Source organism: Gymnogyps californianus, chromosome 2 (genome assembly GCF_018139145.2).
Source record: "Gymnogyps californianus isolate 813 chromosome 2, ASM1813914v2, whole genome shotgun sequence".
Lineage (NCBI taxonomy): Eukaryota > Metazoa > Chordata > Aves > Accipitriformes > Cathartidae > Gymnogyps > Gymnogyps californianus.
The window spans coordinates 95255615-95327703 of NC_059472.1; the positions used below are offsets into that span (position 1 = coordinate 95255615).

At 38.9% G+C, this 72089-nt stretch overlaps 1 protein-coding gene across 3 annotated transcripts; it reads right to left on the reverse strand.

Moving 5' to 3' along the window:
- Positions 1-26950: 26950 nt before the first annotated feature.
- SLC35B3 (solute carrier family 35 member B3) lies at positions 26951-53743 on the reverse strand. 3 transcript variants are annotated; one of them, XM_050892698.1, is made up of 10 exons: positions 53708-53743; positions 47806-48084; positions 46329-46450; positions 44221-44375; positions 41969-42076; positions 37146-37243; positions 33721-33813; positions 33194-33305; positions 28765-28834; positions 26951-27660 (listed from the first exon to the last, which is right to left on the reverse strand). In XM_050892698.1, the coding sequence occupies exons 2-10, from the start codon at positions 48004-48006 to the stop codon at positions 27510-27512; spliced, it is 1110 nt and encodes a 369-aa protein (XP_050748655.1). In that variant the 5' UTR covers positions 48007-48084; positions 53708-53743; the 3' UTR covers positions 26951-27509. The 3 variants fall into 3 exon arrangements, with proteins under 3 accessions (XP_050748655.1, XP_050748653.1, XP_050748654.1); XM_050892696.1 differs by lacking the exon at positions 53708-53743 and adding an exon at positions 53025-53081; XM_050892697.1 differs by lacking the exons at positions 33721-33813; positions 53708-53743 and adding an exon at positions 53025-53081.
- Between the last annotated feature and the right edge of the window lie 18346 nt (positions 53744-72089).

Consider the following 72089-nt stretch of genomic DNA (forward strand, 5'->3'; position numbering starts at 1 on the left):
AGCAGTGTTATCATCAGAGGCAATGTTTGCCAGAATGGCTGTGTGATGGAACTTGAAATGCAGTGAGGGCATTTGCTCACTTCTCATCAGAGGAAGGAGGCCAGCTCATATCAGGAATCAAAGCAGTATAATAGAAGAAACTCAGTTGAGTCGGTAGCAAGGCAGTGAAGTATGGGTTTGAAATTGCTTAACATCCTGATGAACTGGAGCAGGATTTACACATAAATGGTGTCATACAAGCATATTCTCCATAGTGCTTTGCCAGTAACCACCTCAGCATTATTCCTTTTGATATCATCCCACGCTGTGAAAACATGCATGAACCAAAAGAGTTTTACTGTGTTCCACAGGGTAGAAAAAATAATTAGAAACAAAACCAAAAAGCAAATACTCATTATTATATATTGGCAATTTACTTGATAATGGCCCACATAGTTACAACCAACATCCCTCATGTTAGAATTTCATGCTACAAGTGCCTTCACAGTTTAAAATGAAACTGCTGTGGTATACTGTGTTGAATTACCAAATATCTGAATAATAATAATTGAAAAGGAATTTGAAAAAGCTAAGCTTCAATTTACAATGATTTTCAATTTAACACAGAAATTTTTAAATCTCTCTCACTCTGTAATCCGCATTTTCAGAAGGTTCCTGATTTTTTCTCTCCTTACCAGCAGACAAATATTTTTGCATCATTATCAGTAACAGCACCAGTGATTCATATTTACTTTACACTCTCAGAAGACCTCACATGCTCTGCAGATTGTAGAGTATGAAATCCTGATCCTGCAAATAACAATAGGCAGTGGAAACACCATCCCTAAAGATCAGGAAGAGGGACACATGTTTAATCCCTTGATTTTCTACTATGAGAAAGGTCATAGCAAAACCTCACATAACTTGAGACAACAAAAATGCAAGGGAAGCTGGAATTCATGGGAAGTGGTAGTGTGCTCTCAGAGAAGGGATTTTTTCCCCATGGTATCTTTATAAGTAAACAGCAGAATTGCTTTACCAGCTACTTCATCTCTCTCTATATATATTCAACAATTTAAAATCATCATCCTTTGTTTTTCATATGACAGCAATAGAAATGGTGAAACCTCTGGTGGATTTCATTAAGTCTTTGGCAAGTCTTCTCTTTTTGGGATTAAATCTCTTCTTTGGTTCTTTTTGGGAAGTGGATGGACGTTTAAGGTTCAGAGTGGGGAGACAGTTAAGGTTCAGGGGCTTAAACTACATGTACGACTCAAAGTGGAGTTTCTCAGAAGGCTTGACTGTTTTCCCTGGAGACTTAACATCTGTTTGATCTCTACTGGAAGACTGGCCACTGTGAGATCCCCTTAACTGAAAATGTCCCCAGCATTTATATGCTACTTCTGGGACTTTGTGAACTGCCTTGTCTCCAGGGAGCACTGCTATCATGGCAGTGCATAAATCAGAACTGGAACTTTGATGTAAATGGGGCTGAATCCATTAATTGCTTTAAAAGTCTTTGTGATTTGCATTGTCCCAGAGGATATGCAGTTATAGTAGTTCAAAGATCATACCACGCTTTGATGTTGCCAGGGCTGGATTCATTATTGCTTGAAGTTGTAAGAACAAAGCTTTACATGGACACTGGAAATTAGCTGGCAGCCAGCACAGGGATGTGATCCATGGTATTTCCTTCTTCAAGCTTAATGAGCTGTAGAAGACCCCAGCACTTCCTTGGTATACAGGAGTTTGTTTTTGGCAGGTGGGGACACAACGTTTTGGCCAGTTCTTTGAGCGTTGCCTGAGCTCAGCTACAGCCAGCTGCTTCATCCTGGAGCTAGCTCCTTGGAGATGTTCGGACATTTTATAAGAAGTGCTGGGCTTGGGTATTGCTAGCAGTTTGTCTGTGGAAAAATGGCACGTGGCCCATTTACCAGAGCGTGTGGCTGCTGTTGTGGTCAAATGGGCTCCCAAACTTAACAGGCACTGCTAGACATCCCAAATTATAGAGATTAATATTATACTGTGAAGCTCGGTGTCCCACAGGAAAACTGTATGGGACATAGGTCTTGCACTGTTTTGGTTATGATTACCTGTTGCTTTTCTGGATTGTTGTCAGCCTGGTTTGCAAAGTATCAGGATAACAGCCTGTGCATGAGTCTGACTTACTGCACCCATGAGGTAGCCTCTCTGCACATCCATCAGTTGTCTATCTGGAACTGTCAAAGTCTCCATTCAGCTCTGTGCTTAAGATCTCCAAAATCTTTTAAGACGTCTTTGGTCATGGACAGGGCCTTGCAACTTCAGAGCTCAAGCCCCCTTGTTCAGAAATTGTACTCAGAGTTCAGAGCCCAAAGCTGTAGTGTATATGCAAATTCTAGTCTAGCTCTGTGGACCAGGAAAACAAGTCTATTACCTTTCTAGGATGAAGTCCATTCATTATACTGCATACAGAGCTCACATATATGTAAGGAAGAAATCAGATTCATTTTGTAGCCCGCACAGAAATAATTTTAAAATACACACATAGGATGGAAAAATCAGCAACATAATAACAGTAATGAAATCAATAATAATATTAGTAATTAACAATTCCTTTCCATTTTCCAGACCAGACAAGGAAGAGTTAAAACAGTTTGTACCAATTATTGACTACAAGATCTGCAAATGATTGCATAAAATTTCCAAAATATGCCTGCAAGCTTCTATTATTGATGTTGTGCCCCGGGACATGCACATATGGATTTAATTGTCTAAAGTGTTTTATTAATTAAATTGCTATGATTTACCTCTCCCATGTTAGCATTTACAGTTTATGAAACAGCTCGTAATTAGGAAATGACTATACTGATGTTGCTTGTTTACTTTGCAAGCAATACATAATAGTGCCACATTCCTCTTTTAAACCCACTCTCCCAGGCTACCTTTTTTCTAGCCCGATTAATAGGCAACTGCTGCTGGTGCGTTAAATTGCTTTTTGGATATGTGTAGGGGGGAAGATAACTGCTAGGGTTACTGCTGCTGTTGAAGTGCGCGGCAGCATCCTTCTTCCTAGACTGGAAGCTTCATCCAGAGCTCACTGAAGTGAATGGACATCTGACTCAAGTTGGTGTGTTTTGGATCTGGCCCAACAAGCAAAAATGAGGATTTTTTTCCCTACATACAGTATCATGTTGATTGTGGAACCCCCAAAATACTCTCGCCAGGCAAATATGACTTTATTCTCATAGACGTGGTTTTGAGTTTTCTTTACTGACTCTCAGAAAGATTTTGTAGAATACTTATGAATAAATGCCCTGAAGTTGTGCACAATTGAATTTATTGAAATGAAAGAAAGTGTGTAAGTTTTATGCAGAAGAATATTCACCAATGAGTAGATAGGTATTACTGCATCAAAAGGTTACTTAGCCGATCTCCATCCATCTCTGCCTGTTAGTTAGTATTAAATCTATAATTAAATTCTATAGTTTCAAATTTTGTACATTTTTTTGCTTATTTGGAGAATGTAGACACCATATAAGTGACCCATTTGCATACGTGGAGGAAGAGAGAGAAGAAAGGAGTGTTACTATAGCAGGCAGTTGGACTAGATGATTGGCGTAGGTCCCTTCCAAATGAAATTTCTATGCTATGCTATGCTATGCTATGCTATGCTATGCTATGTTATATTTTAAGACCAGAACGGAAGAGAATGATCTCTTGACTAAAATATGCCACAAAATATCACTCGGTAATTCCTATAAATATTCTTACCTTGCTTCCATTCTGTTGCTTTTCACACTGGGGTAAGATCTTACATAGGCACGGCCTCTTGCACTCCATAAATTCCAAAGAGCTTTACAGTCTTTGCTGATGCCCATCAACTCAGTACGCTGCTCTCCCCAGCTTCTTACTGAGTTCAGTGACAGTAGGGATGGGCACAATGCAATTGATGGCATTGACTCAACTACCATATGTGCTGGCTTGTTTGTGATGCAAGCTAAAACCTACCTGTGTCTTTGGTTGAAAGCTGCATTTTAAAAAACCCAAGTCACCAGAATTTTGCAAAGGAAAGAAGATGATATGTGGGATGAGAATCAGGACTTAAACTGTTCACATGGTAACCGTCATTTTCTTCTGGAAGACTGAATTTACTCCTTCCTATGAAACAAAAATCTTGCCCTGCTTAAGACTTCGTTTTGCTAGTCTAGCAATGTAGGATATGTCTGGATAGTGCCACATCTTGGCTTCCCCTGCCAATGGAATGCTTAATAGAGACCTTTCGCTAGACAACAGAAGATAAAACAATCTTTGGGCTAGCTACTATAATTGGTCTTAGCAGCCCTGGACTGTTTTAGTGGTTTTGGTAAAACATAAAGTTGTCTTACAGATGATTCCTGCCCCTGCGGCTTATTGAGCATTTGGTGTGTAGTGAGTTATATTTCAAAGAGGTAAATTAATAATGGATCTCTCTACATGTAAAAGTTCTTTGGGGAGAGATTATTAAATGGGATTTACTGACACTGGTGTATTGACTTTGATTCTATTTGATGAATGAGTGAGGTCATGTCCATCTTCAGTCCGGTTGATAAGTTGGTTTCTTCCTCCTTCTTTACTCTCTGTGTAATAGGAATAGAAAATTGCTGCGATGAAGCAGTGCACTATAAAATAGCTAAAATCAGATAAAACGGAGCTTTCAGGTGGAGCCTTATTTAATGCTTTTGAACAGGTCTCTAGTTTTCCAAAATGTTCATCAAAGCAGTTCTGCTCAGTTCCTATGAAACCTGCTAGGCAGGCAGCACCTTTGAAAACCAGATCCGTTCTGTGGGTGCAAAAAACCTGAGAATACTGACCAAAATACCACTGTTGCCTCAGAGGCAGACTCTCATGTGACACAAATATTCCTTAAGCCAGGCCAAGCTTTTTAAACATTAATATCTTAGGCTGATGTTGTTTTACTATTGTAAGTACGCTAGTACTCTTACTAGTACATTCACAGTTATGGAAATAGAGTAATTTCATAGCAGTCAGGATAGTTCCTCCTGCATAAAACCAGTGCAGGTGAGAAAAAAACAAGCCTATCCTTTTTCTGCCATTTCCAAAGTTGCAGTGGACTAAGAATATGGACATACCCTAGACTTGTCTGTCCTTAGGAAATGTAACATGGTGACTACTGTCCTTCTAATACACTTTCAGGAGTACCCAAGCCACACATTAACTTGTTATCTGTTGAGACCCTTCTTCCTCTTTGATTGATGGAGAGTGACAGGAAGGTGATTTGGAGGAGAAGCCTGATCTGGGTCTAGGTCTTTGCTGTGGAGCCCAGGAAAGCTCCCCTGCATCCTGAGCTGGGTACAGGCCATGCTCTGTACCAGCTCTTAACTTCATTCTGGGTGAAAATCAGCTGCGCACCTCTACTTGGTGCTCTGGTTTTCCTAAGGGGGAAACACATGAATGAAGGCCAAAGAGTCCTGTCACATCTCTCAGAGGTCCTTACACATAGCCACCGCTGCCCCTTGGAGGAATCCTTCTCTCCCCATCGACTGCAGTGGGAGCCTGGAAAGATATATTGGAAAGCTCGGCTTCCCACTCTTGGAGTGGCAAAATTTGCTTTGCCCGCAGCTGGGAAGCTTTGAGTGAACGTTGCCTAAACCATGCCACAGGCTGTACTCTTTCTGAATGCGAATGCACAAAGTCACCTTCTTTGCCATCATGTGCATGCTTCAGGCATCCCACACCTTCACAAGGTGATTTCATTAGGATTCCAATTAAAAGCCTTTGAAGAAATATCTCTGTTGCTCTTTTCCTTGTAAATATTTTCACTTTGGTTTGCTACTGGAATTTTGAATTGGTATCTGTGCCATTAAAGTACCAATTATACTGCTTTTCAGTTTCATTTTGTCATTCACTCCTCTATAAACTCCCTCACTATACCTAATAAAAAAAAGAACTAATCAGAAAAAAAAGAACTAATCAGAAAAAAAAAAAAAGAAATGCATGAAATCCTCAAAGATACAATCTAACATTTATAGGACTCAGAAAACCACTTAGTACCAGCACTTGGTATAATGTTTAGCTCCATGAGGGCAACAGCAGTATATCTACTATAGTAATGTTTTTGCCTCTTCATAATATTAATTGATTGAATTTAAAATGGCAACATCAGTGTCAGCATGCCATCTTCAAATCCCTGCCACGATTTTCAGTGCGTGTACAGAGCATTTCTAGCTGGAGCAGCAGGTGGACAGCCTCTGGCTGGTGCAGAGCTCTGCTTGATGGCTGCGCTTGGCTGCTGTAAGCCCTAAAGTGTTTTCCCCTTATGGAACAACTCACCTTTGCTATCATGGACAATGCAACAAGCAGCCAGCACTGAATACGGGTAATGCCGCTGTGCACTCCTGTGCCCTGTTGCAGCTGTTGGCTTCTAAACTAAAAATGACAGAGGAAAATTAATGAAGTATGTGTAAAAAGAAGACTGTTTTCAAAGGCATGCATACAAATCTTGCCACCAAACAACGTTCTTCAAGAATAAAATGTCATTTCCTAACTTAGGGCTTGGTCCAAGGCCCAAGAGAATCAAGGAGAATGGTTTCTGCTGACTTCTTCAGGCTACGGATAAAGTCCTTCAAGCAAAATTTTCTTCTCTCATCCATAACTCATGCAAGTGGCCTGTAGAATCCCTGATTAAAATATATTCCTTAAACTGTGCTTTGTGAAAAATAAGGAGCATGAGTTTTTCCTATGCCTTTTCACATCTAAAATATACCTGAAGCTGTGAAGTACTGCTTATTGCTGTGGCCATAAGTGTAAAAAGAGGTCATCTGTTTATATGCAGGGCCAGATTTTCAAAAATGCTCATCTTGCACAGAAGGACCAAACTAAGTAGCCAGAGCCATGAGATGAGTCCTCAGATGACATCAATCGTAGCAGTCCTCTGGTGGCATTACGGTAGGATATGGTGCCTGTGGGTCTGTCCGGAGGCTTCTAGTGGCCATCACCACATTAGTCCATATTGACTTTGGGCTCTTTTCTAAGCCATAGCAAAAGGTGGTCATTTCAGGTGCCCAGAAGCAGAAGCTGAGCCCTTTTTGTGAGCCTTCACTTGAAAATTTGGCCCCATAGATGCCTCTGCCAAGTAGCCGCAAATGAATACTACATTGATAGTGGGATTGTAGTACGTGTGGAAGTCACACTTGGCACCCATGAAAAGATAAATTTAGGTAATTTTCCTCTTCCATTTTATCTCTTGTGACAGTATTAATCGGTCCCAAGTGACATATTTTATGATGGCCTTTTTTTATTAAGCACTAAGCAAAACCTGTATTTCTCCAGAGCACTCAGGGGCCACTAGTGTGAATTTGTCATTAACATGCTAAAGAGTTCTGCTCCAAGAATAGTGTGACCTGTTCGTTTGTATGTTAATAGGGCTCGTGTCTAGAAAGATTGGAAGGCAGTCTTCCACCAGGCACAGGCTACTCCTGAGAACAATGCAAAGGGCTTCTGTGAAATAATAATAATAATAATAATAATAATAATAATAATAATAATAATAATAATATCTTCCCACTTCTATAGTGCCTTTCATTCAAACAACTCCAAGCACCCTGCAAATTAATTAGGCCTCACAGCAATTCTGTGAAGTAGTATCCCCTACTGATCTGTTGTAGGAACTGAGAGGGTGTAGATGGGGAAAGAGTGAGATTTGCCCTAGACTTCATGTGAAGTCAATGGGAGAGCTGTGGATAGAAGCTGGCGTCCCGATTCATACTCCCCTGCAGCCTGACTATAAGACAACATTGCTCTATACAGTGCAAAGAAGCACAGTGGGTTTGGAAGATCAAGAAAGAAATTTCTCAGTAATAAAATATCAGCATCAGTTATTATTTTTCAGTCTGAGTTCCTGAAATCACCTTCTGTATAAACAGAGAAATAGAAGTGCCTCGCTTTTAAGTGACACTGAGCATACACAGCTATATCTCAGCTTAAATCTAGGCATCTCAGTATGAATTTAGATATCTGGCTGAAAGCATCTGGGTTTCAAACTGTTGGCATCACAGCATTGTTGGCATTTAGCATCACAGGTAATGGAAACCGTGTACCTGGCTGTTATCTGGTGTGCAGTTCATCTGTTTGTGAGATGTTTGTGTTATGGTTAAGGTGTAACATACCTATCTTAGAATCATAGAATCATCTCATAGGACCACGTTGCATTGCAAAGATACACTGCTGACAGACAGACAGACTGATGAGAGGAGCTCCTAATCCCATGCAGCTTGAGAGGCATCACCTGAGCGCAGGAGTGACAAAGGTCTGCAGAAGCGCTGGGAGGTTTTCCTCGCACCTACCCAGGAACCCGAATCCTTCTGTAAGCACAGGCTCGTCCCTGTAGTGTGTTGTAGGAACATCTCTCCCATCTAGCTTAGCCACTACAGGACTTAAATGGATATATAAGTGCACTCCTATCAGCTCTATTAAATACCTTTGAAATAAATTCAAAAGGCTCACTGGAGAGAATGGAAAAGGTTGTCTCTGCCTGTTACCCTGATTTCCTTATCATCTAGGTAGAATTAAGAGGACAGATGCAAAAATCAATTGCTTTTTCTCACTAGGTGCAGATTCAAAATACGCCTCCCCAGGAAAGCTGTGGATTGCATATTCCCAGCTCAGTGCTTGTTCTAGGCAGCTTTTTGTATCACACAAACAGTGTTAATGGGCTGAATTACATTTAGTAGGGCAGGGCAGGATAGCAAAGTTCAACTTGTAGTTTTGCTCTGTCCCCAGATTTGTAGGTTTTGCAGATCAAGATATCTTTAATTCCCCTTGTCAGTCACTCATGTGAACTGATAAATAGAGCAAAGTAGGTGCATGTGTATAGTAGAAACAGTTACATTTTAATCAGAGGGGGAGTATGTGGCTCAACTCTCTACCTGTGTTTATTTGTGCATTTGCTGTTGTGCTCACAGTGGATGTAGAGCAGACCATGAAACCAACAGTGTCTTTGCCCTGAAGAGCATTTAATCTGAGGGGCAAGGAGAAACAACAAATCATATATATAATTACTTTGCCATAGGAATAAGACAGTTTCATCTGGCCAATTATAAGGACACATATTTAAAGGAAGAATTTAGGGGAAAAAAGTAATTGCTTTACTGAAATATTGGCAGGTACCTGGGAAGAAATGCATAAAAAGACTAAAAATGATTCATTAGGCAGGAATCAGAAGAGACCTCGAACACACACCAAGGATTTTCTCACTGCATTCAGATGAAGCCAGAAGTTGGCACTATATAGTTACAAGGTGGGTTTTTTTTAAAAATCAGATGGAAAGAAAGTAAGTGTCTAAAACTGCTGCATACTCCGGACTTCTGGCTGTCATCCAAGCCACAGTTTAGCCATGCTGTGTAGAAATTCTTCCTGATTTTCTTCAAGGATTTCCTATTTTATGCTAAGGATTAATGTTGTCTGCCACTCAATAATATATCGAATGACATAATTTATCCAGCAAGGTAAATGTCAGACAATGCCCAGAAATGTTGCTTGATAAATTATCAGTGAGTCTAGTAACAGGGGGGTTTATGCTAAAAAAAAAAAAAAAGGAGAATAGAAGGAACAGTGGGCAATTTCCACTTGGTTCCCTTTATGGTTCAAGGAATGGGTTGGAGTTTACTTGAATTCGAGGAGGTAAAATTAACCAAATCATACTCTGTCTGTGTGGACTGGAAACCATGATGTCTAGCAATACAAGGAAAGTGTTGAAAACCCAAGAGATGTTAAAAGAGAAAAGAGGCATAAAAGTTAAAAAAAACCCCCAAAACGGTAGAATGGAGGAGACCCAAAAAAGGAAAACAGGGAGAGAACACAACATTTTGGAGAGGGCTTTGTATAAATGAATGGTTTTTTGGGCATCTTTACTTCCATACATGTTCATGTGATACACAGTTCATCCAGGCTAAGGACCACAGCTAATTCACTCACTGTTGCACCCCAGCTGTAGACAATTGCAACCCAGAATATTTTTAAAGGTCATTTTACTAATTACAACAGTCAGTTTCCCATCAGCCATGCAAGGCTATGTCACTTTAGGCCATTTGATGTATCTATCTCAGCCTAGTGGTAAAACTAGAAATAAAATTTACTTAACTGATAGAGTCATATCAAAATCAGCAATACACTGCTAATTTCAATAACCCTATTTAGAAGTGACAGATCAGCTAAGGAAAAGTTAGCATTAGCTCACAAAAGCACTTATGACCTGCTACCAAAGGGCAATGTCAGAGCATTTTAGTAAAAGAATTAATATGAGTTAGATTAGGGTTAAAAGTCGCTCTGGGACTTACCTGTCAGCTAGAAATAAAAGAGCTGATGTCTGTCTTATGTCCAGAGATGTAAATTTTGTTGCAGGTTGTGTGAAACTGTTTCCCTAGATATTTTTTCTTGCTAAAAAACAAATATTTTTCTACATTATTTAAATAGCACATAATTAAGTAGCCAGGTTCTCATCTTGTTTAAAAGGGGGAAAAACCCTCCAAAAACCCCTGCCTGTCATGTGCTCCAGGCTCGGAGGGCGACACAGGAGCACAGTGAGTGGGGAAAAAAAGGGAGAAACAGAGAATGTTTAACATTCAGAATTTGTCCACAGCCGATAATTTATTGGAACTCATCTGTAACAAGGCCTGGCACTGATTTATAAGTTGATTTGAAAAATAAATAAAAGTGATAGAAACCTGCATTCGGTTTTAATGATAGACTGTTGCAGCGTGAAAAGTAAGGATATGAAACATTGCAAGGAAATTAGATATTATGCCCTGAAGACAACTGCAGCTACCAGCCCATTAATTGTTAGATATTTATTATTAAAAATTTCTTTTCATGAGTGACTGCAGAATATTTGCGCTCTTAAAGTTGTTGAGTTCTGACATGAATGAAGCATATGAAGCTCATTTTTTCTTCCCTCTGTGTGTGCGTGTGTATGTGTTTGCGGAGCTGACAAGGTAGCTGACCCAAAAATGTGATGAATCTTTCCTGCACAAACGCAAACACACAAGTGCTGCCTCTGAATTGATACTGAATAGGATAATGAATGCTGGGAAGTTTGTTACTGTTCTGAATTTCAATAGCAAGGGGCTTGATGGTGCTCGGAAACAAGTCTCTCTGGAAGCAGAGAGGGCCCAACTCTGTTTCCAGTGAGATGAACAGCATCTCCAAAGAGCTCTGACAATTTGCATGGATAGCATATCATCTCCTGTGTGCTCCCAGAGCTTAACCGATTATACACCAAGTGCTGCAGAAAGGAGGAGACAGGTAACTAGTAAAAAACAGCAGTGTATATTTGACACACCAAAAAGAGGGCAGGTAAAGTATCATTTTAAAAAGTGCTCTAATGCTCTTGGCAAACTGAGGCATTATATCATGCCTTAAAAATACAGCAGAAATTCAATCAAATAAATTCTGAAACAAAAGGAGTTCACAGAAAGGCAAGACGACCTAATACGTCCTCCTACTTCTCCACCCTCGACTTACTTACTTACAAAATAGCCAGCATTGCTGATCGTTTGAGGAAGCAATACCTAAGGGAAAGAGCATGCAGAGGACTGATACACAGGAGGCACGGCACGGGGAGCTGTGTGTCTGCATGCCGATTGCCACATCAACCTGCTGAGTGACCGTGGGTGCTGACCTGCCTGTAGAAATACAGACAATAATATGCCCTTTCTTTTAAAAGCACTTTGAGGACAACTAATGAAAATGGGAGAGAGACAGGGAGAGAAAAACATAACGTTTTATTATTACATGGCTGTTATATTGACAGTAGTATCTAGAGTTAAGAGACATTGCATAAATACATAAAGAAAGAGAAATGGTCCCTATCTCAATCAGGCTATGATTTACCTGTCTCAGATTTTGCTATGAATTATTAATAGCAGTTATAATAGTTAAGTATGATAATAATGTGGCTACAGAAACTTAATGGAGGATGATCAGATTTAAAATCTTTGCTGAGGCAAACGTTACCATCATGAGCTAGTGCAGTGTTCGGATCATAAGAGGCAACTCTTGACTCTATTACAAGCAAAACAATATATGCATCCTTGTTCCTCTTTTCCCTTCCAAGTTGTATAAGGCAGCTTATCCCCATTTCTCCATCCTCATTTCACTTGGAAAACCGTATCTCTAAGGCCACATACACTATACAAATGAGGTTTTCAAAAGCAGCGATGTGTTCAGCTCACAGTAAAAGGTATCCGGTACTTCATCTGTCCTTGGGATGTGAACATTTCTTTCTCCATAATGCAATATAACTTACAGTCTACATTACTGTTATTTCCTTGTAGGTATTTCTTTGGTGTTTCTAACGAAGATAAAAACTGGGAGACCACATACTTCCTTTTCAGAACACAGACTTAAAAAGGAGGAACATTTTATGCAGTGCAAAGAAGACAGGCAGCTATTAAAGAAGATTCACAGTTATAGGCAAATATATTAATGGTGGGGTTAGCTCTTGAAATGAGAATTTATAACATGCCTTAACCTAATCCCTCATTAAGATAATTTATTCCCACCCTCAAGGTCTCACATCACAGCTAGCACTAGGCAAATAATTAGTAACAAACAATTCATTTGATCAATTTCAACTCCTCTTTTTTAATGAATTGTCAGCCAATGCAGTACAATTTTCTCAAATATATTTATAATTCAACATTATTTGCCAATTTTTGTGATGAATTTGTAGCCTGTTGTTTATCCAGGAGGATCTGGGTGCTTGATGGTAGCTAGTCAAGGCATTTTGAGTGGATGCAGAAGTCACATGGCATGGCATAATTGTGTTCTCTGTCTGGAAAGTGGGATGTATGGATCAATTTTACTTTGTGAATACTCAGGCTTTCAAGATCTGAACATTATTCCCCCTAAATGAAGTTAAGCACATGAACATTTTAATTCGTAACTCACAGATGAGGATGGGAGTTCTTTGCTTTGGGGTCACGTTGCCCAAGAGACTCACAGCTCCCTTTGTAGCTAGGTGGGAAAGGGACCCACTTCCATCTTGCTGCTGTGAGAGAGCATCCTGGCATAGAGAAGGCTGCACGTCTGTGTGCTAATTAAGGTAGCCTTAGGAAGTTACTGCATCAGAAGCATTTCCTGACGAATCTCCAGCAAGTATCCAAACACTTGCTGAAGTACTGACTAAGCTCTTTGCTCAGCTGCCCTTCTGCCTGCTGTGGAGAAACCTGTGGGAGTCTACTTAGTAAACGTAGCATCCGGAGGACCGAAAGGCTATGAAATGAATTGGGGTCTCTGACACAGCCCTATCTGGGCCACCACAGCAGCCCTGGAAGGTATTTTCAAACTACATTTTTCACATTGTGTCAGCCAGAATGAGAGCAGTTATCAAGCTAATGAAATTCTTACATCTCTGTCAGCTGATGGGAATAAAGCCATGCAATACTATTTCCTAAAACAGCAGCATAAAGCCACCGACCAAAAGTGCAACCTATAAAACAAAGGAAGAGAAATAGAGCAGTCATGGTGTAAAGGCACCAGGCTGGGATCCAGCAGGCCCATGTTAGAGTCACCCTGCGTAGCATTCCTGTGTCAGCCGTTCTCTCTTCTTTTTCTGTGAAATGGGGAGAAATGTTTTGTCATTTTTCACGTGCAGCTGACTGCCTGTTGGTTCTGTTTGCTTTCCATGATGAGGACAACTTCGTACTGCAGGGCTGTTTGGGAACCAGCAAGGCAGAGCTAGGTATGTGTTACCCCAACACAAAGAGCGACAGCTAGGCGGTTCAAATACTCTCTCTAAACCAAGTACTGTAAATCCAGAAAATTCAATTAAGGTTACACTTACAAGACAACAGAGAACAAAGTAGAGAACGTAACTAAAGCTCTCAGCCTCACCTCAGCCCTGTAGAGACACAAAGCTGTAACTATTCCATGACAGAGAGGCATTTTATCTCCTCAAATTAAGCACTTTTAAAACAATGCTATATATTTTCCTCTAATGTTTTATCCTTTGCATGCCTGGATACAAGGCAGAGAAAAGGTGTAGGGGATCGGGGCAAGGCGGGGGCTAAAGTGGCAAACTGTACTGTTCTGGCTGGGAATAGTTACAACTTCCCCATAAAATTTATGTTCTGTGCATTACATTATCAAAACCTGAACTTAATTTTAATTTAGCTCAAGACTTTCCTTAGGATAAACTATTAAAAATCTGTTACATGAATGCCAATTAAGAAACTCAAATAAAGTACTAGCACTCAATACTCCTAATGAAGACACCATTAAAAAATAAGAAACCCCACACTCATGAAGTCCCCTACTCCAAAAAAGTCTAGAGTGAGAGCAAAGAAAAACAACCTAGTATTTTGTCTTTTTTCCCCCCCTTTACTTGCTGTTATACAGGACTTTCAGAGTGGCCAGATCTCTAAAGCATGGGTTAAACAGGGCCCAATATTTCTTCATATCGAGAATGCACTCTTGACCTCCTGCTAAATTGCCATCCCAGCCTTACTTTGGAGGAGTAACAGAAGTGTAAGGAACAGATTCTCGGGTATTGATGCTCCAACTACAATGCTAGGGAAATAAAAAGAATAAAATTGAACAGAATCATTTGTAAATGTGCTGATTCAATTTCACCCTGTAGAACTGGTAAGATACAATGCACTTTTTATAGAAAACTTGTATAGAAGACCTAATTCTATTATTTATTTCACTTCTCTACTATCTACAAAAATGTCCAAGTAGATTACGTTGTACAATGTGGTGGGATAGTGTCCCTCCATTTTTCCATCCTCGTATTTGAGTCTACTCTATAAATCAGTATCATCTCCGGCAACATTACAGCCTTCTCAGGAAAAGGGGAGTGAAAGAGACTCCAGCAGCCAAGACAACTGGTCTGGTAACTAGACCACTGGATAAAAGTCTCCTATTCCAGCACTTCTGTCAATCTAGCTCTCTGTTTCTTTTGGCTTTTTAATGGTATCATTAACTAAAAATGTAACATCCCATTTTAGATCAAACAGTATTTTCCATTAAGTGCAAACTATTCTTCCTTGGGTTTTGTTTTCCTGGAGAAACCTCTGCCTCTCCTACCACCAAAATGTTCCCTACACTTTCCCTAAGGATTAAATCTGTCCTCAGCCCAAGCCAAATATTATACATGCAATTGCTTCAGTTTGGCTGTTGAGTTTGAATGAGTTTAAATTGCTGAAACTCAGCCCCAGGGAGGAGCTGGTTGATCTTCTTTTGTAGTAATCTGTACATTTTTGCTTTTCAAGAATTTCTACAAATCTCTATTTGTTCACAGTTTCTTTAAAAATGATTAATTGTTGTTAGTTATTCTGCTTAAAACCGTAATTTCATGCATATTAAACATATGAGCTCATAGTAGTGCCCTGTCCTTCATTTACAAGGAAAGGTCTCAAATACTTTCTTTTTCATCAGGAAAGATGTTCTTTTTGGCAGAACAGAAGCACTAGCTCCTCCATTTCAACAAGAAATCCCAAAGATATGAGATTCTGTTATTCTGAGGTTTCTGTTTTCCTCTGAAATGTAAGTAGCAGTTACAGTCTTCTTGCAGTGAAATAACAATAGATCTGCAGTCCATGCTGCTCATATGTGTCAACAGGCTTTATGGTACATTGTGCAATGCACTACATTCAATAGAATTTGTACGAATTTGTAGTTATGGCACTTCTTGCAAACTAACAATATAGATTTTTATAGACAACTGTGGAGAAACAGGGAGTCGTGACTGAACAGAACTTTATTAATCCATTGTTTAAAAAACAATCTGCAGTAGTGTCAGCCACAGACTTCGGAGTAACAAATCCAAGTAAATCACTTGGTTTGCTTTTGGATACCAGCATTCCAGAGGCAAAGAGACTAAATTAAGTTAGAGTCATAAGTGTCAGTTATTCCACACAGTCAAAACAAATCATCGATTGACTACACACATTCATTGAGAGTTAAGAGAGTCAGGATGTAGCTCACACATTAACTGAGATGAAATTACCTCTGTTAGAAAAATGTCTTGTTTTTATATATATGCTTAATATTAGCTGGTTTAGCAGAGAGAGGGTATGTATGTTCACCCCTACAGCAGTGTGCAACTCACAGGCTACTGGTACTGGTGTTTTGATAGTTGGATATTAATAGACTCTACAAGCAATGGGACTTTGCTATGATTTGTCTCCAATATTTTCTTGTAAAGAGAGTTCTGAGGTTATGAGGCTACACCTGTATTCAAGGAAGTATGGCTGTGTGTCTGCTCAGTCCCAGGTTTACTCCAACTTCTTGCAAAATGTAACGGAGTTCAGATCACAGACACATGAAAGTTACTGCAAGATAGGGAAGAATGTGATCTTATACTGTCAGCTATTCCACAGTAACAACCTATGTGCTCAATACATATGAGATAATTTATGTTTTTTCAGTGAGAAGTGTGCGCACACGGGCAGTTTCTACTGAATTTACCGTGTGGCAGTTTTCTGAGTCTCACATCAGAGATTTGTGGACACAAACTCTTAGGTGTCTGTTATCCATTGAAAGGAGCAAAATGTTTACATATTTTTGAGGATCTGGTCTTTATTTTTTCAATAATTCAAGACCTTCTTTGCATAAAGAAATAGTACATAGACCCTTGGCTCAAAAGGATAACAAAAGAATAAGCCCAGGAACACTCAGTAAGGTCATTTCTCATGGTGAAAGGAATGCAAAATGATAGAAAAATTACTTGCATAGCATAAAACTAGTAACTAGGATGCCAGGTTTTTAACTGGTATTCTCCAGTTAGACTACAGGAATGAAAAAAGGAAAAGGGTGAGGGCAGAAGGGCAAATACGGAGATAAAACCATAAGCAATCCAGTATGGGTTGCTCCTCCAACTAAAAGGACAACGTTCTCCTAAAGGCCCACGTCCTCATGTAGCCACCTCAGCTCTTTTTCTGTTGCTGCCCTACAACATCCACAGGCAGAAAAATTAAGCTTTTTGCGAGAAATAACAGAGGTAATGGATGTACGGCCAGCCCTCCCTGCTGTGGCAATTTGGAGAGGATAATGCGTTATGCACCATCTTATTTGCTGTTGTGATAAGCTTCAGACATGTACCATTATTTACTACAGGAGGCTGAGAAAATAACACAGGTTACCAATTCTGTTGAAGAGAGATTACAGTAATAGAAATGAACACAGGGAAGAGGAGATGCAGACAGCTCTTACTGTGAGTCTCAATAAATAAACTAAACAGAGAGGATAAAATGTCAATATTGAAAATTACTTACGAAGAATCCCCTGTGCCACAGAATATTAATTAGGAAAAATACAAAGAAAAAAAATCGACCTGAATCCCCCCAAACTGTGCAAAACACAAGTATCTGCACTTTCAAAAATACACATTTTAACACTGTAAGTCATTACCAGCAAGAGAACAGTTAAACTGATCCAACAGTCATAACTCTGGCAGAAGAAATCTAGCAGATTGAAGAAATCACACACTAAATCATATACAGCTCCCTTCAGCCACCTGCATATCTACCAAACATGGTTCACTCATTTTCAGCTTGGCACAGCTATTCTCAACTTTGAAGGACCTGCAATGAAGGTGACTAACAGGAGCCATCCTATTTCCGACCATGAAGTCTCAGCATACCTAAAAAGAATGTCTTTGCCCATCAATCAAGGTATACATTTGAGATGAATCCATCTTCACAGTGGATCTCCACAGACAGCAAGGGAAGCTTTGCACAGAGAGGGGCAGTCTAGCACTCTTCTGTGGTGATTGAATTTGGTATTTTCAGAACAGTAAAGCAGTTAACGCTCAACAGGATTTCGATTGCTTTGAAAAATCCCTGTCCCAATTCTTAGTCCGATGACTGAAACCTGCTTTGTATCTGTTGCATCCAACATCATGTAATGGAAAAATAGGATAGCCAAGAATTAATGCTATTGCTGTCCAACGCATCTTGATTTTCATTTCTTTCCTCATCCTACCACAGCGCACAGTGCAGAAATATAATCTCGTAAAAGATACCACATTGCACCTTTCCAATACACAGCTACACCTGTTCTCCATACAAATTTAGCTCTCAGCAGGAAAAAAGCTAGCTCTCCCAACTAGTGACATTTCTATTTAGAAGCCAAACATGTATTGTTTGTACACAGTCTATGCTTCAACTTCTTGGAAAAAAACGAGCTCTTATCTGAGAAAGAATAGATTATATTGAAGCTGTCTTGCAGTGCAAAATTTACCAAGTCTAAGATGGTCAATTCAAGGTGCCGTTACCTATGTGCGTGGGATCCAAAAGCTTTAGGCAATAACTGGTCTCATCCCTGGCAAGCATGCAAGCATGATTGCTTAATCTCAGGCTGCTTTAATCCCAGGAAAGATGGAGTTTGTAAACCAAGCTTGTACAGCCAGGCATGAGTCATTCATTAAGGATAGGGAGTCCAGGGAAATCAGGTGTGACTCATAGTAAGGATTAGCTACTTTTAAATCAGCTCTTACCTGTATAGTTTTGTAGAATTTGTTTTCTTTTGTTAAAATCAAGGATGGTGATATTACCTAACAGCAAGAATACAGTCTTTGTTTGAAGAGGCCAAGCACTCACATTCAGATTTTACTATTATTAGCTGCACTGCACAGGATGGTGTAAACTAGGGATAGAATACTACCAGCTGTTAACTTGAACTGCTTATTAAGGGCAATTTTTAGCATATTTCTCACTAAAATGATTTTCCAGTACCAAAATTTGGATAGTACACAAAATAAATAATCCTAACTTTAGGCTAGAGCAACAAAAGATTAAAGGCATCTTAAAGCCTGAAGAGCTTAAATTCTGCTTAGTTGCTGCCTGAAGCCTATATGAACTCTGCTTTATGCATTAAAGCCTTTCAGGGGCCTCAAATCCTCTCTGTGGCCATAGAATCATAGAATAGTTTGGGTTGGAAGGGACCTTTAAAGGTCATCTAGTCCAACCCCCCTGCAATGAGCAGGGCCATCTTCAACTAGATCAGGTTGCTCAGAGCCCTGTCCAACCTGACCTTGAATGTTTCCAGGGATGGGGCATCTACCACTTCTCTGGGCAATCTGTTCCAGTGTTTCACCACTCTCATTGCAAAAAATTTCTTCCTTATATCTAGTCTGAATCTACCCTCTTTTAGTTTAAAACCATTACGCCTTGTCCTATCGCTACAGGCCCTGCTAAAAAGTTTGTCCCCATCTTTCTTACAGGCCCCCTTTAACTACTGAAAGGCTGCAATAAGATCTCTCTGGAGCCTTCCCTTCTCCAGGCTGAACAAGCCCAACTCTCTCAGCCTTTCTTCATAGGAGAGGTGTTCCAGCCTTCTGATCATTTTCGTGGCCCTCCTCTGCACCCACTCCAACAGGTCCATGTCTTTCCTGTGCTGAGGACTCCAGAGCTGGACGCAGTACTCCATGTCCACGATTGTCCAAATCCTGTGGCTGCAATGTCTGTCTCAAGCTGAAACACCCATCAAGTTAAAAATAAATAGGTGTACTTTACCTGTTTGTAAGCATAAGCAGATTTACTGGATTAGACATGAGAGTATTAATATAGCAGGCTACATTTAAAGACACAGTAAGAAGAGAAGACATTTCTATCTTTAAACAGCAATGTTCATCGTTGGATGATGTGGCTTTTCTCTCCTCAGCCACAGCAGTCAGAGCCACGTCTCCCCCTCAACTCTCTTCTGAAGGGGTACTTTTAACTTTTAAACTACAGGTCATTCTGAAAGTCGAGATGGGGCACTTCCAATTACTACTGCTATCACTCTTTCGCTCATGAGGGACAACTATTTAGCTGGACCCGGTCATTCAAATTAAGGCTGAGATGGGTTCGAATAACTCACCTATCTGCAAATTTGAGTGCCTCTCCTTTCTATAGATAGCCTGTAACATAATTCACTTCCTAGGCATAGCCTGTAGCGCCCTTAATTTTTTGTGCTGAGGGCTCTTTACCTATGACGTGTAGTCCTGCCAAACACTGCGATAGTTCTCATGTAATGGATCTACCACAGGGGCTTGCAGTTTTTGAAGACACAGAGAAGCATGCAACGAGGAAGCACTTCTGTAGTATGCAGCCAACAATATCACGTTATACGCGAGACTGGGCTGAGGAGCTTTCACAATGCTTCGTCACCAAGATGCCACTGCTGCGTCATTCCTGTTCCCCAGTTGTGGACAATAGTGTGAAAAAGACTCTTCAGAGGTTTGATTATATCCATTTTTATGTTCACACTGAGTGCCAATAGTTACTGTAGTGCTGTCGAAACATAAAGGAGTTCAGAAACCTAGAATGAGGCAAAAGTGAAAAAATAGGAACTGTAGCCTGTCAGGAAAGATTCATTCTTCTACAAATGGCACCAGTAAATGGACCCTATAAATGTGTCTGAATTCCCAAAGATGATTTTAGTGGCCTACTGAACCACTCACCAATTGCTTCACAGGCTATAACTGAAGCTATAACCTTTCTCTAGTGTTTGTCCTTCCTAGGCAGAACAGGGAGAGCACCCTATTCCATCTCGATCTAAAAAACACCTTCCATTTTCTTATGAATGCTAGAGACTTCTGGGATGTCTACATTTCCTCAAGACATAGACTTCATGGGAAGTAAACACAAAGATCTTCTTAAACCACGTGTAAGACTTGGCTTGGTAAATCCAGTTTACTGCCAGCGCTACCTAGAAAATTCAGTAAGCTACGGACAGATAGACTTGCTGTCTTAACAGAGAGCAAAGCCGACATGCTGGCAGCATAGAATCAACCAGACTTAGCGCCTATCCAAAGCCTGCTGTCTTGCAGCCCTCTCCCATGTCTGACTGGGTATTTCACCCAGAACCTGTTGGCACCAAGTCTATTCCAGGAGAGAGTTTGCAGCAGAAGCCAAACCTACAACACTCTGTATTCAGATGTATCGTACTAACAGAAGCCCATGGGATATTTATTTGATCAATTTTCCCTCTACTGCTGCAGTTATGGGTAAACAGCAGATTACCATGTGACAGATTGTACAATGGTTAAGAGTGGCATTTATTGTGCGTGCATGTGTGTGCACGTGCGTTCCAATGCTCTTGGGGTTCAGGTGTTCAACCTGACATAGCAATTTTGCTTCAGTTTTATATGGAACTAGGACTGCTATACGATAGAGATTTTTGCATAGATATGCTTGTGTAAACGCCTGATACTGCAGAACTGTATTTAAGTGGAATTTATACCTGGGTTTTGAACAAGTAGGAAGGCATCTACCACAGCTGACCACGTTCATGCAAAACGCTGACAACTAACAGGCAGCAAGCGGTATAGCAACACTTCTAACACACCTGCAGATCAGATGCTGTACTAAAATATCCAATAGCACTGTAAGAGCTAAATGTAGAAAACCAAAAGCAACTTTGAACTCCTTCATGAATACATTCAAATATTTCTGTGTTGACAGCATCAATTTCATCTACCAGTTTCTTGCATTTGCTCTAAGAGATTAAAATACTCTCATTTTGCATTGAGCAGCAGTTACCAAATGAAGGTCAGTCTCTCAATGGGATTGTGCTCTGAAGCCATTCACTCTTCAGCTAGCATCACGCTGTCGGGTGTTCTTCAGCTTCAGCGGAGCTACTGTAGCCAACCCAGAGACACTTGTTACAAGTATGTTTATTAACACTTCAGAAACAGGAGAAAAAGTGGAAGTATTAGAATCCGGACAGACAAAGATTGTAAGATTTACGATCGCAGAATGATTGAGGTTAGAAGGGACCTCTGGAGGTCATCTGGTCCAATCTCCCCTGCTCAAGCAGGGCCACCTACAGCCAGTTGTCCAGGACCATGTTCAGATGGCTTCTGAGTATCTCCAAGGATGGAGACTCCATCACCTCCCTGGGCAACCTGTGCCAGTGCTTGGTCATGCTCACAGTAAAGCAGTGTTTCCTGACGTTCAGAGGGAGCCTCCTGTGTTTCAGTTTGTGCCGTTGCCTCTGGTCCTGTCACTGGGCACCACTGAAAAGGGCCTGGCTCTGCTGTCCTTGCACCCTCCCTTCAGGTATTTATACACATTGATGAGATTCCGCTGAGCCTTCTCTTCTCCAGGCTGAAGAGTCCTGGCTCTCTCAGCCTTTCTTCATAGGAAAGGTGCTCCAGTCCCTTAATCATCTTCGTGCCCCTTTGCTGGACTCTCTCTGGTGGCTCCATCTCCCTTGTCCTGGGGAGCCCAGAACTGGACACAGTACTACAGGTGTAATGAAAATTACAAGGTAAACTTTACACTTAAAATAAAAAACCAAGAGAAGAAGAAGCATAAAACTAAGAAATCTAACAAAGAAAAAAATATTTGAACATCCAAAAGTGTAGACAAGCAATACGTTACTATCACACCCCAAGAAAAAACAGCAAAACAGCAGAAATTGATCCAGGTTTAGAAAAGAAGCGTTAAGTCAGCATTATATTCTAAGCTGGGTATTTGTGCATGAATGTTCTTTGTTGCGTTATTGTCTTTGCTTCTCTACAAGTGAATGGCAAAAAGATACAGATCTGGCATGACATCATTATGCTCAGTTCCTTACATTATGACAATTCCTCACAGTTTTCCAATGGCAGCAGCTTCTGACCAGTAGCCAGGTGAACTAAATTCCGACCAGTCACCTGAAAGCAAAGGATATACTTCCATGACTGCTACTCTCTCTCGCTTGTTTCCATAGCAGTGTTCACAGAAAACAGAACAAATCAACAAGACACTAACAATGCACACAATGCAAAGAAGCTTCAAACAAAATGCAGGAAGCCTATTTTATGCCTGTCTTAATTTCACTTTACATTATGCTAGTATAGAACACAGAACAGAAACAATTTAAAATTTCTAATACTGGGGTAAAAGAAAAGTGAGCTTACATTGGTACTGCTTCATTTCAGGTACAGAAGGGCTCTGTTGGACTTGGGGCATAGAATAACTGAAGGTATTAACATCTATTCCTTGCTCATCACAGACTTACTAAAGCAACTTTGGGCAAGTTACCATCTCTGCTTCATCAGTGAAACGGAGATAGGATTTTTCTGCCTCATAGGCAAGAATAAAATTAATCTCTATAAACTGCCTGAATAGTCAGGAGTTTTATATTAAATATTAAAATTAATATAAAATTTTTAAACAGGTAAAATGTAAAAGAAAAAAAAAAATCTTCCACTAACAAATTCTGAGCTATTACCTAAACCATATATAAAATCCCTCCAGAAAAAAAAGTATGAATCCATTTAATTACTTCCCTCACTTGTGAAGTTTACTTTTTATTTCCTGCCCTCCAGAGTATACATGCAATTCTATACCTCTTTTCAGAACAGTAAACAACTCAAAAAGTTTCCATGACTGAACAAGCTGTGGTCAAACATGAGAGAAGGGCTTGCTTGTGCCTGGGAGCATGGGAGGCAGAAAGAAAAGAAACAATTAAGGCAAACCAGGTTAGTAAGGAAGGCATTTATTAAAGAAAAAAAGAGCACTTGCAATAATTTATTTCCTCTTCCTTTAGTTCTCAAAGGCAAGCAAGGGAGAAGAGAGATTTTCTTGGAAGATGGAATGAGGTCAAGGAGTTAACTCATATATGTACTCATCAAGACCTTTCAAAAAATTACAGAAAGTATAAAAGGAAAGATTTTTTCGTGGAGAAAAAAGGATTTAAAAGAATCATCCAGACAGTCATAACTGATATAAGCCAGAAAATATGGAATGTGACCAATCTGTAATAGTATGATGTGAGCCCTTAAATGCAGGAATAGAAACATGAAACAATCCATAGTGCATCAACAGAGCATGTTAAAAAGGGAGTTAGCATCCCAAAGTAAGAAAGACAAGTAAGGAAGTAAGGAAGACAAGTAGGAATGACATATGCCTAAGTTTTAGCTTACAATGTTTGGTAAGTTCAAAGCACATGAGTGCTAAAACAAGATTAAGAAAAACAGTTAAATGCAGTATCAGGAAACACTGTTAGGTTTAGGGGGGCGTTCAGAGCATTAGTTCTCCACACTTGTATTCACATATAGGTATCTGAATAATTAGCAGTTTGATGATACTGATGTACTGAAATACTGAAGAAATCCACTGCACAGTTAATTACTTCGGTATTCAAGTGTGCCAAATAAATGCAAAAATGTAATGTGAAAGCAACTGCAAATGCATACTAATTTAGGAAAACAGAGCTCCCTCAGTCCTCCAAAGGAGGCAGAAGTAGAGGGTGTCACAGAGGTAGACTGCTGACAGCAATGGAGACCTTGGGCAGCCTTTAATTTTAGTGTGAACTTCAATCCTGTTATAACCAATTCTTATACCACAGTTTTTCTGTAGAGAGGAGAAGGTTGTGTAGCATAAGAATAAGAAGCAACTAATTCACATTATATTTAGATAATAAATTTTATGGTGACAGAATGAATGATTTTTTCTGTAGTTTCATAATGCCTACTGTAAAGAGTCCAGGAGCCAATGAGTATAAAATGCATAAGTTATTATGATCAGCCTACATAGCAACATTAGGAAGGGTTAACCAACACCCCAATATAAGTCCTTTTACACAAAAAATAAAGAATTTACAGTTACTTTGTGGACAAGCCCTTACTCACATTTCATAGACAACACAAAACCAACATACATATACAGTACAGAATTTTGTAATAAATTCTAAAACAAAATTTTGTAATAAGAACACTTGGAGGTTTGTAAGGTTCTCTTACTTGCATGCACTATAAAGCTTATTAAAAAAACCCAACCCACACAAACAGCAATTCACTGAAATGAAGGTTTTGTTAACTTCTCAATGAAAGCATGAAACTGCGCAGACCACGAGAGGTGGCAAATTATGAACTACTCTCACTTGTGTGTGCATTTTCTTTAACACACTTACATATTGTTGATTAGCAAGTACTAGACTCACACCTATGAAAATAAAAATCTGACTCTTAAATTTATGCTACTAACACTAAACCTACAGTATTCATTTGTGTATAAAAATAAGTTTTTAAAGTACACCTGTAAAACAAAACATACATTTCTATAGTTAAGAAAAAGAAAATTCATAAAAAAATAAATCAAAACTTCCCCTAACGTGTGCTCCATTAACTCAGTCTTGCATGCAACAGAGAATAAATTAAAAGGTAAATTACTGTGAACGCTACGCTCTCCAAAGAGAGAAAATAGAGACAAAACTGGATTGTGTAAACAGTTCGGCAACCTACATACTACATTTGAATTCTAGTCAGAAACTTTGGGAGTGACTTCTCATCTATTTATATAAAACAGATGCCAAACAAATTACATTTACTATGACTTTCTGCATGTATGGTAGCTTTCACATAATTTGGTTTCCTGAAGTTCAATAAAGTTTAGCAACAGACAGAGTTTACAGATGGCAAAACTGAGACTGAAAAATTATCAAAACGATGCTCAAATGCTAATTACCAAGATTCACCAAGCTAGTGAACAGAGCAGTAAATGTTCCGTAATTACTTTCTTTTCAATGGTTCAAAAACTGTCCCTCTTTTAAGCTTGATAGGTAAATTAACCTCACTGGAAAGAGCAACTTCATTTAGTGAAAAGAATACAAGGGAATATAAGAGTTAATAAATATTATGGGGAAAGAAACGTGTATCAATCCCCTCAACTTGGTCAAATGCACTCTTGCATCAAATTTGAAACTGTAACCCTTTTTCTTATCTTATCATAAAACTTTGGCTGCAACATGAAAATGGATAGCCATGGCAGGCCATCCTTCTCTTTCAAGGTGTACCTGTTCATCAAATTCACACCTCTCTACCTTATACAGGACACAATCAATCATGCAGCTGCTGGGAATTTAAAAAACAAAATTGTCACACGCAATAAATTCTCCTAATTTGGCAACACTGGGTGTGTATGGGTTGAAAGGCTTTGCTGACACACCAGAGTAGCTTGAGTGCTGGAAACAGTGCAGTTACGTTAGCACAGCTCTCCACTCCACTTATTTGTCCCATCATGCTAAGATGGCTATGTTATTCCATGTTCTATTTTATAACATACTTAATATGGCACATGCTAGCTACCAACTCAATAAGCAAAATTTAAGGCACATTTTGTGTCTGTGCTTTGATTACAAGCTCCTTGGAACAGCAATTCTTCCTAAATGTCTCAAAAACATTTTGCACACTTCGAATACTTTCATAAACTAGTATTTTTGGCAGAAGGCAATCCTGTGAGATATTTCAATGCTTTGTACATTCTTCCTGACTATACAATTCTATTATCCAATTTACTTTTGTCTAAGTTGAAAGAACACACACCAAGATGCATCTAAAGGATACAACAACAAAAAAAAAATCATGACCACATGAGAACAATAAACTGTAAGGTGATTAGTATTTTTAAAGTGCTATTGTTAAATATATAAAATGAAAGAGATGACGATTCGAAAGCCAGTTGAATATGAAAGTGAGAGAGATAAATGGACTTAGTCTTCCTAAATTCATGATGAAAAACACAGACTGGTAGTACATTGTCTCCTCCTGTCATTAAATGAAGAAAATTGTAATCTGTACCCTAATCCTCTTAAGTTTATCACAGGACCACACAAAGACTGACACAATACATATTCCAAATACATTAGCAGATGCTGTTATTCTTTACTCCAATATTGAAAATGAAGAGTTTTGATTTGATGATACTAGTTTAGAGGACTTCCATGTCTCTCTACACCACTATGATATGGAGGGCCACAGGCCACTCAAACTTTTGTATTTCACCACAGAATAAGCATATAACAGCTTCTTACACCACCGTTTCAATCACGACTTTTTCATTTTGTGTTCTCACCCTGTCAGGCCTAAAAGCCCATTCCCCTCTTGTAAAAGCACGGGTGTTGACTGCACAAACTCAATCTTGTTTTTGTTACTTGCAAGCAACAATCAAAAAGAGTAACACCATAAGATTTCCATAAAAATTTCAATTATTACAATAAATACCAAGTTCTGTGATGATCTAATCAATAACTTAAAAAAACCCCAACATTTTTATTTAAAATGAAAAAGAGTGACAACATACCATATTCTAAACCTTCCACCTTTAAAATCGCAATTTGGTCAATCAGTTGCTGATTAGGTTCCATTAAATGTTAATACAGTATTACATTTAAATTACCCCGCCTAGACAATTAACAAAGAACCACTAATCTCAGATCAGCCACATGGCCGATATTATTAAAATGCCCAAATTAGTCTTCTACTGCGTCCCACTTGGAGTGCAGCTTCTCAGCAGTTTGCCAGGAGCTGCTGTCCTTCATTGCCTGATAATGCCATCTGACAATGGTCTACACCACCTTTTACGATGAATTCAAGTGCTCTGAAGAAAGGGCTCACAAAAATGTGCACTTATAGCAATCTGCAAGCAGACAATATGCCTTCAGCTCCTTTGGTTTTAACAATGTTCCCTTTGGAAAGTGAATCAGTTGAAGACTGTTCCAATAAAATAATAATAGTAAGTCATAGTCTAGACAAGGCATAAACCACTGTCTATACAGTTTGTGACAATGTCCTTGTTCTATACAGTTTGTGACAACGTCCTTGTTTTTCTTTCTTCCACACTTTTTTTCCAAAGACCATGCAGTGAAGGCAGTTTGATTTTATCCATATTCTTACTGTAAACATTAAGAAATATACCAAGGACAACCAGTAAGCCTGACCACACGTACCTAAAGGGGAGGGAGAAAAAAAGTTACCATTAGCACTTTATCTGTAGCGATTACATACCAATATTTGTGGATTAAATAAAAATAAAGACCCTACATTAAGGGGAGAAGAGTTTAAGGAAAAAAAAAACCCGCACAAATTAGTGGACTCTGAGAAAGAGTTTGCTTGAATCTTTATTATTACTATCCTTCCACCCTTCCTTTTCCCATCCTGGCTGGAGAGCTTATTAAGGTACATTTGTATTTAAATAATAACTAAACAGCAGCTGTTCTTTCTCACATGAATAAAGTAGTCCTGAGGGGTTTCAGTATGTTTTTCCTTCCTACGGTTATGAGCTATACTCTCTATTACTGATCCAAAATGTGTTCTCACTCAGTGCCTTATATCCATACTTTCCAATGTAAGCACATTTTTGTTTCAGCTCTCCATTATTTTAAGCCTCAAGATTTTTAGCTGGAGTAAATTCCATTTGGGCATTTGGCTGTAAGCTTTGTTCTTAAATCTCAAATAAATTTATACATAGCAATAAAATTGAATACTATTTTGTTTCAAACCAGAAGCAATTAGGATCAATGTAGCAACTTAGCTGCATTTTTCAATGTAAGCTCTTCCTTGAAATTAAAAAAAAAGGGAAGAAACTCCAGCTCAAAAACCTTGCAATTGAATGTATCAAGATAATAGAAGCTTGCAGTTATTTAAAAGGGCTAGCTAAGAACTCACACCTGAGCTCATAAAAGGGGAAACAATACCATAAAGGAGAAAATGCCTTCCTTTAGCCAAATCTTCCTCCACAGAGAAAGTACCCAAACAATTTATTAAGTATCATAAGCACTAGATATTATATAACATTTTTCTTACAACAACAAAAATTGCCAACACATGGAATAGTTTGTCTTCCAGACCTTTAGAAAAATGGAAACTATTTTCTCTTGCATGATTAGCATCAACAAGCCAGTCAATATTTACAGCAGATTGCCAACATTCGTAAAAGATACAAAACGAAAAGCATTAAAGCTGGAATATGATTAATTACTGTTGTTATATTTCCATGATCAAGAACATGATTTTTTAAAAATATATAAAAACCCATTTAAAACTATACTTACTGTAATGTGAATGGCTTTGCAAAGAACAAAAAAGAAAGCACAATGGTCATTGCTTTTCTTCCTGTTGTTACTGCAAAGGAAAACAAATATTTACTTCTTTAAGAATTCAGTTACAGCAAAAGAACATAATATAGGCTTCCATATTAGCAGATAACCTCATTACATAATTAAGTGTCTGGCTAAAACGATGATCATCCTTGGTGCAAACACAGACTGCAGATGCACCAGTCCAGTGCAAAATAGCGCTAGAACCATACACTGAAACAAGTACACTGCGTAAGTAGTATCAGCTCCAGTCACAGTATCTGCAGCAGAGAAACCTCCAGAACAAGACTTGCTATTTAATAAATTCACAACAGCTGAAAGCAACAAACAATCCTTGCAACTAACTGATGGTATAAACTAATCTGTTAAAGCAGAAAAAAGTGGCATCACTATTTGGATACACCAAATCTCTTGCCATTTCCACGTCATGTTATTACAGTTCAGCGGTTTTGGCTTTACTTTTAAGTGGAGTGGGATCATCATCTTGCCATTCTTTTGAAGTTACTGAAAATTTACCTAACAGCGCAGAGAAATACAATTTTGGTTAGAAACCTAAGAGACCAAGGAAGTCTGACTTCAACAATTGCATTAGAAAGTATTCATCAAAACCATTAAGAGACCTCTTCTACATGTGATCTCATGACTAGAAAGAATCAAGGTAGTAAAAAGAGTTGGCACAATCCTGTTACCAAAATGGAAGTAAACTATCTGTTTGGGTTACTCTCAAATCAACTATAGTTCCAACAATTATTTGAACAATTTCGATGCTATCTGCTATGAACAAGAATACAGTGTTGCTAGCAAACTGTGTACTGGGAAATCTATATAGTTTATCACTGAAATAAAGTCAGTAAATGAGTAAAAGTTATAGAAAATGTTTAAAAAAAAAAAAGTAACAATGCATCCAGGTGTACATGTTTAGCTATGGAGGTTAAGGGCCTGAGAAGGTGTTATTCTATATGACAGTGCAGGCTTCTCACTTAAGAAAGACCCCAGTACAATCGTCTGCACCTAAAGAAAACTATGGTTTTTATTAACAGAAAATATTTTGCTTACCATCAAGTACTTCTTACTATACCATACTGGAAAGCCTTACTTGTATAATTGCATCCACATTAGTCTTACTGTAACATACTGACAAAGGGAACCAATGACTACTGATGTATTTTCATGCTGTTGTGGCTAGTAAAGCAAGTTTCATTCTCCCCAACCCTCCCCCACAAACAAATATTTACTTAAAAGAGTGTTTTGTAGTGGAAGAAACAGCCGTCACCATTGCTTTATCTGGCCCAATCTCAACTTTTTAGTAACAATTTTCTTTACATTTTAAGAAATTTATGCGCAACAAATAAAATGATTTTCTATTACATGAAAAATTAAAGAGGAATGAAAAAGAAAATTGAGTTTTAATTAGAAAACAGTTTACAGATGAATAATTTAAAAAATGGTTAAATTACTTATTACGATTATTTCTGTTCTTTCAAATCAGTTATTAATTAAAATATTTATGTAACCATTTCCTTCTAAATTAAGTGCCTTTTCTTCTTTTTCCCAATTAAGTCTGATAATTTCTCATTCTGCTAATAGAAATACAATTTTCATTAAACTCTTTCACCCCACTCCCCCTCAAGAAGGGGGAGGGTGGATGGGGGGTGGGAGGGACAGTAATGAATGTGGTGTTCTTCCAAGGCACAATAAACATTTTCACATTGCTACAGGCAAGACAGAAAGGGCTGAAGTGTTAGGATTGTCAAGGTCAGGCATAAGAAAACCTGGGAAGGGTCTGCTATTCCACAGCATTTTAAAACATTTTTTAGCACAGTAAGACTTTTTTTGTTTAAAGAGCTATTTTAATACATGAACAAACCCTCTCATCTGGGCCAATTTCCAGTCAGGAGATGTACTGAACTTTGTTAAAAACAAATGAGAAACAGAAGTGCTGCAGAGGAAATAATAGGAAAGCAGAGCATGCAATCCTCAGGTCAGAAAACAACTGTTTCTCTTTTCCTCTCCACTACTGCGAATGAAGTAGAGCATCACCTGACAGAAACCAGCTTTTAGGGGTAGAGGGAAGAGAGGAAAGTAGCTCCATTGCGTCTTGCTACACCTTCGCCGCCCCAGGCCCTTGTGACTAATGCTGGTAGTTTTAAGAAAAGGTAACCTGAAGAAGGAACGAGCCTGGTGTAACTGTTCTTGATAGACTACTGTAATAACTATAGAAATGATAGAAGAAGCTAAATAGGCAATGACAGATTTTTGAAAAATACACTCAAGTTACATTTTAAGTTTGGAAGCAACAATTTTCTACAGATAAACAATTTTACATTCTATAGCAGTTGCATATAGTGAAGAGTAATAATTTTAGGGACAGCCTGAAAACAGGTGTACAGGAAGATGACGAAAAATGATCAAATGTCAGACTTTTCCTTTAGTGTTGTTAGATATATAAAAAAATGTTAACGTTACAATTAACTGCTGCTAAAATGAATGGCAGGGTCATTTCCCCTTATTCCAACAGCTGAGGATATTCTGATACATAAACACTTCAGTCACTTCACTTTTACAAACTCATAATAATACAGGTTAAAAGCATTCACTTGTAATACAGCTATGTCATTTGGCTGTAGCTAGCTTTGCCATACTCAGGTAATGCCGCATACTAAAATATGCCATGGCCTCACAAATACAGATGCAAGCCACAATAAACTAGTACAAATAATTTCTGAGCCACAATTTCTGTCGCATCTTACTAGTGATTCCTTTGATTTAATCATATTCTATACTGCTTCTTCTATTAAGGATCTCAGGTAGACAAAGTATCAACAGGCTCCGAACACACTATCTTCTCTGAAGCCATACAGTTGTCCTTCCACACAGAATATGTTTAGTTTTAATACTTTTCATTATTTCTAAGGCACACATCAGCCAATGCATTAGTAAAGACCAAGCATAACCAGATGACATTCCCAGCTCAGTGCTGAGACTCATGGTGCTCAGTGGCTTCCTCATTCATAGAGAGCCAATCTCAGCTAGTAGGATTTCAATCTCTCCACATGATTTTTCCAGATGACTGATTACTCAACATGAAGAATATGTCCAGTTGCATAGGGATAAGAGTCAAGTCTGAATATCTATAAAGGTTGAAAATCTATAATGGTTGTGACTGCCTCTTGCTTCATGTCCTCCTTTTCCTCATCCATCTGGACACATACCTGGAGCATGTCAGTGCAGATAGGTCTGACTTGCATTTATTGCTAGGAAATTATTATATTATTAGGTGAGAACACCACATCATAGAAACATTTTATTTGTGCATGAACTATCACAGGAGCAGACAAGATGGCATATGGTGACTTTCTTAGCCTGAAGAGGATTCCAGTAACTTTTGACATACTTTAGGGACTTACACTGTTCTACATTCACGTATGGCTAGCAGACACACCAGTGAGTGGCCCAAATCTTTTCAATATATTACTGATCAGAGTTCTTTATATTTGTTTCTTCTGACATGGTTGATATAGTCATAAGCTGTCCTAAGCATTCAACAGAAAACATGACTGCTTCCATTTTTTATGGGACAATTACATTGGAAGTCTAGAAGAAGATCTGAAAGACTAGACAGTCTGCTTCTGTCGTTAACAATAGGCTTGTACCTGTCCCGTGAATACACAAGTTACAATTTAGAGATAATACAGCAGCTGTTACACAGCCCACCGGAAGTTTGTTTAGCTCAAATCCTGACTTCCAAAACTAATACACACCCTTTATTCCCTTCAGTTTAATAAAAAGAACTGAGGAGACCATCACAAAAGTCAGCATTTGTTCCACTTGAGTTCTTTGTGAACTGAGTTTCGAGTGTACACTTAACACTGCTACAGCAGCATTCCACTGAGAGTGTATGGACATTCAGAAGCTTCAGGAGAGTTCTTCATAGTTTTTCTAGCAATACCATTTGTTGGAAATCTCCAGAAATTCTGTGCTTAGAGACTATGACACTGCCTACTATGCCTTACTGGAACATCCTTACTTTTCCTTCCGTGTTTCAAATAATACCTGTCTTTTCCTTACACCTTGCTATACATTTCCACTGCAATTCCTCTGTTTAGAACAGTGTTGTTTCTGCATTAAAACACAGCACAGGCTATACGCACAAGATTACTTAACGGGCTCTTCAAGGTTGAAACTGTGGCACAGAAAAAAACAGGAATCTCTCAAACACATACTACTAGTGAAGATCCATGCTACACAAACCATGATCAGTCAGCACAAAGAACACAAAAAAAGCCAGAGTAAGAACAATTCTCAAAAGCTCTGTCCTAAATAATAGAATAAGATTACTTTATGTTTTTATACCAAAAGCAGTAAAGATATCATTTGTTCATACCTGTTACAGCCAGAAGGGCACCAAAGATTTTAATCAAAGCTAGAACAAAGGATATGCCAAAATACCCAGTCAGGGAGAAAAGGAATGCATAACCGTAAGTCTGAACTGGATGCTGCAACAACAACAAAAAAAGCCTGTTAGGAAAATGTAAAACAAACCCTGAGGTATTGCAAAATGACATAAAACTACAGACTTTAATCAACTGCTTGAGCAATAATAAGCTGTTCAACAATGCATTCATGCGAAGATCCTTATTTAATTTTAGTTAAATAATGGAAAAATAATAATGGAATTATAAGCTCATAAGTCTGGTCCTGTGATTTTGTTTTGTTTTTTAAAACATTACCCTATCTTATACGTCAAAGATTGTAGCAACTTGCTTGTTACAAGCAAGTTAACTTAATACAAGTTAACCAGTTTACATGACGAAAATATAACTTTAGAGAAGTGGTGAGATTTTCTAAACCATACAGAGCAATGTTTTCCAATGAGGCTCTTCATAGAAAAAAGGAAATCTTTAAACCTACCTTTGAGCAAAATGTTACTGCAGGGCTTAATCCACTAGTGCATGTTAATCCAAATAAAATATACACAAAACCTATTGAATAGGAATACAAAACCTAGAATAGTTTAAGAGAAAATAATTACCAGGTGATACTATACAAAAGGACAAAATTAAACACTTTCAAATGCTTGGCCCTATTAATATGTTCAACTTCTCAGATTTGTATTTGCAGTGTTTGAAAATATTTTTACTAGGATTTCTGTAATAGCTGATGTAGTGAAAAGTATTAGAGGCATTCTTCCTATCCACAACTACATAAAAAAAGTTTTGTAAGCTAGTCAGTTAATAATATCCTGAGGTCAATGTTGACTGTGGTAAATCCTTCAAATTCAGGATTTCACAGCCTAAACAAAACTTCGCACAACTATGTAATTTAATAGTATGAATAATACATTAAACGTATTTCATTTTCTCCTACTTATCCTGCACAGTAAAGATCCATATTACATTAAATGTGCAAAGGGTAGCACATAATTACCATGAACTGCCAGAAGTGTCACATAAGTTTCACCTGTGTCACTCCAGTTCACGTACATAGCGCACCTGCATTATGGTTACAGGATACAAGATTTTCAAATATGACCAGCTCTGGCCTAGTTCAGTACTCAGAATAGACTATACTCAGCAAACAGGTAAGTTTTAATTTTGTCTGTACCCTTATTTAACTCATAGGTTCATACAGCAACAAAAGAATCTTCATCCTATCCTTTTCCCATGTAGAAGCAACAATAGAAGCTGGAACTGCCCATCCATACATCTCCCATGCCGTGGGAGGCATTCAGCTGTTTGGGCACATTTAGTGGCCTTTTCTTGTGAAAAAGGGAGATGGTGAACAGAACTATTCTACATGTTACTAGCTAGAACACGTGGATCTACTACACTTTCAAACCTCGGTGTCAATTACAGGCCTACTTCTTTTGACACAGGTTTCATCAATTGTTTTCTTGTTATACTATCTCAATTATTTGCAAAAATAAATCTATTAACAATTGATAACAATGCCATGAGACAACAGAACACATCACTGCTCTACAATAAAGGAGGATGAATATACATTTCAAGAGCAGAACTGTTTTCAAACTCTTAAAAAACAATGACCTGATCTTCAGAGCTCTTATTTTACAGTGTTTATAAACACACAAGTTTGTCTCTAGTTCTTCATTTGCCTCTGCATCCAGCTTTTCTCCCTGTCATGGTTTAACCCCAGTCAGCAGCTAAGCACCACGCAGCCGCTCCCTCATTCCCCCCTGGCTCCCAGTGGGATGGGGAGGAGAATCAGAAAGAAGATAAAACTCATGGGTTGAGAGAAGAATGGTTTAATAACTAAAGTAAAATATAATACTAACAATAATAATAATGAAATATAATAATAATAATGATAGTAATGAAAAGGAATATAACCAAAAAAAAAGAAGAGGGGAAAAAAAGGAAAAAAAACCCCAGTGATGCACAGTGCAATTGCTCACCACCCACTGACCGATGCCCGAGCAGCGATCTGCCCCTCTCGGCTAACTCCCCACCATTTATATACTGAGCATGATGTTCTATGGTATGGAATATCCCTTTGGCTAGTTCGGGTCAGCTGTCCTGGCTGTGCTCCCTCCCAGCTTCCTGTACACCTGCTTGCTGGCAGAGCATGGCAAACTGAAAAATCCTGAACTAAGAAGAAAATCAACTCTATGCCAGCTGAAACCAGGACACTACCAAACTACCCAAAGACCTCACTTTTCACAACCAGGAATGAGCACCACATGGCTAGTTCCTTGTTAGGCAGTGTGATATAAGTCACTTCCTTAGAATCACACACAAAATCAGGTATAACCTTCCAGAGCAGTGGTTACTATTTCAGCTGCAAGACATCTTTCCTCTTTTCATAATTGTTTAATCCAGGGCAAGTTCCAAATTGGGCAATGAAACAGAGATCCTGTGGATGACAGGTTCCTTTACTATTCAATTTTATTTCCAGATCACTGTCCATTAAACATGATCTCCGATTCAGAAGACCTCTTAAATTTTTACCCACAGTCTCAAGCCTAGAAAAAGGATTTCTGAAATTCTGCTTGTACTTCTGCACTGAATTCTCTGAACAAAATCCTGAAGCGTAATCTCTAGGCCTCAAACAAATAAAACCTTTATATCCTTAATCACTACACTGATTCTCTAGAAGTAGTATGAGTGTACAATACGAAGACCAACATTTGTCAGACTAATGCAGAATAAAAAGCAAAGTTCTGGAGATAGGTAGGTAGGTAAGGCAGTTAACAACTGTCAGATGGCTGTTGGCAAGATGCAAAGCGGGCCAGAAAACAGTTACAGATTGTACTTTGCTTTGGATTTCAGAGATTACAGCTACAGAAGACTGCACTGGGTCAGGTGAGGTCCATGTAGCTAAACTCTCTGCCCCCAGCAGCAGTCAGCAGTGAATACTAAGAAAAAGTACAAAAATAAAAACAAGAATACAGTGACACTTTTCAGGTGTATTCTTCCAGTTTCCAGGAACTTGCAGCTTAAACTTCTTGAGCCAACCTAAATCACTTTCAGCCTTAAATGAAGCTTCCTTCTAACTAATTTTTTCTCCATTTATGAAGCTATTCTCATAAATGAGAAACTAGATTTTCCAGTTAAATGTCAAATACATGCCAAATATGCAAATTAAATTTCAATAATTTTTTACTTGTGGCACATCCAAATAATGTCTAATAAAAGATTTTCTTGGATTTACTTGACTTTAGAGAAAAAGATGCCAAATTCAAACATAAGTTTTGTCTAAAAAGAAAGAAAAGTCTGACCATACAAACAGATAATCCACGTTCCAAATAAGTATATAAAAAATACTGAGCAAGACTTTTTCAAAATTACGTGTTTCACTGAATCAGGAACACACATATTCACCCATTCTGAAAGTAAGAGTTTTACTGATTTCAAAAGCTTCGGAAAAGGCTGCCTCTCAAATGCTAGCACACTCTAGAATTGGAAGTCTAGCAACTAAGAAAAGCAATGTGTTCCATGTAACACATGCTCATCTATACCAGAAGAACAGTATATATTTTTCAGAGATTAAGTGCATGATCATACAGAAAACATTCCGTTGATTTGAGGCCTGCAGGGCAGACAAAGAAATTGTTGCTAGAAATGAGTGTTTCTGTAGCTGCAATACACATTTGAAGTTGCACACAGAAAGCAGCACCCCTGAAAGGTTAAAAAAAAAAAAAAGGCAAAAAACCAGCAAAAGCCCCCAAACAAACAAACATAAAACCCTAAGAATAGCACACCAAGAGCTCTTCTTTACAGATGCAAGAGAAAAACAGATTAAGTTTCATGTATTGTCATTGTATGCCTTGTATATGATAGAACATGTTCTTTTAAAATTGCAAATCTGATATTTACCATTTCTGAATTAGAACCATTGTGCAACTTCATAGCTTTTTCCTGTACATTTCCTATAACTGCATCTGCGCAGAGGGCAAGGGATATTAGGACCACACCTAATATAAGAAAAAAAACAAACAAAAATCTGTTCAGAATATTTATCAGCAGAGTAGTGACAAAAACCACTCTGTACTTATCCTGAAAAAAAAATCATCTCAGGAATAGAAAAACAGTAATACCCCCCCCCCATCATATTCTAAATGTCAGCAAAACTATTTCATTATACCACTATAAAGCAATGTCCACCCCCACTCCCTCCACCAGTTAACCCCTGAGCACCATGTGTCTTTAAGCTCGACAGGAACATCTGGACATTGCTATAAAGAAGCCAGCTGTGGTTTTTGTAGTAACAAGAGTGAAAGAATGTCAATTGCATTTATTTAGGTATTTTTACTGAAGATAAATAACCAGAGAACATACTCGAGTAGTTAACACGAGATTATTTTTTCCTGACAAAGGCAAATAGAAATGTTCGATGTACATGCAAGAGGATTCACAGTGGAAATCTTTCATTACTGAAATATTAATTTTAAAAAAACCTACTGTTCAGGTACAAACCCCATGGTTTTAGGTTACCATATTTGTTCACAACAAGTCACTACACAGTCAATAATGTAATCAGCTTTCCAGTAACAAAAATTAGTAACTCTTTATCCATGCCAATCACAATTCATTACCCAACCTCCAAACTTCGATTCTTTCATGACTGTAACAACTGTTGTATTTAATGATGCACATAGGTTGAAATACCACTTTTCCCAAGTATACAACATTACAGAAGATACCAGTCATCAAAATCATGTTTACTGTCTGCTCTAGTCTTGGTTCCTTAAAACATTGTGTCAGGGAAGAATGAGGAGTGGAAGACTAGAAACAAGCAGTGTTGTATTTTCTTATGTTCTTACTATCAAAGGTCTCAAAATAGGCATTCTGATGGACCAAATGCAGTATAAGCTCCTGACAGAGAAAAAAAACCAACCCAGCTCCTAGGATCTTCAGAATTGAAAGACTGAACATTTTTAAGACCAATGAAGTTTAAAGTGGCATCTCCTTGGCAAACTTCTGGATATATGGGAACTTCCAAACCAGCGTTTTTAGTGTGGGAACTGTTTCCTTTCCCAGGCTAGACTTATGCAACTGAAGCAACAGAAGAAGACTCTTCTTTATTCAAAGTTATCAGGCATTGGAAAAGGTATGAGTCAATGGAAATGGCACGAAAACCTGAATAATATTGGTTATGCTAAAGACCACAGTATAGATACATTAACTACATGGATTCAGCTCTGGTCCAAAGGTATAATAACACCTCCAGCTCAGCAACAGCCTTGCTGCAGATCACTTCTGTAAAGTGACTAAGTATGTCTCCATCTGTGTTCTCTATCATGCTTGTTCCAGCAGTGCTTAATGGCCCAGGCACATCATCAGACAAATGCATGGGTTCAGTACTGGATTAAGATGAAAAGGTTACCTGGAATCTGAAGTGGAAGTGCGCGTGGAAAGGAGAAATGTAGGGACAAGACAAATGTTAATATTACATACGTACACAGATTGGAGTATGAAGAGAAGAACTGTTCCATTCATTGTGACAGCGCTGCACCTGCCGAGCAGCGGCAGCAAAACCATGAACGAGACCAGTAACACTATGTAGTATGTAAAGAATGATTAAAAATGATTGGAAGAGCTACTCCTAAATTAGTTCTGGAAGAAATTAAACCTGGAGTTCTTGCACCAACAGACTTGACTGAAACACTACATCACATTGTATTTTACGCTATTAATGTGATGCTTGAAGTCATTAAAATATTAACACTGCTTATGCACTTATAAGCTATTGGATATTTACATAAGTTCCTCAACAATACATTCTCACACTTGCAATTCCCACCATGCAAATGTGTTAGACCAGCGAGTTGTTTGGAATTTACCTGCCCATTAAGATCTCTTTAATACTCCACATTTTAGAAGCCTGCCATACATAAGATTGGAAGACACAGTAGAGGTATCTAACCAAGTAATATCATCTTAACAACAGTGAAGCGAAGGACAAAACACCTCAGTCTGCAAAAGACTAAACTGCACCTGTACAAACCGTCTAGAGTAGAAGCATTTGCATGCAATTGATATTTTTTCTGTGTCTTCACTGAAAATAGTTAATTTCCACTTACACCTCTAAGGCCAGAACAGTGGAAGTTCCCACAGCACCAATGTTTCAAGACTGTCTCCTTCTGCACACCCTTCTCTTCTGGTTTCTCTTTTGGAAGTCCTGTATCTATTATTCAGAGCTATTTAGGATATCTACCACTACCTCTCCAATTTGATAATGCTAGGAGATACTTTGAGCTCTTAGCACTAACTCCATCTTGGAAAGTATACTTCTTCCTTAGTTACGAATATGTACCTGTTCTGGCAGAAGAGAGTTTCTGTTTTCTTGGCTGACCTCTTTCATGTGTAAACAAAATCTGTGTAGATTCCTTTTTTGGCCCAGCAATACTGAGATTAGATTTCAAGGGGGGGGGGGGGGGGGCAGAAAAGAAAAAAGGACTTGTAAAATTGTTCATCCAGATAGTATTTTATGTCTGCTTATGCTCCATTTTTAGTATTTGCATCAGACAACAAAGGTTATGTGTTTTGTTTAACTTCACAGCATAGTTTTGCTCTCTTAGAACTGTGAAATGTAAACAGCTTTGTTCTAAAGTTAGTAAAAGTTCTATGAAATCATGCTAGAATCACTCTAGTTTGCATGGAAACAGTTCTACATAAATGTGCATAAGTCACTGGAACAAACTCAGGAATTTATGGGACAGTAAGTAGGCAGTTACATAAAACTGCAACTTTAGAAAACAGTAATTCTGAAGTTTAACATTTAATTTGCTGTTTATGTTTTTGAAAGTTTTAATATCCTTAAATACTTTGTTATTTCTTTGAAGATACTCTATGAAGATAGAAAATTAAATTCTGCCTCTCCGCTTTCAGTTCTTATTCTGTGATTTACATCAAGAAAAGTCTAATTATTCAAAAGAATATGCCATTTTGCAGAGTAAGCAAAGCTTTTAATAATTCTTATCACTGGTTTTACACTTCGGCAGCTATGTATTTCTGCCATATCAAAAATCAGTACATTTCTTGAAGGAAGGGACCATCTATCTCCATAATTCATCCAAGAAATGGAAAAACTCTACCTTTCCCGTTACGAAAAGTTTCTTCTGGTTAAATTAAGTGACATGGGAATAAAACAAAACAGGCAAGAGGCAATAGAGAAATACAGAAAGAACCTTCTCAGAAGGTGAGCAGGAGAATTTCGAATCACGTTCCTAAGGGGAGATCCAGACTTTTGAATTCTAGTTCTATATTCTATTTTCACAGAACTAACTTCCTCCAAATGGTAGTGCTCTAAGCTTCAATATATACAGACTTGTCTGAAGTGTTCAAAATAAATTAATATTGAAAGACAACCCTGTTTATTCTCTGAAGACATTTAAAACTTTTTATCTTGTGTTTTGTAGATCTTTGAGGGCGTCAGGACTTTGCTACATGTGCTGCACTTTACCTTGTCCCATTCAGTTGAAGAATCAACTTCCCAAATCTTTTCAGAATTAAGTCATAGCACGTATTTAAAACAATTCAAATTTTACAAAAGGAACATATTAATATGTGAATGCACTTAGAGGCTATAGTCAAAAACAGCTGTGATGGTAACATATATCTATACATCAGAAACACTAGAATATAATTACATGCTTAGCAACGTCATACTGTACTCAAAATACATTTTTTTCAAGTAGCCACCCAGTTACATGACACATAAACACATTAAATGCAGAGCAGGCTATATAATTCACCGATTTTTGTAATTTCTTCCACTACCAGTAGCACTAAAATTACATTAAAAGGCATGAGAATTAATTTATGAGCAAGGCAAAAGATATATACAGTTTAGACAACATCACAAATTGATCATTACTAACACTAGATGAAATAATATTTTGTGAGGACAAAAAGTCTTTTCCTTAAAACTGAGAATTTATTATTATTTTTAGGAACAAAACTTCTGAATCAGTGCCTCCACTATTACGAAATAAAAGTTTCACACTGAATGTCTGTCATAACAGTTGTTGTAACTCATCTCAGAATTTCAAAAGAATACACTAAAAGTTGAATATTCAAAAGTTTTTCAAGGTTCAGTATTAATCCAAACACTGGCCAAATAAATAACATGGATTTTATGAATAACCAGTTCTCCCTTGTCATTTGAGAAAGAAATTCAACTAAGTTTTTAAATCTAAGCACGGTAAAATTGTTTCTTTGCTTCTGAATTTACACAGTATAGAAACGTTAGAACGTGGGCACTCCAACTAAGAACTACAGCAAATCTGAGACCATCAATTAATATAAAGTAAATGGTTCTGAAATGGAAAAAGACTTAAAGGTTTAACTAGAAAAGACAACCAATCTTTTGAAGTTTTAAAATGGTCAAACTGAATTTTATCATATTTATTTTAACATATCTACTGGGAAGTAAGTATTTCTTGAGAACAAGCATGAGACATTTCAACCTAAAGGGTGGAATTTCCAGAAATCTTAAGAAACTAAAAACTAACACTTAGAATAAAGGCCTCTTCTGCTACAGATATAGTTCTGCTGGTGCAAAGCTACAATGAAACCTGCATTTTCCATATGATACCTAAAGGCACTCCACCAAGAACTCTCAGAATTTCTATGGAACGCTTATTGTAGGAAAAAACAAGCATTTTGTTAAACTCTAAAATATAATACATCTTTACCTGTCAAGTTGAAGTTTGGTGCAACTGTGCTGTCAGCTAAAGTAAACCATATTAATCCAAGACTCATACATAGGGCAGCAGACACATCTGCAATATTATAACGTTTTCCTACAAAAGCAATACAAACAACATGAATCGACTGTTAACACTCTCAGAATTTCATGTTTATCCCGTTTAGCAGACTAGAAGGCAAAGAAAAACTGTTTCAATGTCATTCTTTTACTTAAGCAGAAGATTTAATGCTCTGGCCTTTCATGACTGGAATCAGTTTCTTCTACAACAGCACTTCCTAACATGGAGGAGGATCTTAACAGATAATATCTGATTCTTGTGGTCAGGTTTAGTTTTACTCCTAATGACCTAAAGCACATTCTCAATGACATAAGCACATCCTCCCTGACAAAGCACCATCTCAGCAACTTCAGGACAGCTTAGATGTTTTCTTAAGAGTTCTCCCTCATGCAAGACATTTTGGCTGCCTTTATTGATTAGAGAAAAGTCATTCCCAAACACTAACAGATGATTTGGTGTCGTGGTTTAACCCCAGCCGGCAACTAAGCACCACGCAGGCACTCACTCACTCCCCCCACCCAGTGGGATGGGGGAGAAAATAAAAAAAAAAAAACCTCGTGGGTTGAGATAAAGACAGTTTAATAGGACAGAAAGGAAGGAAAATAATAATAATAATAAAATGACAATAGTCCTACTAAAAGAATTAGAATATACAAAACAAGTGATGCACAATGCAATTGCTCACCACTTGCCAACCGATGCCCAGTTAGTTCCTGAGCAGCGATCCGCCCCTCCCAACCAATTCCCTCCAGTTTATATACTGGGCATGATGTCATACGGTATGGAACAGCTCTTTGGCCAGTTTGGGTCAGCTGTCCTGGCTGTGTCCAACTTCTCGTGCCCCTCCAGCCTTCTTGCTGGCTGAGCATGAGAAGCTGAAAAATCCTTGACTCAGTATAAACACTACTTAGCAACAACTGAAAACATCAGTATGTTATCAACATTATTTTCCTAGTAAATCCAAAACACAGCACTATACCAGCTACTAGGAAGAAAATTAACTCTATCCCAGCCGAAACCAGGACAATTTGGGTACTTTTAGAACCCTACATTGTATTTTAGTTTGGGAGAGACGGGATGTGAAAGGGGTAGAGAGTAGGGAAATGAAAAGGCAGGAGTTAGTGTATCTTGCTTGAAATAACATATTCCTTTCCCAGAAGCTGTACTTCCAATATAAGCTTCCAAGGGATTTTTTTTGAACTGAAAATTTTAACTGAAGATTTAAAAAAAAAAAATAATAAAAAGTAAAATCACAGCTTCTGAGAATACTACTACAACACACCATAAAGTTTCACGAAGCTTTAAGGGAACGCCAGTCTCTCTGCATTAAAATGATACAAAATGACTCCTAATAAAAGGTAAGTACTGTGCACGCATGTGCATATGTAAACTTGTAACCTCCTCTGAAAGTTCAGCTTTCTATTGCAACTAGAAGGCCAGAATTAACTACAGAAACAAATGTATCATTCTAGATTCTGTTCCATAACACTTGTCCATGCAGAGCTTTACTGACTTAATGAATCCTTGTGTATTGAACAAATAGAAACTTTTATAATATACTTAAGTCTTCTAAATCCAGAAATACTTAACTATGTTTATTCGCACAAATACAGTCTTTATCTGTTGTTCTCCAGATTCCTTTTTCTGTTCTTGGCATATGAGCTATGACTTCAGGACTAGCCAAAGACATATGAAGTCGGGCGTACTTCTGATAAAACGTTTAATCAAAATCTAGGAATTTTAATTAGGAATTTAGGCATCAAACTTTTCAAAGAAGAAGAGTAGGGGATTTCTTCACAAATAATGGCTGGATTTTTATTTTTTTTCCTCCATTTCAAGTTTTCCATTTCAGTATTGAAAATGTCTCATTTATGAAGTGATTCAGTTTAGAAAACAAAGTTATATTACTTAAAAGTTAAGAAAGCCTCCATAAAAATGAAGTTTTGCAAGTGACCCGTACAACTTCTTTTTCCCCACATTTTCTGTTCATCTAATTGTATTTGTACATTTTCTAAGAAGATGCTTCAGAAATTCATGTTTTTCCTCCTATAGGAAAAATGCTCCCTGTTCCTCTCTGTCCAAGAGCCTCAGTAGAATTTAACAAAGTACAGGATTCCATACATGACTGCCTCCCAAAGAAACAACAAAAAAAATCATCTAATAGCAAGACTAATACTTACCTTGTATAAAAACCCCGCCTATCATAACTGGAATCAGCTTACAGCACTTGAAGATGACTTGAGTAGGGTAATTCAGATATCCTAAAGAGGTATTTGACAAACCCATAGTTCCCACTGTTAAAAATGCTATTATCATGTAGGTTTTGCCAGGAATTCTATAAAATATAAACATACGAATCTTGGTATTACAGACTCATCTAGAGGAGATTTAGCTTGGAAAATTTAGATAAAGGAATATGTTTGTAATACAACTTGACCATCTTTCTCACTGAATTTCATTCTGTAATAGAAATTTAAAAACGCACATAAATGACTGATTTCAAATTTCATTTCTTTCAATTACGGCTAATAAACAGCATTCAAACACAAGACAATAAAAACTTCATGGCTCATGAAGCATTCAAGCAGTAATTCTTTAACCTCCTTCTGAGAAGGTATATTATTTACAGAAGAATCAAGACAAAGGCTTCAGGTTATTTGTCAAAGGAAACACAAAAGGTTGGTATACCAAGATATCCTGAATCTTAGTCCTGTCATGGTCACTGTGTCAATTTTTTTGGTGAAGTTTTCACGTAAACATTGACATTTTTAGAATGAAGAAAGTTGAAAAAAGTACTATTGTTTTATAAAATTCAACAGAACTAAGAGAGAAGTGATTCAGGTATCATGAACGGAGGGGCTCATTGAACATTTTTAGATGTATTGTTTGCAATTTGATGAAATTATCACCTGACAACAGATGATCCAACAGTAATTCTTAGCAATCGCTGTGCTCACTTTGTGATTTTTTACAGTTATTGTTGTGCATATATTCAGCTATTTTTTATGCATGCTCAGAGCCACGTTAAGCAACATAAGGAGATGTCTTGCTGTAACCCTGTCCTATCCATAACTCATTATGTGATGTAGGCATACTCTGAAGCATGCAAGAAAAAAACTAAAATTTAAGAAACAGGGAATTCTGCTTAAAAATTAGGAAATAGTTTTTTTTAATGTCTACAAGAAGATGCCTAGTTTATAGAAAATAAAATGTAAAATGTATTTAAGATCTACATTTCCAACATAACTTACTTACAGGGTCATGCTCTGTAAGCATTAGCAACTATTTGGTAATCGAAACCTAAATACTAGTTACAGAACACCCAAAAGGTAACTACGCAATATTATCTGATGCATCTCAAAAAGTCAGATAACTTGAAATATAAGCTCTCAGCGTTTAAAATAAAAATAATAATTTATCAAAATTATGTTGTTTGGCTATAAAAGAATTCTATTACCCCAAATCAGTATATGCAAAATCAGCCAAGGTTGACTACAGGTAAAAAAAAAAACCAAAACCAAACCCTAGATACGTTCAACTAGGATATAATGCTTTAAAGCAATTTTAAAATTCATGTACACCACGACAGTCTCTATCCGAGCTTCCAGAGGGCCTCAATATACAGTTTGTAGAGGCTGTAGTTGGGCAGGAAACCATAGAATGGCCACACTGAGTCAGATCAAACTACCCCATATCCGTAGGATTCAAGACAGCAAGAATCTCCTTGGTCAACTGCAGTGAAAACACAGAATAATTTTGTGGCAGGGTGTTATGAGTACTATCTTAAATGAAAAATCCAAAACCTAAGCACATCCTTTGAAGCAAACCTACACAGCCACATGGCAAATAGAGAGCAGACCTCTGACACTCTCCAAGATGCACAGCATGTTAGAGGAACCTCTTGGTGAGGAGGTGCCAAGGTTTGAGGAAAAAGTATTCAGTGACAGAAGGCTTCAAGTGCTGTGAAGTGCAGTTGGCCCTATTCTACACATGACAATCCCAAGTGACACATACATGAGTCGGTCTGTATCAGCTACCTTAAGGATAGAATATGCTCTGTAAGCAGGACAAAGTGACAGTAGAGTCAACAAGACTACTTACAGGTCTGAAATCTAAGTGGGTGCTTGTAAGACATTTTCTAACATCACCCAGTAAATTCACATTCTTTCAACTGTGGAACTGCTACCAATGCCTCACAGTATTCACATAACAGAAGTTAAATTTACCATAAATATCAAATGCTTCTAATTTGATGGACAGTGGGTAAAATGCTTGGAAAAACACATACCTTCTCCTTTTGTCCTGAATCAACTGCAATTCTATTAGTCCAAAAATGGAATAAAATCCAAATTGCACTAAAGTGAGGTACCAACCAAAAGGTTTAAAACCTTCCACTGAAAATATCAATTCCTATAAAAACAAAAACCCACCAAGGTCACATACATACACCAAAATAATAAATCAAAACAAAATCAACATTTTTTTTTTCCTTCATGTACATGCAAATCTACCCTTTGCAACTGCTGGTTATTAACTAGAATTTAACTGCCATACGTAACTTGCAAAGTATTGAAAAAGACAATTTAGGTTCTCAAAAATGCAATGAGAAAATTTACTGCTGGTGTAAATCCACTGAAATTAATGGATCAATTCATCAGGGGAATACATTTGATCCATTAATATTTATCTCAAATTATAGATGGTTTCCTGTCTGCTTTTCAGTTGATTTTCAGTTCATTTACTTCAGCAGACTGTTTTCATCCAGAATGTACAAACAGCTCACAATAAATTAAATACAAACTTTCTCTAACAGACGTATTTACTGCTAATTAGGAATGTGCACCTAGTATTTTGAGTGCCTACACGAAATAGCACTTGTGAGCTTACACATTTGCAGGCTGCAGGAACATTTAAAACCAGAGCAATTTATTTTGGAAAAACACATGCACTGCATAAAGAATTATGTAGATGTGTCAGTTATAGAAACAAAAGGCTACCTAATGTTTTCCTTTTTGAGATTCTGCTTTCAATTACCGGTAACTTTGTCTAACTCTTTGCAAGTAACTTTATTTTAACAAACTTCTCAGCTGTTTTTGAAAACTGCATTGAAAACATGGTGATTTTTAATTATCAACTTTTTAAATCACTGCTTTATTGAGAAGATTCACTGAACTTAAAAAAAATTTAAAAAGGAACAGAAATGTAGCTGCTCAAGATAAAAGAGAAAAGGCTAGCAGGAAGAGAAATTTTTAACCAGAACAGCATAAACATTATGCTTCTGCTTAACAACCAACCATAGTACATGTTTCAGCTCTCTCCTGAAGGGAGAGCAAAGAGAACAATGGACTACTATTACTGCACAGCACTCATGGAACTCAAGGAGATCTAACTGTTTCACCATGAAGGTTTCACCAATGAAGACTTACATGCCTGTCTGGATGGTTCTACACTTTGTTTTCAGAAGACTATGAAATCACATTTAAAAAATACACATTCAAAACAATATGGAAAGGTATATCTTGCACCCAGAAGTAAAAGATCAAGTTACAAAAGTCCACCTGAACCAAACCTTGTAGGCACATGAACTATAACGGAATCTTATATTATACAATTACTTCCTTCTCCTGAATTCTGAAAGCTTGACTTTACAATCAATATCTATTTTAAACGTCTATACATATTAAAATACATACTACATTATTATGCTATTGAAAAAGAAAAGGGGTAGGAAGAATTGGCCTAAGACACAAGTTCATAGCATTTACCTGTAAATATCCATAGATTAGATAAAACATAAAAACTCCAGAAACACAGATGAAAAATTGAGTAGGTTTGTTAAATTTGCTGAGATTCATGCCAAGAACTACAACATCATCTACTGATTTGATATGAGGAGACATAGTTTGAGATTTGGAAGGTACACTGATGGAAATGTGTTTTCTTGATGAAGTGAATTTCAGATCCATGATTCCTAGTTCGCTGCATTCGGTGCTATTGTTATCTTCTTTCTGCTCTTCTCTTTCTGCGTGTCCTCTGTCTGAAAGCTGAAAGAAATGCTAAAGTCAGATAGGACACAACATACAGACTTCCAACAATAACAGTAAACAAATGTGACATTTATATGGAAAATACAAATGTTTAAGAGTTTTGCTGGATTGTTTTTATTCACAAATTTTATTTCTCTTTTTTGATGTCCAAAGTTAACATCCGTTAATATCAGAGGCCAACAACACTTTATGAAAGCACTTTATGAAAGCTTCATGTGTATTCCTATACTCTACAAAACAAACAAACAAACAAACCCCAAAACACCAGCAACAGAAAACCAGCCTCAGTTTCACAATAGCTCAAACTAGCCCTCTTATGTCAGTTCTCACAGGAGTGACTGCTTGGGAGAGAAGTGATCCCCATGATGAAATCACAATCTAAAAACTGGTATTGAAGCACTGTGGTTCTTTCTACTTTACTTCATTTTCACAGCAAAATATACCAGACTAGTCCACTACATTGGAAGCCTTGCTAAAAACTACAGATTTGAGCCTGTGACTGGTTACAAGCATTGAACTGGAAGAAGTTATGCCCTCTTTCTCACACACTTCTGAGGAAAAGAACATGAAGATGGAAACAAGAAAATAAGAAGCCAGTCTCAGAAATTAGATTGGTTATCTGATGAGGTCTATGGTATGGCAATCCCTTTAATATTAACCACATGCAGCCACTTCCACATGTAATAGAAAACAAAATTGGATAACTGAAGCCTGGAGAAGGAATTTAGCAGCTTAATAGATTGAGAGGCAAATAATTCTTTACTCCAGCTCAGCAGAGAGTATAATGTTTGAGGCTTTTTTCTTTTCAGCCTCAAGATAAACACACTGGGCAGTCAGTTGTCCCAAGATTTTTAAGTGTAGGTAAGCATCTAGTTCAGCGAGCAGTCAGTAATTAAATTCTGTTTGTCTCAACTATTTAGTGGTTTGTTTTCCCCAGCTCAAAAATACTTCTCCTCATCACACATGTACAAAAAATGCTTTTCCCACTGCTTTTAAATGGAAAATGTGCTAGTATATAAAACCTAGATCATGTAATAAATGTAGTAAATGTAATCTGCACGGACATTGGTTATTTATTATACAATATAAGAAATGACAAGTTGAGCCGAAAAATGAAGGAATAGTATAAAACCTGCAATGTGGTTATGTTTCCTTTTTTGATACAACCTACTATCAGGGTTGGAACAAGATTCCTATGAAAGTTCTGAAAGAATAGCTTGGGGACCATAACAGGAGTTTAGGGACTATAATAATTATTTGTGTTTAAATTCAGAGCTCTTCAGCTGAAAACAAAAAGCGAGAGGCAGAAAGTTTACCCTTGTGGATTGTTAGTTAATCCCAAAATGAGGTGGCCATAAAAAAAATGGAAAAAGTTTAAGTAGACTCTCTTCGGTAAAAACAGAAAAGTACCAATGCCAGGCAATGAGGCACTAGTGAGCCTTCACGTACAATATCATACAGAGTTCCAATCACCCTCAAAGACAGATTCAAAGAACAACTGCAAAAAAGGTTATCAGGATGGAGGAATAGATTGCCCATCTTATGAACTAAAATAAGATGAAAGCATAACTCGTCTAGCCGAGCAAAACCCTGATGAAAAGAAAATAGACTTGCTTTCAATAAAAGTATCACAGGGATTACCACTAAGGAGGAAAAATAATTCCAATTTTAAGGACAGCAGAACGAGAGCGAATGGGCATGAACTGATCATGAACAAACTTTACTAGAAACTACCTTTTCATCCCTAGACTATCTGTATTCTAGAGTAGCCTAAAAATGAAAGAAGGAACAACTGAACCGTTTTCAAGGTGAATTTATGAAAGCAATTATGTAGAGCTGTTAAGATTGGGCATGATGACTGAGCAGTCCCCTTTAGTCCTGTGTTTATAGCATTCCACCACTATGGAAAGCAGAGTAAAGGTGCCCGTGGAAGATACTTGGTTATCCTTACTTGGTCTCTAAACCAGGATATGAATTACTACTCTCCCCAGAAGAATTGCATGCAAAGTTAGGACTCCCAAGTTCAAGGCCAAGGAGCAAATCACCATGAAGGAAAGATGTATTGGGTTTGCGTGGCAAGGTTTTGGTAGCAGGCGGGGCTACAGGGGTGGCTTCTGTGAGAGGCTGCTGGAAGCTTCCCCTATGTCAGATAAAGTCAATGCCAGCGGGTTCCAGGACGGGCCCGCCGCTGGCCAAGGCCGAGCCCATCAGCAACAGTGGTAGCGCCTCTGGGATAAGAAAGGGAAAAGAAGTTACAGGGGAGTTGCAGTTGCAGCCAGAGAGAGAGGAGTAAGAAGATGTGAGAGGAACAACTCTGCAGACACCAAGGTCAGTGAAGAAGGAGGGGGAGGAGGTGCTCCAGGCGCCAGAGCAGATTCCCCTGCAGCCCGTGGTGAAGACCATGGTGAGGCAGGCTGTCCCCCTGCAGCCCATGGACGTCCACGGTGGAGCAGATATCCACCTGCAGCCCATGGAGGACCCCATGCCAGAGCAGGTGGATGCCCAAAGGAGGCTGTGACCCAGTGGGAAGCCCACGCTGGGGCAGGCTCCCGGCAGAACCTGCAGACCCGTGGCCCCGTGGAGAGAGGAGCCCACGCTGAAGCAGGTTTGCTGGCAGGACTTGTGACCCCGCAGGGGACCCACGCTGGAGCAGTCTGTTCCTGAAGGACTGCACACCGTGGATGGGACCCACGCTGGAGCAGTTCATGAAGAACTGCAGCCTGTGGGAAGGACTCATGTTGGAGAAGTTCATGGAGAACTGCAGCCCGTGGGAGGGACCCCACGCTGGAGCAGGGGAAGAGTGTGAGGAGTCTTCCCCCTGAGGAGGAAGGAGCGGCAGAAACAACGTGTGATGAACTGACCCAAACCCCCATTCCCCATCCCCCTGCGCCGATCGGGGGGAGGAGGTATAGAGAATCAGGAGTAAAGTTAAGCCCGAGAAGAAGGGAGGGGTGGAGGGAAGGTGTTTTAAGATTTAGTTTTATTTCTCATTATCCTGCTCTGATTTGACTAGTAATAAATTAAACTAATTTTTCCCCAAGTCAAGTCTGTTTTGCCCGTGATGGTAATTGGTGAGTGATCTCCCTGTCCTTATCTCGACCCACGAGCCTTTCATTATATTTTCTCTCCCCTGTCCAGCTGAGGAGGGGGAGTGATAGAGCGGCTTTGGCAGGCACCTGGCATCCAGCCAGGGTCAACCCACCACAAAAGACAATGTATTTAGAAATCTATCCATTGCTGACATCTTAGCTGAACTTGTATTTTCATTGGTGCCTGTTCAGATCTTTCCTGTCCAGCGTACACTTCCTCTTGATAGGCACACAGCATTTGTTAATGTCACACTTTCTCAGCAGCAGCAAGAGCTGCAGAAGTAATGTGAGCCTCCTTTTTCACCTAAGCTGAAACACAGACAATGATGTACGTCCAGCAGAAGACACAGCCATGTACTGTCATGTGTGCTTCAAGAGTCCAAAAATGGAGTGAACTGTATAATGCATAGTTTTGTACCTACATTTTCCACTCTGGCCACTAATTTAGATATTATTTGTGTAATACCTGTGTTAGGATCAGAAGAAGTAGATGTAGAGGGAAGAAGAAACAGTAACAAGTGTATTTATGTATTGGGTTTGGCTGGGATGGAGTTAATTTTCTTCATAGCAGCTTGTAGGGTGCTGTGTTTTAGATTTGTGACCAAACAATGCTGATAACACACTAATGTTTTAGCTATTGCTAAGCAGAGCTTGCACAGCATCAAGGCCTTTTCTGTTTGTCCCTCTGCCCCTCCCCAGTGAATGGACTGGGGTGTGTGCAAGAGGTTGGGAGGGGGCACAACTAACCTGAACCAGAGGTATTCCATGCTATAAAGCATCATGCTCAGCAATAAAAAGCGAGAGGAAGGGGTTTAGTGATTGCCTTTATATCACCTATACATCACATCCACTTTTCTTCCACTACTTAATTTTTATCTCAACCAGTAAGTTTTCTTGCTTTTACTCTTCTTCTCCCTTCCTTCTGGGAGGGGGGGGAAGTGAGCAAGCGGCTGTTTAGTGCTAAGCTGCCTACTGGCATTAACCCATACCACAGTTAACACAATTTTTCTGATTTTCAACTATTTATGTTGAAAATGTTTCCTCAGGAACACCATCAGTTTTTACAGTCTGTCCATTTAATTTCTTGTAGATTACCGAGTCTACCACTAAAGTAGTAAGAAACAACACTGATAGCTCTAGTCACGCCCAAGGCCATCCATAACACTATGCACAGTAATTGTTTTTTCTCTATTATGTTCTAAAAGAAACAAAAAAATACCATGTTCAAGAAATATTATTTAACAACTGAAGAAACTGTAAATGTATATATCCATTTGATACACTCTCCACCAAGAAATTTCTTTACCAACAGTGACAGAACTCTTCTGAAGTCCACTGTGACTTCTCAAACTGATATTTTTCTAAGTATCAAAAATGCTATTCATCCTCCTCTCACCAAAATCCCTCAAGAAACTGATACACCTTTTGAACAAACATGCAGCAAAAATCTGTTTTATGAAGAGTCAAGTGGCTTAAGAGCTGTCCTAGCGTGTGTAAAATAGCACATTCCCCTCCTTTTTTTCTCCTGCATGTAAAAATGTAAACAACACATTCTTTAGATCAAAGACTTTTTGTTCCTTCTCCTTTGAAAAAAAGTCCCATGCAGAGCAAGATTTTAACCTAGCACACAAGTAAATCAGAGTGATTATTACATGAAAAGGAAGCAAATGAACAAGTAACTAGAAAAGCAAAATTTCTTTGGCCCCCAAAAAGTTAATGACTTTTACCAAGCATGGAAAAAACATTATGAAGGAGCTGGGGCTTTTTTATTTAACCCTGAAGAACATCCTTTAAAGACATCAGTATGGCAGAAACTAGCACCTCAGCACTCTCAGAAAAATCTCTCACATGAGCCATGCAAGGCAAGTTCCACGTTGGCCCTGGCCAAGATCCATTTCCTTTGGAGCCAATTCCACAAATGCCTGGTGGCAGGACAGCAGCTGGCACGGTAACAGGGATACTCCGAGTCACAGGGCCACAAACGTACATTTATCGGAAACCCGAGCAGATCCTTTGCGCGGTGGTACCTGGCTCCCGCCCCGGAGGCAAAAGAGGGAAGGGGGACAGGGACCAGCGTGATCCTCGAAGCTTCCTTCCTGCCCGCTCGCCTGCGCCCAGCCCTCTGCCAGCCGAGCTGCCGGGGGCTGGCCCACGCCACACCCGGAGCCCAGGACAGACGTGGCTTTGCCCAAGCACCTGCCAGCGGCCCCGGGGCAGGGCTGGGGCTGAGGCTCCCCAGCCGCGACAGGCCGCCGTGCCTCGCCCCTCCCCCCGGGGAAGGGAACGTCTCGCTGCTCACGGGCCCCGAGGGCCCAGCGCCGCGGGACACCGCCTCCTCGGACCAGCCAAAACCCTCCCGCCAGCCGGAACCAGCCTCCACCCAGCCCCGGGCCCCGGCGCTCCTCACCGTCGCGCCCATGGCCCCCTGTCGCCGGGTGACGCTCCCCAGGAAGCGACCCCGCCTCCTCCCCACTCGCCCCCCGTGCGTGGGGGAGGGGCGGCCCGGCCCCGCCCCGCCCCGCCGCCCGTACCTGCTTGGCGGGGGAGGAGGGGCACGGCGGCAGCGGCCAACCGTCCTCCTCCGCCAACCGCCGCTGCGCCCGTCCCGCTCCCTCCAGCCTCGCGCGCCGCCGGAAGTGGAGATGGGGAGGCCAGGGGTCGGCACGAGCATCGAGCGCATCGAGACAGAGAGAGAGAGCGAGAGAGCCGCTCGCTCGGCGTTCCGCTACTCGGCCTGAGGCGGGTGGCAGCGCCCTCCAACTCCCGCCCTCACCCCCGCTGGGGGCGGGGCCTCTTTCTTAGGAACCGCCCACCGCGGCGGCAGAGGCGCTGTGGGCGGGGCGGGGCGGGGCGGGGCTGCCCGCTCGCAGCTGCGGCTGCCGAGGGGTTTCCCAGCGGGTCCGTGGAGGTGGGTGGGGCGCGGGCGGTAACTCCTCTGCCGGCTCTGCTCCTCCGGAACACAACCGGGGCGCGGGTCTCCCGGCGTGGGGAAGGAGTCGCGGGCGGCGGGAGCCAGGGTCCCTCCGCTCGGGCTGCGCCGCTGAGGGGCTCCTCGCCTGCCCGCTCCACCTGCGGAGGGGGTGGGTAGCGGCCGTCTATGGCGAGGGCGGGAGGGGCCGCCTCAGTGAGGGTGCGGGCGGGGCCAACGGCCGCCCTCCAACGGCCGCCCTCCAACGGCCGCCCTCCAACGGCCGCCCTCCAACGGCCGCCCTCCAACGGCCGCCCTGGCGCCCCGCGGGCAGGTGTGCGGGTGTGTCCTGCCTGCCCAGGTGTCGGTCAGTCGTGGTTTGGTCAGGCGCTGCTTCAGGTCCGCAGCGAGCGGGAGAGCCTTAATGCTCTGGAAAAGCCCCAAGAGAGCGCGACTGTTTTGCACCACGGTGATAATCGAAATAGTTTGGAATCCGTGACGAGAAGTTTTGTCCCAGGGTTTGGCTAATACCCTGCTATTCTAATGTGAGTAGTAAGTCACCCACGGGAAGCTGCTGCCTTCACAAGTATGGCAAAAATGCATTTTACTCTACAGGGAGGCTGCCTTCTGATCTTTCCACGTGAGGTTGCAGGAAAAAAATAATAAAAATATTAATAATGACAAGCGAAAAGGTAAATGAGAGCAATAACAGCAAAATGCATAGAGAACATAACAGCTGAAAGAATCAGGTAAAAAGCTCTACAAGAAAAGTAGCTAAAGGCATTTTTTTGAAAATAGATGTACCATGAAAATACATACAATCTAGTTATTAATCATATCAGGCTATAAAATGGAAATGCTGTGTTTCTAGTAACAATGTGCAGAAGTATTTAACATTATACATAAATATATATCTATTGTCCTGTAGTGTTTGGGAAATTTGAGCTTTTATGTTTGCAGTGTTTTAAAAGTTTTCTTTTTACCTTTTCCAATGCTACTGTAGTAAATCAGTATGTATTACAGATAGTAGCAATAAGTGCACCAGCATTTAAAATAATATTTTTAGGGATATTTATTAAGTCACAAACACCAAAAAGAAAGTGTGTGCTTGAGGTTGACTTTAAAAAAAAAAATTTTTTTTTTTGAACCCCTCCAAACCTTTCAGCAAAATAGCTGTTTCTGAAAAAGGAGATTAGTGATTGTTGAGCAAAATACTGCGGCCATCTTCTTGAGAGGTTCCAGTGCTTCTTGGTTTGGGTTTCCTCTGTCTGGGTTGAGGGATTTCACATTTAGCAAACAACTGTCGTTTTTTGCAACAATATGGATGGTGCTTTTTGCTGTCTCCATGATAGAAGTAACTACCCCATTAACTCAAGTAAATAAATTCAAGCATGCATGTGGTCCTCAGGAATTTTCTAGTTTCCTATAAGTAAATTCTCTAGATGTGTCATCAGTAATGAACTTTACTGTTACGGATATAAGTGGAGTGATTACTTGTCCACAATGTTATTTTTTTCCAGCTACCACTAGGTGGGAAATAGGTATCAAGAGAGAGCGCAAAGCTCCCAACTTTATGAAGTTTGAAGGCAAGTTGCAATACATAGGAGGCAAGATTTGGAGTAGAGTGTGCCTGAATGACTCAGTGGAAGCAGGCAGACAGGAGGAAAAATCAAACCGTACCACTAAATGGGACTAAATAATCTGTAACTGGAACGAGGAACCTGGGGGCGTGGGGCTCTGGACTAGGAAGAGCGTCGAGGAGATACACACTGGCAAATGTACTTCTGATATTCCCTAGTATCTGAGACTTTGCAGTCTTGTTGCTGTCTTATTGTAACTTTTTTTTTAAATTCAGAAATGTAGAAATTAGGCTGCTTGACTTGGAAGGTCAAGTCTCGGAAGGTCCTCTGCCTATTGGTAAAGAACATGCGTTTTGCCATTTGCAATGCATTTTTCTATTTCTGTTATCCATATTCCATCATTCAAACTGGAGAAAGTGTAGAGTGGGGTGTATGCTGGGGAATGTTCTCTTTAAATAAAGCAGAGGAATGAACGACAAGTAGGATGTTTATTATTGATCTCACAGATGTTTTTGCAGTCTGCAATATGAACACGTATGGATTACTGGTAAAGCTGGAAAGCAAATTACATTTTCTTTTATCGTTTTTAAAAATGAAGTTAGGGCTTATGAAAGGTACTGGATTCAGACTCTGGGGACTTAACTTCTCTGTTTATCCAGGAAATAGATATTGTACATCACAAGCAGAGCCAGTGGAACTATTAAAGATGTCAAAGTTCTCATGCTGCCTGTCTGTACTTCTCCTTCTTGACCAACTCAAGATACCAGTAGGGAAGCTTACTCTGTGCACAAACTTAATCCTATGTCTTTCTTCTGGAATACATAAGTGAAGATATGCCATAGTGCTGTTGGCTGTAGTTTTATTGGCAAGAACTTTTGTTCACTACAATCTAACCTAGAAATGCCAGCTTCATATTAGGTTTTGTTGTCTTTGTTGTCCAGCCTAGATTGTTTTCCAGCTCTTTGAATATGAGCATTTCTAATTTTTCAACCATAAAATGGTATGCCTGTACCCATGCCCTATGTAGTAGGTTGGGAATTAACCGGAACAAAGGTGTTAGGCATTTCTTGTTTGTGGAAGGGAACACAAATATGGAATATTTTTAACAGGTGCACATCTTGCTTTTTGCTAGTGGATTATGGACAGTAATATCTTTGTGGCATAGTGTGTTCCTATTACAAATTTAAAGGAGTAAAAAATATTTCCTATGTGTGCAAAAATTACCCAATACAGGTATGTTTCCCCATGAAACGTGTACATAGGTATACCATTAGTGACACAAGTATCCACAAATATTTTCACCTGGCTGATAAATAAAATGAAGTTCATGAAGCCAAACGATGAGGGGGTTTTGTTATATTTCAGCATGAAAGGCAAAATAATACCACTTTCAAAAGCTTGAACCCACGTCTCAGAGCTGTGTGTTTTTTAGCTTTGTATAAATAATTTTAGAATCTGCTATGTTGACTAAAATGTGATATATGCAAATGAGGATGCAGTTTGTGAGTCTTGATACAGCTAAAACCAATGTAATTTACTGGTTTATTGTCTTTACCAGAAATGGTGGGGATTACATGCAAAGCCTTCTATTTTTCTATGAATTGTGCTTTAGGGTTTGCATTCAAGACAACTAAGTGTTACACAAAAGTAAGTATTTTGGTTAGATGAAAGTGCATTTTGGCTGTTGTAACTTGTCAGCTGCTGAGTTTGTGGGAGTTAGGTGAACCTAGAAACTTGATTGACAAAAAGAAGAGAGGCTGTTTACCTCTGTAGCATGGAGAAGAGGGGGGAAGAGCAATAGTTCTCTTCTCCCATTGACAAATATAATGGTGTTACTGATAATTTAATACCATATGTTTCACAGTAAGATTTTCCTGCCAGCTTTGTACAGGTTTTTATTGCAGTTACTCTGAGATGCTGTGGAATGAGAACAAGATAAATAAGGCACATGTAGAAGAAAGACTTGATTGGCTTTTTGCTAGGAATATTTTTTAAATTAGGAATAAGTGCCCATCTAAACTGGGGATGGGTAGTTAAGTATCACAATATCAATGCAATTTAAAAAGCATGTATTTTACCTTAAAATGTATATGTTATTTAGGCTTCTCTAATAAATGTTTTCTGAATCCTTTCCTATAATTTTCTGTACTTAAATTCCAGCTGCAATGATTTTTCTTAGCCTAATTTTTAAAACCTTTTCTAATGTATTCCTTGTACTACTGCATTTTACTGCCTCAGAAACTAAATTGCATTTTTAACAGTAACAAAAAGCTCTATGATTATAGAATACCCGATTTGAAATGTGTGATACATCACTTCATATTCAAGGGAAAGCTATTGTATCTAGAATTATAAAGTTAAATTAAGGTTCTGCCTCAGACATTACAAAGTACTGTAATACTGATTTTTAAATTTTTAAATTGCACTTAAAACATGGAACATATGACCAGACAGATAATCTATCAAGTGTTGATAACTGTCTAGATACAACTTCATTATTTCTGTCTTGTCACTGGTGCATATACATGCTAGAACTTGGAAATGCAAACAGTAAGTAATTTTTTCAGAGAGAGTGGGTGTGCAGATGTATATTCTACCACTTGTTTGGAATAACATCGTAGGGAATTTTGCAGTCATAACTGGTTGACATCAGAAAAATTGTGCTTAAGCCAGGACGTAATAAAATTCTTTTGTACTTTGGATCTGAGGGGGTTAAAGTAACTTTACCAGTCAGTTTAGGTCACAAGCAGCCTTCTTTAGAATAACTTCTTTTTATTCATAAGCAGTTCTGAACAGGCATATGACCCGAAATTGACAGCGTTACACTGATGACACTCCAGAGCATGTGAGTAAAAGCTGTCTCACTTGTGCCTGCAGGTCTTTTGTTACACTGGAGACAATGGCAGAGTACTAGTGAGGCAGGTTGATTGATAGAATGTTTTCTATATAAAAATTTCTCGCTGTCCTATCGCATGATTTTTGTAATAGTTTAGGGCCTTCTAGACTGTAAGTAAGAGGGTGTGTCATGGCTGTGCAAAGTCTGAATTCAGGCCCTGCTTCTGAGAAGTGAAGATGTCATGGATGTTCTTTCTTGAAGTGTAAGATTTGGGAGGTTTGCTGAGTAAGGATGTGACTTTTCATACGTCCTGGAGATATGCGATGTGTGCTTTGATGAAATGTCACGGGATATCTGGGCTTGAGAGCTAATTTAAGAACAAATATTGGGTTAGATCAAAGGTCTGTTTAGTCACTCTCTCTGATGGAGTCTAGGGAGCTGAGGATACATTAAGCAGTCCTCCTAGCATAGGCCCCTGGCTTGTGCTAGTAACTTGTGTGGAGGTTGTGTCTAGGTTGTTTAATGGCCACTAGTAGACATCTCATCCATCACTTTGTCTGTCTTGCTTTGAAGCCATTTAAGTTCTTGGCCTCTGTAATGTTCAGTTAAGGACCTGCTGTAGGGAGCTTTAACGGATTCTCAACTTGGATATATCTGGGACTGAAGAGTACTGGAATGGGTAAGTAGTGACATTATACAGTATTTTGAGGTACATGAACTTGGAAGGTAGGTGTTTGACAAGCAAGGCACGTTCCTGGAAGACAAAACAAACAGGTTTTTTGGTGTCAAATGGGTACTGGAAAGGAAGGATTGATATCTCTCAGAAGAATGAAAGGAGAATACAAGGTCTATTTTATGCTTCTGATTGGTGGCTTTAGGGAGAGAATAGGTTTGGACAGGCTTGGCTGGAGAATGATACTTTCAGATAAGCATCAAAATATTTTATATTGTGTTGAAATAAATTTGAATAAAAATTCCTGGGTTTCTGAAGTTCATTCATCGTTACGTCTTAATCCCTCTTAAAAGAGAGTTGAAGTAATTTTTACACTTCAGTGGTTTCTTCTGCCGAATTAGTTAATAATATTAGTTAATAACTTGAGTCAAAGAACTCTGTATACTTTGCTGATGTGCTAGAAGTATAAAGTCAGCTGGGAATTAGCCACAATTGCAGTTAAAAGCAATATACTGTATTTATTACTAAAGACCTGGTACAATACATAATGGATTTTATATGTATTCTCAAATTTTCTGAAGGCACAAAAGATTGTGAAAAACTCCATAACATAATGTAATCTGAGGAAACTAACATGTTACGCATGGGAAGGTTTTGAAATGAATTCTCATGTCACTTGTTTTGTACTCATGGGTGTTTTTATGATGTTTTATAGTGTCTTATGAGTATCTTTCAAACATGAAGTGATAAAACAGCACTCCTGTGAAGTAGTTTTGTCACTGCTTCATGGGCATCAGAACTGGTATGCTACAAGATACAATGATATGTTGAGGTTTATATGGACTTCAGTGGCTGAGGTAAGAAGGAAATGCAGATCTCCCTCTTGTGTTAACTCTTCCTCATGTTTTACAAGGGTTGAGAACTTGTCATCTGTGTACCAAACCGTTTTTATGAAAAGTTCTATTAAGCTATCATAATCTCTACCCTGCAGTTATCTGAGAATGGATGCATATGGCACACTATGGCAAACAGTATCCACTGAAAATGTTTATGATTGACCCAATTTCTCCCAGCCCCAAATCAACAAAAAGTTGTATCTTCCATGCATGAAAATATATTTTGGAGACTACAGAGAATTTACTAGAGTAGCCAGAGAGTCATTGTCAAAGATATTCTCTGCTTGTCGTTGGATGGAGTCTCTTTTGAACTGACATGTGCCAGGTTCAGCTTCCTTTGGTCCTGTTGGTGAGAAATGTAGTTCAATTTCTGCAACAGGCAGGTGATTAAAGCTGTCAAAGCCAGAGACTTCTGTAACTGCCAGCTTCACCCTCTGGCATCTTTGCTATAAAGCTGCATTCTGGTTTGGTTTGTAGCATTTGGTGTCATCAGTACTGTTCTCTGTTATGGGAGATGTCTCATCTCTGGTTTCCCACAGTGTGGAACTGATAAGATAACTGATAAGGTATGTTGAGCATATCCTTCCTTCTACACAATCTCACCATTGTTTGCCATATGTTAACAGGCCATAGGAAAAATTTGTGTAGGCTGATGATTGGTTGTGTAATGTCCAGGTGCCTGGACCAGTGGTGCTGGGCCTGCAAGAGCATTGCTTTGCTTCTAAGTATTTGTCTTACTCTGAGACCCTAGTATTCAAGGTCTTACCTGCTCTTTTATACCAAAATGGCATGAAGACAATGAAAACGACTAAAACACCTTTAGAAATGTGAATTGTTCAAGTTTTGGAGCTGTACAGAAGAGGAGTAGGGGCAACTGCAGAGTAGATGTTTGTGTCCCCCCCCCCCCCCGAAAAGTATCATTATTTCCCTCAAGAAAGTTGTACTTAATCTCCCAAATGCTGTATCGGCTTTTGGTTTGGTCTATGTGATTTCAATGTCACTATGATGTACAGAGACAGCAAGCAGAGTTAGCTGATGCTTTTCAGTGTTATGTTGTCAGTGCACATTTACTGGCATGGCCTACTTTCCACTACAGTGAACAGGACCTCTGATTTCTTGTGCTAATGGTCTGGTCAAGCCAGTTGGCGATGCTCTTGTAAGGCAGCAGGGTGCTGCATGCTTTCAGACATGCACATGATCATTGTGCAGCTACTGCACTCTTTCCCATCTAATAGCAAACAGCTGCCTGTGTTTTCTGACTAGGTGAAACCCTGTGCATTGGAATAAATAATCGGCAATACTATTGGAGATTGCTACCTTAAGAAAGTTGTGAGTGGAGAGACAGGTTTTGATTTTAAAAAACAACCACCACCACCCTCCCCAACCACCAAGACTCCCCTCCCATTTTGCAAGCTTAATTGTAGCACTGATAGAAGTATAAAATGTTTATTATGTAGATATTTCAATGTATGAAGAATGTATGTCAGAAAAGACCTCTAAGTATTTTATTTCCATAGTCTTGTCCTTTTATAGCAATATTTTTTGGAAACTGTGCACATTTGGATAATAAGTATCTTCTTTTTCCCATTAATAAGAAAGTAACCTAATAATGGTTGAATCTTCTTTGTTATTACTACTATAGCATCTAGATTCTTCAAGCAAGACAGGGCTTGAGTTGTGCTCGAGTTTGTATAAACTTACAGTAAATAAACCTCTCTGACCAGGGGAGTTTATGATGTGGAATAACTTAGGGAAAAATAGAAATAAATACTGATTCATATGATGTACAATCCATTTGATATAATACACCTTCTGTGGGGTCACTTTTTATTTGGGCATCTTCTACTGTGCATGGAGAGAGTGCAAGCATACATAACTTGCAAGTGTACAGCAGTTATCAACTGCCAACGCGCATGGTGGATAGCTCAGGCTAATATGTCATGAGGTGAAGCATTAATATCTCTCCACTTTCAATGCAGACATCTAATGAGCTTTCCAGAAGGTATGGAAGTGTTGATCTCCATTGTTCCTCAGAACAGGATGATCCTTAGTCTGTCAAGTGTCTCTTCTAACTCTTCAGATTTTTTGTTTGGCTTTTGTACTGTGTCATGTTGGTATTTTTCTCTTGAGCTCTTGAGTTATTATTACTATTTCAGCAGTTTCACTTTAGTTTGTGTTTTCCCTTTTCCTTTCCTGCATGGCTTTAGCTTACATAGTCTTTCACAACTTAGTAAACCTGAATAAACATTACACAGTGTGCTGCTTAAAACCTGGCCTTGGCTAACGGATATCTGAGCCCCTGGGCTGTGAACTACACTGGGAATTTTATTGCTTCAAGAGATAGCTAGTTAAGAACTATGGTTAGATCCTTCAGTGTGCTGACAAACATTACAGCTCTTAGCTTGTGAATATGAGATTTTAAAAAACAAGCAAACAGAAATCAACCTTTCCACACATTTTTGGTAAATACCTGGAGGGATAAAATTTGTATGTATACCTTCAGGCAAAGAGCACAGTTGTCTCTTTGAAGGTTAAGCTTTATCAGCGTTATTGGTGTTATGTTGATTTCTTTTTATTAGGATTAAGCATATTGGTAAACTTTCTTTTCTCCTTCTAAAGCATTGTGTATTGGCTTTTTGAAATAGACTCTGGATACATTGTATCCTACCCTATCTAAAATGCTTGAACAGAAAAATATTTTGTGGCATAATTCAGCTGACAAAGATAAACCGATATCTAGAAAGTTATCTTCAGTGTCTTGAAAATTGTCTCATGTCATACGTGACTTCATTGCTTTCATTGGAAATCCCTATGGATGCATCCAACATCTAACTACACAGGGATGGTGCCCAACTTTGGGCTCAACTCATTACATAAACATTCAGGAGAGGACAGTATAAAAACTCTTAAGTTCTAGAAGATAGCAAGAAATTGGAAAAACCATAGTAAAGTCATAAAAACATTTGGATATTATTTATATTAAATTCTGAATGTTCTATTTTATAATTTCATTGGCATCATTTTTATAGCAACTGAGTTACTCCTGTAGGCATTAAGTAATTAAAAAAGCATTACATTCATTTGAGTGCTTATTGAGTCATCATAGGTACTTCATGTTTTATTTCATTTTTATTAACAACTCATGCACTAAATAGAAGGGAAAAGTTTACTGATTTTGCATGAAATTGCTAATTCCACAGTCTATGAGTACCCATTACACCATGAAGCAGAGTACAATTCTCTTCAACCTTCTACAAAAATGAATACATTATTTTTTTGAAAAATCGCCACAATTTTTGCCCCTTAATTTTTTGCTGGAAATAGTAATTGCAATAAAATAGCATACTGTCTCCAAATATGCTGAAATGTCAGACTATTTACTGCCATAGTAGAGATGTATAAAGAAACTAGTTTTGCTTTACTGAGTAAACAACCAAGAACATTTTGATTATGAATATGTAAGCATCATTTATATGTGAGGTGACTGACTTTTTCCTATATGTCAAATCTATACAGATTAAGAGTCTGATGTAAATGTCAATATGAATCCAGGTATGACAGCTCTATTTATTTCTAAACATGATGTACAGTGCAGTGCCTGTTTCTGTAACCAAGTGTTTCTGAAAATTAAGTGTCGTATGCATTCATTTAAAGAAACAGCCTACAGTCTGCTAAAGACATCATATAAAGAAAAATATCCTTTTCAAGAAGGGAATTTTTTACTTGGCTATTTTAATGTGAATTGTTTCTTCTTTGCAGCATGTCTACTATGTCTTTGGTAGCCAACCTGATTACCCCATATCATAAAAATTTAGTACCTTTCTACTGCAGTAGTTACTGGGTTATTGTTCATTTTGAAGGTATAATCAAGTCCATAAATTGCTAACTCTGCTGCTGAACTTAGGCCAATAATCTAAAGTCTTTTTTTTTTTCCCCCATGGTCCATCTTGTAAGCTTTTTTCCTTTGCTAAGCAGTTTAAACTGATATTTACAAATAAGTTAAGTAGCATTATAATATGCTCATTATTCTCAGTTTATTACAGTTGTATTCCAATTGCTTGGTTATGTTGAAGGTGGTGTATTTTTGTGGTGTGGTGTTTTGTTTTTTTTTTTTCTTCTTTTTCTGAACCTATACAGCATTATTATTTGAGGTAATCCGGCCAATTCTGCCAAGGCCTTCAGCGTGTTCTTTATAGACCCAAATCACATTGCAACATGGCTAGGTTGTGGTGTAGTTGGGCTCCATTAATTATATTGTTTAGTGATACCTGGAGCAGTAGCATTATTAATGGTGTGTGAGAGAGATGAAAATTACTTGGGGCACAAAAGCTGGTGGCAGAAAATCCTTCCACGAGCAAGAACTAGCAGGGTTCACTGTAAAGGATTAAAGGTAGTGTTGAACAATTTTTGTTTAGCTAGAAACTAGTGGTCTTTAGTTCCCGTGTACCCAATGCATTTAATTTTGAAGATTAATCAATTCTTTTTTTCATATTTACTGCAGGAGAAAAAAAGAAATTAAAGGGAAAAATAAATTTTATAGATTTATTAAAATGAATAACTGTTCTTATGGTATTGGCTGTGGCAAACACCTTGACTGGTAAGTATGGTTAGTATTATTCTGTTTGTGTGAGCGTTAATAGCAATTGGCCATTCTGAAAACATGCTGTGCTAGAAGACCGCCTGGTTGTATGAAAAGATTCATTTCATGGTCCTTTGCTTGTAAGATACTATGCTTCAGCTATCTTAAAGGCCGTTCTTTATGGGAAGTAGCTAAAACTCTGCTAGTTTTGAACCTCCCTATTAGGAGCTCTTTGATAGTTCACTCACCAGCACAATTGTTCCAGGGCTCACTAACCAGAATCATTGCTTTTGGTTGAGGTATCTGAACATATTTCAGTGACTCTTCCAAAATCGACAGAGTTTGGGGTTTTTTTGATTGGTGGTTTTTTTTTTTTTTTTTTTAGATTGAAACAAAGTTCCTTTGTGTAATTTTACCTGGGATTCTTCAGTGTCTTGATGTTCAGTGTTTTACGTGCTGGAGTGTCCATGTAGATGTTTAAATTCCATGACTACAAAACTGAACTGAGTAGGAGTTCAGTTTAAAGTGATTGAGTGTGGTGGTAGACATGACCTTAAGCAATGAACAGTGATGTTTCATGACTTACACCATCCATTTATAACATTTTCCATTATGAAAGAATGAAAACTGTTCTGTTTGTTTGTTTCCTGAAGTGAAAAGTCATCTGCATAGAAATGTGGTCTTTTAGTCCAGCCATTTATCTGTAATGCTTTGAACTAGTACAGTGTTTGATAATTTCTGAAGATGACGTAAGCTCTCACAAGTAGTCTTTCAACACCATGCTGTTTTTATTCTAGCTTCTGTTTATAGGTGAGAAAACTGAAGAAGTGAGTGAAGCATTTATAACACAGTGGGCAGTAGTACTTGTACTGTTAGAGCTCATTAATTCCTTTCACAGCCCAGTGATCGTTGTCCCAGAATGCTTCAGCTTTGAGGAGAGTATGACTTCGTTTTGCAATCTAAAATGTAGGCTGATTCCCTTTTTTTTTTTTTTTTTTAATTGAAGACAGGCAGATTTGTCTGTCTTCTCAAAATTTTGCTGGCATTTGTCACTTTTTTATTTACTCATATATGTATGTTTCTGTTCTGTGAAATTTTTTTTAGAAATCTTTAGGCAGGGAGGATAGTAATGGAAAAAATTTCATCCAACCTGATTTTGGTTGGATGAAATTCGAGAGTTATTCAGGATTAGGAAGGCTTCTCTGATCATGAATGTGAACGTGAACAGTACTATGGGTGAAGTAAATTTTCCTCCTAGTAGTTTGTGGATTGAAGTGCTCGTTTCATAAATGGAAGATGAAGCCCGTGGATTAAGTCATAAGTTTTAAGGAACAAAAATGCAACTGAACTACTAAACAAGCTTTTCATATAGGTGTCGATTTTTGTAATGTTTGTTGAGGAGCAAAGTGTCTGTTTCCCACCAAACTGAAAGGGAGCCTGAAAAATTGATCTTTGGTCTTGCTCTTTTTGTGGCCATGTGCTCAAATGCCATTAGGCTCAGCAAATATTGCCTGAATTTAATAGTCTTTGGCAAAACTATTTTTCATTTCAAGCAATTGGATTATCAGCGTGAGGTTACTAAAAATGATGAGGTATTTTCACCTGATACCGAACTGGAAGTCTGGGAGCAGGACGAATGGTTTCTGTATCCTTGCTGCACACAGTGCTTCGCAGTCTGTGCCTGGACTTCTGCTAGATTTAATTTTGCTGTACTTGAGCCTTGCTTGGCACTCACTGCTGCTCTGCAGACCTGGAGAAAGACTTTTTCATTCAGCTCTTTTGTTGCAAATACTTTTTTTTTTTTTTTTTGGTGAAAGTGTTTTTTAGATCTACTCAGTGCTGCACAGTTTGATTCCATGTTTTCTTGGGTAATAGATTTGGATACGTTATTTGTTGTTCTTCAGAGTTGGGAAGTGACTAACCTAATTTCAGCTTTGAGTGTATTCTCCAGTATTGCTTGTTCACTTGGGTGCTTTGGATATTTGGCTGGTTGAACAAAAGGGACAGAAAGATTAGGGATGCATTTCTCCATGCCCTGGAGAGATGCTTCTAGAGGCAGCTTTTGTATATTTTCTGGTGGTAACTGAAAGTGGATGTAATACTGACAGACAGAACGTATTTTGCTGTATGTTTGTCATGAACATAGAAGAGAGTGTGGACAATCTTGAAGGAGCAGAGAAGGGTAACTCAATGGTTATATTCATCATGTAATGAATATATCTCTTTGTTATATAAACATGACCAAAGCTTTCCAAACTTGTTCAACTCCTGCTATTGTTGACCTGCTGAATAGAATTTGAGGAAGAGAATACATTCACCATGAGTAGTAAATACTTTCTGTTTATGAAATTAATTGTTTAATTTTATATCTGTTTCTAGTGTTAGTAAATCCTCTGTATAAATATAAACACACTTTCACAAAAGCTTGTCTAAGAAGTGGTATTTACAGAAAAGTCAGTTGCAATTTTTTTTTTCTTAGTGTCAGTTTGTTAGAGGAAAGGGTGGACTGCGAGAGCTGCAATAGTACTTACTCTAGGCCCTCTGAAAATTAGGTACAACAGTAGTCCTTAATAAACCTTCTTGGTTAAACTAAAACTGTGTTCAGATTCTGAGAGTCGGAAGTGCTAGGGGCTGAACTGGGGAGATTTGTAAGGCAAGAGCAAGTGGTATCCCCAGGGTGGTGGCTGAACATGACTATTAAGAGAGATGACTTATACCAGAAGTCCTGTGCCCTTCCTCTCAGGGCAATGGCTGGCTAGGAAACATACTATTTTTGGTAAATTCTGTTGGCAGCAACAAGGAGACCTTGCATGCTTGCATTTCTCAACCTGATTTTGATTGCTAGATGGACTAAAGTATGCTGGAATGGATAACTAAATTTTCCTCACTAAAGTAAGAATTCTTGGACCACCATAGTACATTTTGAAATCTTTGTTAAACTTGCATATTGGTTTTGTAATTCTAGTTATTTATAATAGTCAGGATAAGGTTTTGTTGGACCTTCTTTAAAGGATGCTTTTCTGTGCTCTGTTCATGTAGTGATGCTGTAACCAATTGCTTAGATGGTCTTTAGCTCTCATTGCACTGTTATATGTTCTGCTTTGAGGTAATAGTGAACAAATTGTTTATGAGGAAGGCAGCCTTAATTAATAATAGAAAATACTTTTAAACTTACAAAACATTGTGTGAGCCTACTCTGCGTGTAATTTATCTGTGTGTGGTGGGTCGACCCTGGCTGGATGCCAGGTGCCCACCAAAGCTGCTCTATCACTCCCCTCCTCAGCTGGACAGGGGAGAGAAAATATAATGAAAGGCTTGTGGGTTGAGATAAGGACAGGGAGAGATCACTCACCAATTACTGTCATGGACAAAACCGACTCAACTTGAGGAAATTAGTTTAATTTATTACCTGTCAAATCAGAGTAGGATAATGAGAAATAAAACCAAATCTTAAAAACACCTTCCCCCCACCCCTCCCTTCTTCCCGGGCTTAACTTTACTCCCGATTTTCTCTAGCCCTCCCCCCAAGCAGCACAGGGGGACGGGGAATGGGGATTGTGGTCAGTTCGTCTCACATTGGCTCTGCCGCTCCTTCCTCCTCAGGGGGAGGACTCCTCACACTCTTCCCCTGCTCCAGCGTGGGGTCCCTCCCACGGGCTGCAGTTCTCCATGAACTTCTCCAATGTGAGTCCTTCCCACAGGCTACAGTTCTTCACAAACTGCTCCAGCATGCATCCCTTCCACGGGGTGCAGTCCTTCAGGAACAGACTGCTCCAGCGTGGGTCCCCTGCAGGGTCACAAGTCCTGCCAGCAAACCTGCTCCAGCGTGGGCTCCTCTCTCCATGGGTCCACAGGTCCTGCCGGGAGCCTGCCCCAGCGTGGGCTTCCCATGGGATCACAGCCTCCTTTGGGCATCCACCTGCTCTGGCGTGAGGTCCTCCAAGGGCTGCAGGTGGATATCTGCTCCACCGTGGACGTCCATGGGCTGCAGGGGGACAGCCTGCCTCACCATGGTCTTCACCACAGGCTGCAGGGGAATCTCTGCTCTGGCACCTGGAGCACCTCCTCCCCCTCCTTCTTCACTGACCTTGGTGTCTGCGGAGTTGTTTCTCTCATGTATTCTCACTCCTCTCTTCTCTGGCTGCCATTGTGCTTGTGCAGTAACTTTTTCCCCTTCTTAAATATGTTATCCCAGAGGTGCTACCACTGTTGCTGATGGGCTCGGCCTTGGCCAGCGGCGGGTCCATCTTGGAGCCGGCTGGCATTGGCCCTATCAGACATAAGGGAAGCTTCTAGCAGCTTCTTACCCCTGTAGCCCCCCCTGCTACCAAAACCTTGCCATGCAAACCCAATACACTGTGTCTTTGTGGGTCACTTTAAGTGTGCATGTCCATGCATGATTTTTTTTTTTTATGCTAGGCCTCACTGGTGTTGCATCTGATTGTGAATGATGTATACGTAAGAGGTTTGTGCCCAGTAGACATCATCTACTCCTAGACTGTGCCCATCACTTCCATAAAGAGTGGTCCACGGAAAATTTTTGTCTTGTGTAAGGAGAAAAAAAAAATTGCATACTCCTACATGACAGAAGTATACTGTATGACTTTCACTGCCTCTTGCTTGACTGGCATGTTACTAAAGACATTTAGGTCAAAGCAACCTTGTTAGACTTGGTATGGATTATTTCCTCCTTGGTATAGTCCTCCCATATGATTGTGTCAATTCCAACAGTGCAAATTTCTGCAGCTTGTTATTTACTAGAAATGCCAGCATAGCTTCATAGGGAATTGACACCAAGGAAACCAGATTAAACAGTATGGTGTGATATAGACATACGTATAAATGTAACATAGTATATAAGTCTTCCATCCCTTTTTGAGTATTAATTGCCCCAGAAGACTGTCCATGTTCTATCACAAGGATGGAAACAGAGAACGCTTATGGAAATTAATGCTGTGTGGTTAGCCAGCACCAGGACCCTAAGAACTTAAAAAGCATGAATAAATGTATTCCAATTACAGACTAATGCAGGTAATGGGTTTATGGTACTTAGAGGGCTGGATCTGTTCCCTGACAGCCTGCAGACATTAGGGGCCCCTCATGACCAGCCTGCAATGTAGGCATTATGGAGTGATTTTTACTTTACTGCCTTTTCCATCAGATCATCCCCTTTCTTTCATACACAAGGTTAATTCACTTCTTGATCACATTATTTCCTCGCTGCTCTTTGACAATATAAAAATTCTGAGTGGACAGCTCAATCCCTCTTCCATCTCAGATTTGATTGTTATGGTATTGCCTGGCGTCCCTCAGAGGCCTCCAGCAGCCTTTGCTGCACTTTATGACACTTAAATGGCTGGGCTACAATTTCTCCATCTATTCACGAAATGCTGTTAATAACTCATTTCCAAAGAGGCCCTTCTTTATGTCTTGGCATTAAAGGATTTTTTATTAGGTGCCAGGATAGGTGACACACAGCCCCAGTAACCAAAGAGTTAATTAATCTGTTGAAATTTATTGCCTTTTATACTGCACTCAGTGTGACAGTCCCTAAGAGAAACAGATACTATATTTACAACCGAGCTGAAATATTCAGTAATATAGTCTGCATACTGACCCACTCCATCAGTGTATGCCTTTTGCTGGAGTACCCATTAATCAACTAAGATGGATTTGTGTAATCTGTCTTCTTTCTTATTCTGAGATTCCAATAAATATTGAAATAATAATTTATTGATTACTCTGCAATATAAATGTGTAGTAAAGGCACCCAAGATATTTGCATAGTAATGCATTTCAAAGCTCTTGGTGTTCTGTAGGTATGAGGAAGAGAGAGAGTGTAACAGTGGTTAAGAGTGATGAAATTCCTTCGGAATGCAGAACACCAAGTTCAGTGTTAGCAGGATGTGGTGGTCCTGTAAGGTCATTTTTGAGATTGGTGAAGTATAAACTGTAACAGGGTTATAGTTGTTCTCTAAAATCTGTAGATTAAGGGTAAGCCTATGTTGTGTTACTAGCCTCTTGTTTAGGTAACAATAAATACAGGGGCATTTGACTGTTTTGTTTTGTAAACAAAAATGTTTCAGTTCTTTTCAAGTGAGGTGTTTATCAGAAGATACTGGCTTTGTTCTTTCCAAAAATAACAGTGTGGGCTGCCCACTATATTGAAGTCCTGCTGTAAAAGATGTGTATTCCTGTAATGTACATGACCCAGTGGGGCAGATTATTTGATGCAACTCTCCTGAGAGGTGAAATACAGAAGGCTCTGTCAAGAGAGGGATTATGACAGCTTCTGGCATAAATCAGAGAATTTCTGGGGACTGCTATAATTCATAGCAGCCTTTCTTTAGCCAGTGGGATGCAGTATATCATGTCTTTTCTATAGCACTGGGATCCAAGGTTTCCACACACCTAATCATGCTCTGTACTAGGGCCTGGCATGGAGTATAAGGCAGTTTTTGTTGACTCTATGCTGCCTTCCTGTGGTAATTTCTCCCTACCTCTTTGTGGTTTACTCATTTGTCTTGTTTATCACTTTAGTGGTGGATAAAGGCCGTAGCAGAAACCCAAAGCAGCTCTGCATAACTATTGAAATGTCATGTACAAGTAGAACAGTTTACATTCATTTACAGAGCAAATTTCTTTGTTGTTTATGACCTTGTATGGTACATGGGACTAAATAGGACTGAAACTGTGATCAGTTTTAATTCTGTTTTTTAAAAACTGCTGCATCAAAAAGTTAAGGATGGACAATCTACTTGGAGTATTACCTGCTGAATATTGAATGACTCTTGTGAGGTAGTCACAATTTACCTCTTTATGCTTTCTCTTCTCGTTTTCTTCATTTCTTTCTGATGATAAGGGACAGAAGCAGCCTTACAATAGACAGTAAGACTGTGGTATTTCTGCCAGAGAAAGTTGCAAGAGAAAAGCTGAGCAAGTTTTTTGGATCGCTCTTGGAGAGGTGTTCTTTTACTAACTCCAATTAGAATGTTTACCCTTACTTCATAAAGGCTTCTGCCTTTGCAGACAATGGAGCAATAATTAGATAAGAGGATTTCCTGGCTGCTGTTTAGGAAAAACAGATCATTGTCCTTTCTTTGAGAATGCCTACAAGAAAAAAAATCTGCTCTGGCAAGTCTTTTCCCCTAAGGAATTAGAAGAACCAGTCAGTATGGCTGATGACTTGCACTTCACTTTCTAGCATGGCCTAAATTTGTTTTAGTTTCAGTGGCACATTTAGGAGACTCTAGTGTCTCAAAAACTGAGAATGATCAATTTTCACAGAATTAACACAGAAATACAGCCCTCTAAGAAAGTAGCTTTCTTAATAAGAGATTACTTACAGTTATCAGCATGACTCTGTTGTGTAGTGTGAGAGATATTTAGTTTTGCTTATTTCTCATGCTGTAAATACAAGGTTTTTCTCTCTCATATGCAT

What these genes read in the sequence shown, in the direction of transcription:
- SLC35B3 (XM_050892696.1), bottom strand. An exon ending in TAATCTATGGATATTTACAG is followed by an intron (nt 46,451 to 47,805) that starts GTAAATGCTATG and finishes TTGTTTTTATAG; the next exon opens with GAATTGATATTTTCAGTGGA. An exon ending in TGCCCTTCTGGCTGTAACAG is followed by an intron (nt 28,835 to 33,193) that starts GTATGAACAAAT and finishes TTTCCTTTGCAG; the next exon opens with TAACAACAGGAAGAAAAGCA.